This window comes from Puccinia triticina, chromosome 15A (genome assembly GCF_026914185.1).
Source record: "Puccinia triticina chromosome 15A, complete sequence".
Taxonomy (NCBI): Eukaryota; Fungi; Basidiomycota; class Pucciniomycetes; order Pucciniales; family Pucciniaceae; genus Puccinia; species Puccinia triticina.
Genome location: NC_070572.1, coordinates 4,031,884 through 4,103,773, shown reverse-complemented (window position 1 = coordinate 4,103,773; position 71,890 = coordinate 4,031,884). Strand labels below are relative to the sequence as shown.

Genomic DNA, 71,890 nt, shown 5'->3' with positions numbered 1-71,890 from the left:
TTGGATGATTTCTCAAATTTTCTGGTTTCGTTGACTGAGGTCAACTCCATATTTTTGATATCCTTTCCACATGGTGCATCTTGACAGATGTCAGATGAGGCCCAAGGCTAAATCCACCCCCGGAGCCAATTTCCTCCAGTAGGGGGTGAAGGAGTTGGGTTAGAGAAATACCAAGTTCATTTTCAAAACCAGAGCAGCTTCTTTCCCCCACCCACCACAGGCCATGACCATCGGCCGTTGCCCTCTGCCAGTATGGGCCAGGCAGGGAGAGGCCAACCGAGCGCTGGGTCGTGACACAAAGACATCCTGGGCAGAAGTCAATTTCAAGGTTTTGTTTAAAGTTGGGTCTGGCTTTTACAGTTTGGTGTGAAGTTTAAAATAAAGTTACTACATAACGAAACCAGAAAATTTGAGGAAAGATCCAAGCATTATTCAAAACACAATATGTGGGCTAAAACCAAATTGGAAAGCGGTGAGCTTAGAGAACGTCAAAACGGACCCGGGTATAATTTACACCGCCGGTACCCGCGTGTTTTATTCCAAAAACAGGCACCCGGCACCGCCTGGCGGGTACCAGCGGTCTTTTAGGCGGGTACCAGCGGTACCCGCCAGCTTTTTTTCATCACAAAGGTCACCAAGAGGTGTCCTTGATGACCGGAATAGACGTGTCATCAAGAGGTCCTCCCCTCGATGACCGCAACAGGTCGGTCATTGAGAGATCCTTCGGTCATTGAGAGGAGGACCTCTCAATGACAAGAAAAGCAATGACCGACCTGTTCCGGTCATCAAACAGGTTGGTCATGGTCATTGAGGGTGCTCCCCCAACAACCAGCACGCACTTTTCATCGAGGGGAGTGACAAATCCCCTTGATGATTGCACCAGGGACCGTCTTCGATGACCGGTTCTGGCCAATGACCCTGACTTGACACAAGTCCCCCCTGGTGAGAGGCTCGCTGTGGCTGGCCGCGAAGCGGCCCCTCCCGCAGGGAGGGACTTGTGCACAAAGTCAAAATTTTGGCTGAGAAAGAAATCATGAATGGCTGGAGGAAAAATACTTAGCATCACCCAGCCTCCCCCTCAGCTCCTCCGGACCTGCCCCAGAGCCAAATTACACTTCTCAATCTCAGCTTTCAAATGGCGCTGGTCTCATCTCCTCAATCCTTATCATTTTTTCTGTACTAATGTTTTAAAAATAAAAAAACACAAAGAAATTTAAACCAAGGAATGACAACCATCATGCCTTGTGGATATTGGATTCACAAGCCTGCAGATATCTGCAGATCCTACACCTGTAGCCACACAATTGTTGCAGATAGGATATTTGATTGTGCATATTATCAGAAAATCCAAAATTGGATCTTCAGTGCAATGGAATATCCTCCAGAATTCCTTTGACCTCCAAAACGGATTCCTTCAATCAGTTTTGGAGTTTATGCCTCAAAAACTTGGGGGAGGGTGCCCATCAGTACTGCCAAGAAAACTGTCTATTCAGTTTTTCTTGTACATATTTTGGTGAATTTTAAATTGTGTTTTTGTGTTTTTAGGATTGAAAATCCTTCCTTTGTCTGCCAGCCTGCAGACATTATTCATAAGCCTCTCCTACAGAGAGCCCTCCGGGCGGGGTCTCCTGGACCCTCCGTTCGAGAGGCTTAGTTAAGCTAGCCAATGACCGGTCTTTTGTCAGTCATCAAGGGCAGCTCAGAGCGGGCCAAGGTCCGGGGGTCCGGGGGTTACCCAATTAACCCGGCGGGGGAAAGCGGTACTTGGGGGCGGTGCCCGGGTACCGCACCGCTTTTTCCGAAAAAATGGGCACCCGGCACCGCCTGGCGGGTGCGTGGCGGGTGCGGGCAGTACCTATAAGAATGCAGACAACTAAGATAGATTGCAATGTCAGAAAAGTAATCCTTGAGACTATTTACAATGATGTATTTGCTGAGAGTGAAATGTTTATTCACCTAAGAGCAGGCAAGCTATGCCGTGCCTCTGAGTGTAAAGAGAAAGAGAGAATAAACTTGAGAAGATAAATTCAATGGGAGAGATGTAGATGGAAAGGGATTGGCAAATGAGCAAGAGCAAAGTGTTGACTGATTAACATGCAAGATGTGTTAGCTAAATGATCTTGAGTCAAGCGATCAACCTGAGGGGAGGAGATTTTACCTCTTGGGCTCTGCACGCTTGTAAAGGCTACACAGAATCTAAGTAAGTCTCCCATCATACAAGGATTGTTGATTGTCTAAGGAGCTTACTCGTTTGTCGATTGACTAATCCAAGCTGATAGAGTGGGCTGGTGATTGGAGATTCTGTGTGCTAAAGATCTGATTGGACGATGTTGCTGTTAGCTAAGCTATCTGTACTCTTGGATCTGCTGTTTAAGTACTCACGGGTTTGAAGGTTTCAGAACCGCGTTTGCTCTGGTGTTGTTGGCTATGGCCTGTGCCCTTGGGGTGCTGTTTCTCGTCTCGCCTGCTGCAGCTGACAAGGTGACAACCCGAGGTTAGCGACTGCACCTGTGGCTTGTTTGGGCTTGTTGCCTGGGAGGATGAAACTTGTGTGCTTACGTTGTTTTGCATCACATTCTGTTTCTCCCTTGCGCCGTTTGGCGGGCTGTGCATCATCGAATGCATTCTGACAGGCTGGGTTGCCTCAAGTCGCTAGGCTCGAGGCAGAGGAAGGCGGAGATGATACTCCTATTGCAGCTAGTGATCTTCTGATGGTGCAGCAACCGGTGGGCTTGGTCAAGAAGTCGGCATGGTTGTTGATTGTTCTGATGTAATGTAGGACTATGAGCTTAGATGTGACTAATTCTTGTACAAAGTGAAGCCTGATATCCATGTGCTTCTTTCAAAACCCGTTCTGGGAGGTTTCACTCTTGGCTAGATTGATGGCCCCTTGATTGTCAACGCCAATGAATAGTTGCCTTGGGATGTAGTTGAGGTTTGTTTCAGTGATGAGATTCACTATCCATGCTATTTCTCTTCCAAGATCGGAAAGCACTTTGTATTCCGCTTCTGTCGAGGAAAGTGAGACTGTGGCTTGATGACAGGCTTTCCAGGAGATAACTTGTGATTTCTTCAGGACAACATACCCTGTTGCGGAACTTCTAGTTTCTGGGCAGTTGCCCCAGTCAGAATCAACATGGGCTCTGATTTTGAGGCTGGGTGATTTTCTGAAGACTAGGCCCACATGTTTTGTGCCGAGCAGGTACCGAAACACTTGTTGAGCAGTGTGAAAATGGTAAATGGCTGGTTTTTTGAGGTGTTGAGACAGCACGCTGACGGCGTATGAGATGTCGGGGCATGTCAAGACGCTGAGATAATTCAGAGAACCAATGAGGGCTCTGTAATTGATGTTCATGTTAGCGAATTCTTTGGCTTCTTTTGTGGTGGCGGCCTTGAGGTGGACTTTGGGATTCATGGGACAAGATGCGGGTCTCGCGCAATCAAGACCAAATTTGACAAGTTTTTGCTCAATGTACTGTGTCTGATGCACATGAAGGGAATCTTCCGCTCGGTCAATGTTCTTCCCCAGGAGAAATGAGGCTTGCCCAAGATACTTGATGTCAAATTTCTCTTCCATCTGTGCCTTGAAGACGGTAGGCTTGCTGCTGATGATGACAATTTTGTCCACATGGCAGTATAGCCAAGTCGCGTGCTCTGTTGATCAATGGAAAACGCAGGGATCCGATACTGAGGCAACAAAGCCAATCTTGGTGAGATACCCGCTTAGCCTCTTGTACCATACAAGTGACGCTTTTTTGAGGCCGTAGATGGCTTTTTTGAGTTCAAACACGGTTCCAGTCGGACAATCATAACCTTGGGGCGGCAGAAGCGTGACAGTGTCCTCCAACGGGCAGGTGAGGAATGCACTGCAAACGTCAAATCGATGTATCTCCAAGCCACAATTTACCGCAAACAATAGGAGAAGGCGGAGAGAGGCGGCTTTTCCGGTATGCGCATATTTTAGTTCAAAGTTTACGCCAAACGTTTGCCAAAAGCCCTGAGCGCAGATTCTTGCTTTGTATTCTATTAATTGATTGTCCGGCCCAAGTTTCTTTTGGTAGGCCCAAGTGGACGCTATCGGTGAGTCACTTGGTCTTCTTTGGCGTTCAATCCACACCTGATATTTCTTCATGTTGTTGATTTCTTTCAGTTCTGCTTTGATCCACTGTAGTTTCTCTTGACTCTTGATGGCTTGGTTGTGAGATTTCAGATCTGTCAAAATTGCTATGTAGCAGACTGGTTTCCTCTGGCCCTTGCCTTCCACAATGTTTGATTGATTGACTGTGCTGTTGATGTCCAGAGCAGGTGTGAAGTTGTTCACATACACCCACCTCTTGCCAGACTCAGGGCTGACTGGGTGGTTGTCCATCGGCTCTCTGTCAAAGTTGTCTTCTTGTTCTGGCTCCTTGTTTTCATTGGCTTCATCCTCATTGAGGTTTTCAAAAGGCAGGATGGGATCACTGGTGAACACAGGAATTCCCTCTTCAGTTTTTGACAAAAAGTCCATGCTTTTGTTGATGGTGGGGCATTTGGGAAAGTGGTTCTCATCAATCTGACTTGCCTCGAGATGACTATGCTCTGATCTTCACACTACCAAGATGGATGAATTTGCGATGTTGTATATTGATCAATATAGCGTATATTGATCAAATTTTTTTTATTCCTCTTGATACCTTTGTCTGTATTCCATGTCTCCTTAATACTCTTCTATAATCTCTCTCCTTCTCCCTGTGCTAGCTTCAAGCCACAGGTATATTTTCTTTTATCTGCCTGATAACATTCATAAATTTCTACGTACACCATTCAATCCTTCATGAAAAAAAGAAATTTCAAGTTTTAGGTAGGATTAATCCAGGGATGTTGAGGGGTCTCAATTTTTTTTCTTTTTTTTTTACTTCAACGATTGATGTTATCAGAATTCTCCAAATCTACTTTTTTTCAAAAAAGGAAAAACATTGACCCCTGACCGCTCTCATGATATCATCCTGCACACATTGTTAATTTGGTTGGTTGAACTTCCTGAAGATATTGCACATCATACTTGAAGTGCTAAATGCATAGAAGGCCTTTTTGAAATTAGTTTACCATGGTTTAGCATATTTTTCTCAGGTTCTTTTTTTTAGGGGGTTGAGAAATTGACTCCCAAAAATTAAAAAATCGACTCCCAAATCAAGTTTACGTCGCGCGGACCGCCGAGCGACGTCTTTCCCGGGTCCTCATGACCCAATTTTGGCCCGGGGGCATTTTGGTAGTCAATTTTGTAATTCCGCAATCCCAAACGGGAGTCGGAATTTTAATTTTGCAAAAAATGCCGGAAAATAAAGAAAAATTTATACCTCTGCACTGGGGCACCCAAAGCCCCCCAAAACTTTACAGCACTCTAAATACACTTTTTAGAGCATATTTTAAGCTTCACGGCATTAGCACACCTCAAGGAGACCCTGTGTAGCCGGGGGCGGATTTGGCGGATTTACTACTAACACAATGCGCCATGTCCTGAGATACGGTGATCCAAATGCCCCCAAAATTTTACAGCAATCTAAATACACTCTCTAGAGCATATGTTAAGCTTCAAGGCATTAGCACACCTCAGGGAGACCCTGTGTAGCCGGGGGCGGATTTGGCGGATTTCCTACTAACGCAATGCGCCATGTCCTGAGATGCGGTGATCCAAATGCCCCCAAACTTTTTCTACCACATAAATAAACTCTCTAGAGCATATGTTAAGCTTCAAGGCATTAGCACACCTCAGGGAGACCTTGTGTAGCCAGGGGCGGATTTGGCGGATTTCCTACTAATGCAATGCGCCATGTCCTGAGATACGGTGATCCAAATGCCCCCAAAGTTTTTCTGCCACATAAATACACTCTATAGAGCATATGTTAAACTTCAAAGCATTTGAAAACCTCAGGGAGACCCTGTGTAGCCGGGGGGGTGGATTTGGCAGATTTCCTACTACTTATCCTCACTTGAACCCTCTATATCTTCTGATCAAGAAGAGATAAAAAAAAAACGGAGGGCGCTCAAAGGATTCCCCGCCCTCCTATCTACAATTACCAATACAGACCGCAAAACTATTATCTCATGACATGGCGCATTGCGTTAGTAGGAAATCCGCCAAATCCGCCCCCGGCTACACAAGGTCTCCCTGAGGTGTGCTAATTCCGTGAAGCTTAACATATGCTCTAGAGAGTGTATTTAGAGTGCTGTAAAATTTTGGGGGCATTTGGATCACCCTATCTCAGGACATGGCGCATTGTGTTAGTAGGAAATCCGCCAAATCCGCCCCCGGCTACACAGGGTCTCCTTGAGGTGTGCTAATGCCGTGAAGCTTAAAATATGCTCTAAAAAGTGTATTTAGAGTGCTGTAAAGTTTTGGGGGGCTTTGGGTGCCCCAGTGCAGGGGTATAAATTTTTCTTTATTTTCCGGCATTTTTTGCAAAATTAAAATTCCGACTCCCGTTTGGGATCGCGGAATTACAAAATCGACTCCCAAAATGCCCCCGGGTCAAAATTGGGTCATGGGGACCCGGTACAGACGTCGCGCGGCGGTCCGCGCGACGTAAACCCAATTTGGGAGTCGATTTCTCAACCCCCTTTTTTTATGGGGTGGGTGATTTTTACATTGAATGACTTTACATTGACCCCCCCATGTAACGCGTGGTGCACATAAAAGTACATGTAACAGCCCCAGCGTGCAATTTTACGTGCGCGGGGCCAGAAATCACCCCATGTAAAGTAACACCATGTAATCTGCAGCTTGTAAAACCGCCCCTGCACAACTGCATCGGGCGATTTCACATCCGCTCCGCGCACAAAGTGTTTACATAGGGATGCAAATCTGCAGATTCACCCAGGTACATACAAATTTACAAGGTTGTGAGACAGTGCATATGGCTCAATCTCACCCATTCGGACATTCCACTCCTCCTACATACATGTATCTACACGCACAACCACCCCTGCCAACCCATGCGCTCACATCAACACCTCCTTCCCAATCACATTTGTGCATGGCCGCGGATCAACAAAAACAAATCCCAACATACCAGTAAGTATTTCTCCCCTTCTCTTCCCCTTCCATCCCTCCCCATTTTGACATATTCACTTTCCTGACAGCCTGTCCACTCTTTTTCACCCCCTCACACAATCTTTTTGAAACCACACAAGAACAATCAAACAGTCTTTTCATCGTATTCATCAGCATCATGGCCAAGAAATCTACGCCAGCGCCAGCAACAATCAACGGCGTCTCTGCGACTGAGTCTATCAAAGCCGTTGCGACTGAGTCTATCGAAGCTGTCGCACTCCACGCAATACCAATCAAAGCAGCCAAAAAAGCCAAGAAGAAGAAATTTGAGATACCCCACGGCATGGATTGCGACCACCAGACTTACATTGACCACGACTGCATCCTTGATGAGCAGGGATACCCGATTGACCCCAACCAAAACACAAAGTTTGTTCTCAAACCGGTGTGGAACTACTCAAAGGGGAGAATAGAGCTTGGAAGGGAAATGTATAGCAACACTAGTACTAATGTAAGCTATGCAAGGGTGCTGATGAGGCTGCCTTCCTGACTAATGCTGAGGGGATGAGAGTAACACTAAGAAAAAGAAGAAAAAGGTGTGGCTGATTTCTACTTGATCTTAGGAGCTAGTACTATGAGCTGACTACTGACTACTGAGGATGAGAGGGTTGGGGCAATGGTTGAAGGGGGAAAGCAATGGCAATGATTCACTGGCAATGGGTTGATGAGATTTGGGCACTATAATTTCTGTATCTAAAATTATCTATAAATTCTGCATATAGTTCTCTGCATAGGGTACAAGTGAGGGGGGAAGGACAGTTCTTATATGAAGAAAGGATGAGCACAGACAATGAGGAGTTCTGGCTATGAGAATGAAGGTTGTACAAATGAGGAAGAGTGATGTGAACATAGTAACAGTATGTAATGATGAGCAATGCTGAAAGGGGAATGCTGGTTATGGGAATAAAAGAATGTACTAATGGGGAAGAGTGATGAGAACATAGTAACTACTTGTAATGATGAGCACTACTGAAAGAGTTAAGCACAGATCCAATGATGTAATGTGTACAATAGGCATAGTACATAATGAGAAATGTATGTAAAGGGTTTAGTATGTGAGAATAAATATGTAAAAGGAATTTACTGTAATGATTCAAGTAGGTTACTAATGAAATGAGTATTGTAACTAATGAAGAATGTAGGCTGTCTGTAAGTCTTATATCCTTATATAACTACTGAACCATTGAAGATAAGGGGGTACTATGTATGAGTGACTATAGGTAAAATTTGGCGTAGAATCTGAATATGCAATAATAATGAAGTATTTGTGAAGGGTTATGGGGGGAAATGGGAAATGTAATGATGAATGTATGTAAAGAAAAGCAATAAAATACTACTTATGGTTTGGAATGGAGCACCACACCAGGCAATGAGATCACCAAATTTGGCTCCGTTGGGTTCTCCAAGACCATTAATGTTGATAACCACGCAGAAGGCGCTTGGAAAGTCCGCCGCTACAGGTGCCTGGGGGTCCTCCTTTGCAACAACAATGGATGCGAGTACACCGGGCCTCCTCCAACTGGCGCAGGAAAGATCAAAGAGCTTCTTGAACAGTAAGTATTTTTTCCTGTCTTCCCTTCACTCCTTCGTCATTGCAACACACTAGTGATTTTATTTATTGTATCAGACAGCTGCCGTGTGAAGGAAGCCGTGGCGAGTGCCCCGGAACTGTATACTGGAAGAAATGCAACGGAACTTGTACCCGCTTCAACACCCAAAAAGAAACTGGATGGGGTCTCCTGCAACATAGTGGATACCACAATCACCCCTGGCCAACCGCAAAAAAGGCTGACCCACTTTCCCGATCTAAATTCACCGAAGAGGTGAAGAAGAATCCAAAGGCGCGTGCCATAGAAATGGATGTGTGTTTATTCCTTTATCCATGTAAACTTAGAATTTACGTTAACAGTGGTTGTATTTGGATTTGGGCAGGTTGGTGTTCCTAACCCGGATGAAGAAACTCACCCCTTTACAAGCGCAGTCAACATTCACGAGTCTTTTGGAAACTCCGATTGACTGCGCTACCTGCGCCGGGAAGTCCTGCGCGAGTTGAACCTCGGCCCTGAGAAGAAGGGTGCTGGAATGGGTGATATGTTCATCCTGGCCATGTTTGAGTGGGACCGGTGTGGTAGACGGAAAAGTGAAAAATCAAAAGTTTTTTCCTCATACATATATTTACTCACCCTAGGCCTCAAGATACCGCCAAATAGACCTCATAAATGGATTCTATGGCCAATTTTACCCCTAGTCACCACTGGAAGCGTCACTGGAACCCCGCAGGATTGGAAGTTACACCCTCTTGGACCCTCATGGACACGGCCAGCCTCAGTCATTAACCTGTCACACCCCTCAAGTCACCTTTCCCAGGTATAAACATACTCAGACCCAGCCAAAAACATACTCTTTTCCATCCCTCTTATCTCCACTGCTTATGCAGGGTACCAACCCCATTTCCTCTGTATTTGACATGTCCCCGCCTCATTTATGCACCCCTTGCAGCTGCATGCAGTCTTCTGACCCCATTTCTGCACTCCTTGCATTAGTCTGACACCACTCATGCACCCCTTGCATGAGCTACCCCTGTATTTGACATTTCCCTGCTTTGTTTATGCACTCCTTGCATAGTATGACCTCATCTTTCATTTCTCACCCCACTTTCTGCCTGTATTTAGTATCTTCTGACACCACTTGTACGCAGCCCACCAGCTAAAATCCCTCATCCAGGGTCCCCCTTGTAGCTAAAATCCCTCACATTTGTCTATATAAGGAGCTCTCTCCCCCCCAGTTGTTTTTCCCTCAGTTCAGTACCCACCAGTTATACAGATATCACCCATTAGCCATTATCATCACCCTTACACTTTTATAACATACCATATGATCCCTCTTATCTGCAATAACCACTGAGCTCACTCTCATATTCTCATACTCTCATATCACTGGTTGCATATCACGCACCTGTCACGAGTTACCCGGTTCCTGGTTCAACTCCCGACTAAGACATATACCCTTCTCAGTCCAGACACTCTTCTCAACTTCTTATATCACCCTCTCAAGGACCTGTGTTCAACCCCCACCGGAAACATCAAGTCAACTTTCACCCTTTCCATCATCATAAACCCTCTCAACTCTCACATACCTGTCATCAAACAACTTCATCTGGAACTAGACCAGACCTATCACTTGATTAAAACTTGCCAAGCTTAGCTCGGTGGGTCTTGTTATCTGATAGTATAGAAGGGCAGAGTTTGCACCTCCATCATCCCCTTCTCCATTCAGCAAAAGGTTTTCACAACCACTTTTGAGTCTTACACCGGTTGAGTTCCATTTTCTTATCATCTCCCACCAAGCAATATTGAACCTTGTTTTTGATTTTGCTCCCATACAGAAAAGGATTGGAAATAATCTTGTGTTTGTTCAGGGGTGGGAACAAGCATTTCACCTTCCAGACAAAGTGGATGGCAGAAAGGCTTCTTGATCGATCCAAAGAAGGCAATAAAGTATACAGCGGTGGATTGCTTTCTGATGTGACTTACCGCTTTTTTGAGAATAGCTATCTTCTTACAACCTCAATGTATTGCAGCAAAATAATCCGTTGGATCCCGGTTCAATTGAGTTGGATTCAAGGCCTCACCGAGCAATACTACCAAACACACTTTTTGGTTCTCTTCAAACAGTTTGTCTCTTCATCAATTTTGAAGGAAGAGCGGGAGCAGCTATTACGAAGTGTTGTGGATTTTTCAAGTGCTCAACGGAACGGCTTTATTGCGGCGTTCATGGAAGTTTTCAACATCAGCGACAAAGTCGCCATTGGTCATCTGAAGGGATGCAATCATCACTTCCAGGCCTCAGTTACACGGATAAAAAAAATTGAGCTGTCATTATGGCGGATGAGGTTGTAAGTGCTGTTTGTGGCTTGCTTTTCAAATACCCAAATCTCATTAATCAGCCCATTGTTTGACTTGCATTCATTAGAAACCATTCGAGAAATTGTGTCACAATCTCCTTCTAACCAACTCCGAGGCGGGCCAGACTCATGAAGAAAGGATCAATGAGATTTGGCGCTGCTTTCCAAAGGTGAAGAAATGGCTGGATTGGTGGACGATGTCTGATGTTGAAGCCACTCTATTCCCAAGCCGCTGGGTGATGCTTGAGGACTCTCCTGATGGTGATGATGGCTTGCCAAACACCACCAATGCTCAGGAGAGCATGCACCGTGTATACTACATGTTCAGGTAAGATCCCTTTATCAAGATTTGTTAGTAGACTACCATAATTAACAAATTCTTTCTACAGTGCCGGGAAGAAGCACCTATTCCACGGTATGATGGAACTCTATGGCTTTGTGATGGCGTTGGAGAGGGACTACCTTGCAGTCATGCGTGGGATGCCAATTGAGTACGGAACCCGGCCACAAAAGCAGATTGATGTCTCACAATCAATTGGGTGGATAAAGCCCACAAAGCAACAGCAATCCTTTTTCAATGATGGCCAAGCCCCCAATACCACTGACAAGCTCCTTTCAGAACAACCGGTCAATCGTTCAAAGGGGGGGCGTCCTCCAAATGCCCCTAATATTGACCGAGGCCTTCACACCACTTTTCAATCCTACGTTGCAACAAAGACGGCTCACAAACAATACAACCTTCTGAAGAACCGGTGTTGGTTAGTGGCGACGCTCGAATCCCTTTTTGCCGTGTACAGCCTCCTTTGGCTCCGACAGCCGGGCGGGAAACAAGATGATCTTTTCTTCAATCTTGTCTCTCATTTTGCCTCCCGGACGACGTTTGATCTCACCCCAAAGAGTTCAATTCGACAAACACTAACCAACAGGTCAAAGGCTCTATTCAACATAGTCAACCAACTCAACCTGGTGTGCTTTCCCCCCGGCAAATTTGCCTCCGCGGACCTCTTCATGGAGATGTGCATCGATACCAGCAGGAACTCCTCAAAGGTCCTTCCTTCTTTGTTTGAAGTCCACGAATCTCGCGAATTTACATGTCCTACGCACCCAGAAGTAGATCAAACTCAGCATCCCCGGGCAGATAGGACAATCAATGCATTGAAGATCACCCCTCAGATGTTCAAGCATAATCATCTCCTACCATCAAACTTAACAGAACTGTTCACTTGGTGGTCCATGACTGGCCTGTCTGGAATCACAGGGCTGTAGTGCCATGTGTGCATCAGCAACAACAATAAGAAGCCAAAAAAGAAAGCTCAAACCACCCCAACAGCCCCTCAATACATGCATGAGAAGTCTGTATTATCCTGGGAGAACGGCAAGCCTCCACTTCATTTGTACATTCAAGCCAATGTTGGTACACTCACCAAAACCAAAGATCAGCTTGATTGGCCGTTCAATCTTACAGTGGCTGGCGAGGTTTATACGCTCATATCTCGCGGTTTTTTGGGGGGATCTCATTATTGCAACATTGCTCGAGGCCATTCCCAGGCGGGGCCAGACCTTCCATTCTCACAGATGCGGGCAGTGCTGTATTCAACCTACTACACAGACCGACCAACCGGTGCTCTCATTCATCCAGTGGAGGCGGTCTCTTTTCCCAGAAGCTCAAATCTTGACATAGATAAACGTGAGTGGCTTTTGGGTTTTCAAGGACAGCTTTTGTTTGCAAATCTCTAATGCAATTTTATATTTCTCCCTCCAATGCAATTGGAACCCAGAACTCACTTTGCAACTTGATCAAGGAGCGGCGTCCCCACCCAAGGACCAACCCACCTTGAAGATAAGGATCAAGCGTCCAAAAAAAAGCTCAATTAGATGATGTCGCCCCCGCTGGGGCCCCCCTGCCGCTTTTAACATTAACAGCGCCAGCCAAACTTGTGCCAAGGAAGAGGGGTCACCCAAGGAAGGAACAGACGTCAGCTGATGTCCCACCCGAAGCAACCCCGGGATCAGCGCCACCTCCATTGTGGAACTACTCTGAGGGAAGAATAGAGCTTGAGAGGGATTTGGTGCTTGAAGGGCTGCCTCTCAGGAGAACAAGAAAAAGAATATAATAGTATGGACTCTTTAGGAAAGGTGTGGCTATGGAGATTCTTGAGGTATGTCTAAGGGTTTACTTTCTACTAATCTAATAGCAAGGTAAAGGTAATGTAAAGTCTGTCCAACCTGATATATTTGGCATAGACTTATCAAGCTTGTCCACTCTGATTTAATGGCATAAGCTAGGCTAGTGAATGGTGACCAGTGATCTGGATTGCTGGGACAGGATCTGATGGGGAACAAAAGGTAGGGCCAAAGAGGGCAGACTATATACAAAATATAATGGGGCTGAGTTGTGGTTGGAAGAAAAGATGAAACAGTGAAAATTCTCAATCAAGGGGCTGAGGCTGAAAATGCTATGGGGATGGAAAGTTCTGGAATGAGGCTGGAATGTGGAGAGACAATGAAACATCAGAAGAAAGGTATTAAATATCATATGAGAGTCTGAAAAGGGAAGGGCTGAAACCAAAGGGTAAAAGGGGTAACCAAGATGGGATCTCCATGTTTATTACATGTGTGGCTAATGCCAAGCCGGGGCTGTTATGCTGGATTGGGAAGGGAGGAAAAGGTGATGAATATCCAGGGTCTTTCCTAATAGTCTGGCTCTGTCTGATGGGTGACTTTCTCCCACTTGTGCCTAGCTGGGTGCTTGAGGATTATTGAGTTGGTGTAGATGGGTATCCAGAAGGTGGGGAAAAAGGGTGAAGAGAGAATGAGGTGCCTGTTGATAGGTATGAGTTGTCCTGGCCTTGATCCTTAAGGGAGGTGGGTGCTTGAGTATTCCAGAGAGGGTTATATTGAGGGGAAAAGACTTTGATTTTGGTGCCATATTCAGGATTGGCTTACCACACCGTTGACCTCGGACTTGGATCCTCCACCAACAAGTGCTCCAGCAAAATTGGGCCTTGGTGCCGGTGCAAAGCGGTTCCGTCCAATAAAGAAGGTTCTGGGGACCTCAGCGCAAGGTGGATTGACGGTGGAGGCGCCAGCAAAAGCGCAAGGTGGATTGAAGAAACTCAAGGAGAAGAAAGTTTTCACAAAGGTCCTCAAGAAGAAGCGTAGCGCAATGTCCACATTGGGTTTCCAGCCCCGTTCTTTGGACGACGCTGACTGGGATCGTATTTCGGCACATTATTGGAAGGGGGTAGTTGGGAGAGAGAAGGCGGAAGGAGGCAATGCTTCTGTGGCGCCAGTCGTCAAGCCAATGGAGGCGGCAGGCCGAACTCGAAGTTCCGGTAGGAAGTTGTAGCCTGGCTTGTGTTTTTCTTGCTTACTTTCCTCAATAGCAATTTCTTTGGTTTCTTTATTTTTTTGTTGCATCGTGGCCATGTTTTGTCACTCGTTTTTTTCTTTTGCTTTTGTGTCACATGTAAATTTGCAGATGGGGTATGCCAAATGCCGTTTTTGCATGGTTGATATTTTACACGGTAGTAAGACTCATTGTAAATCTGGGCCTGTTTGTACGCGGCTGGAATTTTACACATGATCTTGTTTACATGATACACAGTGCATCAAAGATGAAATGTAAATCTCTGCTACAATAAGTCCCAGGGTACATTTACATTGTACCGTTTACATTGACATTCTTTACATGCGGTGCGGTAGGGTGCGGTTTTGGTTGTCAGGTGTAAAACTCAAGTGATGTTGTCCCAAGTAAAATTGTACATTCTCTCAAATTTACAAAGTAGAGTCAATGTAAAAATCAACATTCCCTTTTTTATCTACTTTTGTTATCAATCACAGATTAATGAGGAATATTTCAACATGAAATTTCATTGGAAAATTTTTCTGCATATAAAAACCAGAAATATTGTGTTTTGGGTCACATCCATTATGCAGCAGCTACAATGTAATCAGTTGCCACATATCACTACTTTGGTAGTTTCTTGGTCTTTCTACCACTATATCTCATCCCAGCATGGGAATTCTTCCAAGATATTGTAACCAAAATGTTGAAAGGCCCCCAAAGTTTTATCATGTACCTTTACTGACCACAAAACGTCCAAATGTAGCAGCAACAGTCTTATCAGTTCCCAAATATCACTACTTTGGTAGTTTCTTGGTGTTTCTGCCACTATATCTCATCCCAGTGTGGGAATACCTCTGCCAGATGGTGACCAAAATGTTTAAAAGCGCGCAAAGTTTCATTTTGTACCTTGACTGACCACAAAACCTCCAAATGTAGCAGCTACAGTCTGATCAGTTCCCAAATATCACTACTTTGGTAGTTTCTTGGTGTTTCTGCCACTATATCTCATCCCAGCGTGGGAATCCCTCTGCCAGATGGTGACCAAAATGTTTACAAGCCCCCAAAGTGTCAATATGTACCTTTACTGACCACAAAACCCCCAAATGTAGCAGCTACAGTCTGATCAGTTTCCAAATCCAAGTTTATTAGAGCCTTGGAATCACAAAACAAAAATTCAAGGGTTTGCCCTACAAATCACAAATAATCACAAAAAAAAAAATCAAGGGTTTCCCCTCTACAACTTCCAGAAAAAAAAATGAAGGGTTTTCCCTCTACAAATACCTAAATCAACAAAAAAAACAAAAACACAACAATAATCTGCACCCAGCCACCTAACATCAGCAAGCTGATGCACCGTGGCCCACCATCCATCCCTGTCTGGCAGGGTTAAAAAATGGTGAGAGGATGACCCCCAGCGCGTCGCATTGAAGGCATCATGCAAAGGGGGGCCACCGAGTAGAGCCCCTCAAACTGCGCAAGTGCAACAGCGGAGGGGGTTGAGGGTGAACCACACGCTGGAATTACAGCGGCAGAGGACGCCCTGGGGTACACAAGCAAGCAAGTTGAACCTCCTTTTATAGACAATCTGGCACTACCTGGCACTCAACCAACTCCACTGGCGCACTTGAACGCAAAATCCATCTAGCCTTGACAACTATGCCACCGCCACGCAAATCCAGTACCTCTGACCTGCATGGCTAGGTGTTGTCAACAAGACCTGAGTTTTTGCTGAGACCCTTGTCTCCCACCTCATCTGTACCAACAAAGTCACCGCCTCGCCATTGTATTTGCCAGGCTTGCGCGCGCTCACACCACAACCCTTGCACCTCTTGCCATTGTTCTGCCCCGGAGTCCCAGCCGTTCCCTCGCCAACTGTTGTCAAGCCACCAAACACGTAAACCAGCTGCTACAGCCATCTCCAGCCTTCACACTGAATCTGACACACCGTTGACCTGATCCCACTTGCTATCCTGTTCCCCAGGGCCCACTACCACACCCAAACCCCTCGAACGCACGTCTTGCAAAAAACTTGACAGCGCACAAGTCGACTGCAAAGTCAGCCCCGTTTTCTTGAAGTGGTCAACAGCACCTGTCTGTTGTAAGTGTTCTATTCAAAAAATCAGCTGATCTCTGTCATCTTTATAAAGCTCCGCAGATTGGATATTGGAACTGATCATCCGGCCCCATCGAGCCTCAAATTGGACTGGAGGAGCACAAGCAAGAAGGGAAAACTGAAAAATAGAAAAGACAAGCATGGGCCAAACATACTAGACCGGGAAAATCCGTGGAAGGATAAACACCAATCCCGTAGGCGGATGCGGAGTGGCCGATGGTGGCTATTGCGTACACGCCGGGGTACAGAAAAAAAATGAACCTGTTCCGGGTGGTGCTGGCGCATAAAAAATTCTCGGAGCGGGCGCTGAAGCTGACCAGCCTCATCATACAGTACCACATCACCCACTAAACCGTCTGGTCAGTCTCTTTCTTTGTGCTCATCATATCGTGTGTGTGGGCGCAGGGACTGATTAGTGAGTGCGCGCTATGAAACACCAGAGTGACAGCGGTGAGCAAACAAGGTGAGAAGAATCCAAGAGAAGCAATCAAGCTGGAAGAGAGAAATACCTAAACGAGGTATTATGAGTGTGTGTATTGCTTATTGAGTAATAAATAGATAAAGAGATAAGAAAGAAAAGAGACTGAACCTATGAAACACCAGAGTGACAGCGGTGAGCAAACAAGGAGAGAAGACTCCGAGAGAAGCAATCAAGCTGGAAGAGAGGAATACCAAAACAAGGTATTATGAGTGAAACGATTGTGATGAGTGTGTGAGGAAAAGAAGGGAGAGAGGAATGGAACTACAAGCTTGTGTATTGATACATGTGAGCTAAACCTAATGTATGATAGACAAATAAGAAACCGGTTCCGACAATCCCAAAACCTAACCATGCCACATACGTCATCATGTGACATGTACTCTTTATTGTCACACGCGTGTGCATTATTGCTTCCAGACCCTCAGACCACACCAACCCCAAGGGCCAGCACATCAAACAGGAGCTGGCAATGCCGAACAAGCACATGGGCAACCACCACCGCCACAACCCTCATCCAAGAGGAAAAAGGACAGAAAATCTGCATAAAAAATGTATGTAGGAGCCTGAAACGTACCCACAAGCCGCTTGCGACCGTTGAGAGCTTCGTGCTCCCACTGACAAAGTCTGCCCGGCAGCTGGATGCCGAAGAAGGCTGGTCAGAGGACCTGAACATATACGTGAGTCTTCCCGCGTCCGCGGCGGTCAAGTTCCTGGCGGACGTATATGCCTGCGCAGAAGGGAAGATGTAGATGTATTGTTTATGGCGTGTGCCTCCTGCCTGTTCAAAAAGGTTTGTCTCTTCTTTCCATCTTCTGGTATCTTCTCATCAGCGATTCCCTCCTTGTGTAGTTGCCCGTCGGTCTCACTGTGGTCACTGACTGCGCGGGTACAGACGTATCTCTAGGATCGTGGTTGCATCATTGATACCCTGCTCAATGTTGTCCAGAGGCCAAAGAACGCGGATATTCTTCTGCTGGCCAAAGTCCTTATCGTCCTACACCGAGGTAGCCTATCAAGCCAAGTCTGCCTTACTTGCTCCGCTTATGGAGGGTGGCTTGAAGCCTGGTGGAGCCAAGTTGATCTGATCTTAATCCTGGGGCTCTTATCCAGCAGCGGCGTCCCCTAACTGATTTAATTCTTCATTGATTGGATGCCTCAGCAATCTGTGAACATACCAAGCGCTTCTTGTATCTAGAGGATTATGATATTGCTCACATTTTAAAGGGCAAATTCCACATCCATTGTCTGAGGCAAAGCAATGAGGCCCCCTTCATCAGAGCTATTGAAATGCTCGCGATGGAGCTTGCCGCGTTCAAAGGAGATATACAAAGAACCTGAATCTGTTGTATACACCACAAGAGATTGAGTTGACTTCGTCACTGGAAAGATCAACCTTGGATGTTTAAAGGAATACCTTCCTTTCCAGTAGAGCAGTGGGATGGGAGCACAAGCCAATGGGTTATAAATGTGTGTTTCTATACCTGCTCAGCAGGGAGGCAGCCTATAGTGCCTGGTAGCACATCAAATATGCTGTGCTTTTACACTTTGGTAACACATATTTAGCAGAAAAAGCCTTTTTGAAATGTACTGCTGCACTATTTTTGAGCAAAAGGATGGTGTTTCTGGTGGATCTTGCACTTTTGGCCATGGGTAAAAGATGTGTGTACTACATTTAGCATTAGGGAAGCAGTTTCACTGTTGGAATACAGGATTTTGGGACAGAAAATTCTAAGCAGGTAACCACTGTGCTGCACTAAACCAGGTGATTTTTGTAGCACAGATTATTCTTTCAGCTTTGATGATGAGGTGGTGAGTTTGGTCAGACTTTATCTGAAACTCAGCTTATAATCATTGGTTGGCCAATACATTGTAGTAGAATATTTGCACACAAATATGTAACACATTGGCTGTTATTTTTAAGAAAACCTTCTATTTTTATCCAAAAAACCCATTGAATTTCCAATACTTCACAAGACTTTTTTGGCTGTATGGACAACAAAAAGCCTGTATTGGCTTTTATTGAGGGTATTTTTTGACCTGTGGAGGTTATAGTGAACTATTTTTACAAGCGCAATAAACTTAAGTTAAGGCCCCCTTTGAACACCACATTATACATGATAAATGTGTGTATTTATCATGCGCAACCCAATCTTGGTGGAGACAGGGGCCAAAAATCGGGTTGCGCGTGATACATTTGCCCATTATGATTTATCACTTACATGTGCGTCCAAACAGGGCCTAGTTTGTGTTATCATAGCTTATTTTTAAATAATTCACAATATTTTAAAATTACACACAGCTGTAACAACCCCCTGTTGTCATCCTGTGCACGTTATGGCAAATTATGAAAAAAAAATCCAGTACTATCATCTTGTGTAGCTTTAAATTGCCTGTACAAGTACCATTGACTTTACTGGGAAATTTGATTGCAGTTTGAAAGGCTTATAGCAAGCAGTAAGTCACAAAATCACAATAGAATACATCCAAAATTTATGTGAATGTGAGTTGGAGGACTTATTTCAGATTGGGGGCCTGGATGTCACAGCGGCGAAGCCGCCTTAGCCTCTAGTATCACTAATTTGGCAGTTTCTTGGTGTTTCAGCCACAATATCTCATGCAGCTTGGGAATTCTTCTGCCATCTGGTTACTAAAATGTTAAAAAGCGCCCAAAGTTTCATCATGTACCTTTAGTGACCACAAAACCCCCAAATGTAGCAGCTACAGTCTGATCAGTTCCTAAATATCACTACTTTGGTAGTTTCTTGGTGTTTCTGCCACTATATCTCATCCCAGTGTGGGGATTCTTCTGCCATAGAATTACCAAATTTTTAAAAGCCCCCAGAGTTTCATTATGTACCTTTACTGACCACAAAACCCCTAAATGCAGCAGCTACAGTCTGATCAGTTCCCAAATATCACCCCTTTGGTAGTTTCTTGGTGTTTCTGCCACTATATCTCATCCCAGTATGGGAATCCTTCTGCCAGATGGTGACCAAAATGTTGACGAGCCCCCAAAGTGTCATGATGTACCTTTAATGACCACAAAACCCCCAAATGTAGCAGCTACAGTCTGATCAGTTCCCAAATATCACTACTTTGGTTGTTTCTTGGTGTTCCTGCCACTATATCTCATTGCAACTTGGGAATTCTTCTGCCATATGGTTACTAAAATCTTGACAAGCCGGCGAAGTTTCATTATGTAACTTGAATGACCACAAAAGACCCAAATGTAGGAGCTACAGTCTGATCAGTTTCCAAATGGTACTAATTTGGTAGTTTATTGGTGTTCCTACCACCATATCTCATCCCAACTTGGGAATTCTTCTGCCATATGGTTGCTAAAATGTTTACAAGCCCCCAAAGTTTTCTTAAGTACCTTTACTGACCGCAAAACCTCCAAATGTAGCAGCTACAGTCTGATCAGTTCCCAAATATCACTACTTTGGTAGTTTCTTGGTGTTTCTGCAACTATATATCATCCTAGCATGGGAATCCTTCTGCCAGATGGTGACCGAAATGTTTACAAGCCCCCAAAGTTTCATTATGTACCTTTACTGACCACGAAATCCCCAAATGTGGCAGCTACAGTCTGATCAGTTCCCAAATATCACTACTTTGGTAGTTTCTTGGTGTTTCTGCCAATATATCTCATCCCAGCCTGGGAATCCTTCTCCCATATGGTGAGTAAAATTTTAACAAGCCCCCAGAGCTAAAGGTACATAATGAATCTTCGCTGGCTTGTTAACATTTTAATAACCATATGGCTGAAGAATTCCCACGCTGGGATGAGACATAGTTGCAGAAACACCAAAAAACTACCAAAGTAGTGATATTTGGAAACTGATCAGACTGTAGCTGCTGCATTTGGGGGTTTTGTGGTCAGTAAAGGTACATAGTAAATCTTTGGGGGCTTGTAAACATTTTGGTAACCATATGGCAGAAGAATTCCCACACCACAATGTGATATAGTGGCACAAACACCAAAAAACTACCAAAGTAGTGATATTTGGGAACTGATCAGACTGTAGCTGCTACATTTGGGGGTTTTGTGGTCAGTCAAGGTAGCTAATGAAACTTTGGAGGCTTGTAAACATTTTGGTCACCGTCTGGCAGAAGGATTCCGACGCTGAGATGAGATATAGTGGCAGAAACACCAAGAAACTACCAGAGTAGTGATATTTGGGAACTGATCAGACTGTAGCTGCTACATTTGGGGGTTTTGTGGTCAGTAAAGGTACATAATGAAACTTTGGGGGCTTTTAGAGATTTTGGTCACCGTCTGGCAGAAGGATTCCCACGCTGGGATGAGATATAGTGGCAGAAACACCAAGAAACTACCAAAGTATTGATATTTGCAAACTGATCAGACTGTAGCTGCTTCATTTCAGGGTTTTGGGGTCAGTAAAGGTACATAATGAAACTTCGCTGGCTTGTAGAGATTTTGGTCACCGTCTGGCAGAAGGATTCCCACGCTGGGATGAGATATAGTGGCAGAAACACCAAGAAACTACCAAAGTATTGATATTTGCAAACTGATCAGACTGTAGCTGCTACATTTGGGGGTTTTGTGGTCAGTAAAGAAACATAATGAGACTTTGGGCGCTTGTTAACATTTTAGTAACCATATGTCAGGAGAATTCCCAAGCTGTGATGAGATATAGTGGCAGAAACATCAAGAAATTACCAACTTAGTGATATTTGGAAACTGATCAGACTGTAGCTGCTACCAACGGTGGGTCGCTACTTTACTCTACGATAACCGGGGCTGTAGAGTAAAGTAGCGAGCTGCGCCTAACATTTTTACAGTTATTGTTAACGCTAGCGCGCGGATCGCCGCGTCACGGTTATTGTAACTGGCCTTTTTTTGTACAGCCGTTACTAGTAAAGTAACGTGTTATCGAGAAAATTAACATTTTGTTAAGCAATTAAGGGTCAAATTGGCCCTTATCAAGCAGAGAAACCCTTTATTGAGCAGTGAAAGGCCAAATCAGCCCTGAAATGGCCTTTTCTTGCTCAATATGTTGATAAATACCTGCTGCGCTGCCCATAGATATCGTAGCGGCCTTGAAAAAAAAACACCCGCCTGGTGCGATATTGATATCGCACCACATTTCCCCATTGCTACCGGTCCGGTTAGCGTAAAGGGACCAAAAATCACTACGATAACGTTACGATATCGATAACCGTAAAGTAGCGACCCACTGTTGCTGCTACATTTGGGGGTTTTGTGGTCAGTAAAGGTACATAATGAAACTTTGGGGGCTTGTAAAAATTTTGGTCACCATCTGGCAGAAGGATTCCCACGCTGGGATGAGATATAGTGGCAGAAACACCAACAAACTACCAAAGTAGTGATATTTGGGAGCTGATCAGACTGTAGCTGCTATATTTGGAGGTTTTGTGGTCAGTCAAGGTACATAATGAAACTCTGGGGGCTTGTAGACATTTTGGTCACTGTCTGGCAGCAGGATTCCCAAGCTGGGATGAGATATAGTGGCAGAAACACCAAGAAACTACCAAAGTAGTGATATTTGGGAACTGATCAGACTGTAGCTGCTACATTTGGAGGTTTTTTGGTCAGTCAAGGTACATAATGAACCTTTGGGGGCTTGTCAGAATTTTGGTCACCGTCTGGCAGAAGAATTCCCAAGCTGCAATGAGATATAGTGGTAGAAACACCAAGAAACTATGAAAGTATTGATATTTGCAAACTGATCAGACTGTAGCTGCTACATTTGGGGGTTTTGTGGTCAGTAAAGGTACATAATGAGACTTTGGGCGCTTGTTAATTGTGGTCAGTCAAGGTGCATAATGAAACCTTGGGGGCTTGCAAAGATCTTGGTCACCGTCTGGCAGAAGGATTCCCACGCTGGAATGAGATATAGTGGCAGAAACACCAAGAAACTACCAAAGTTGTGATATTTGGGAACTGATCAGACTGTAGCTGCTACATTTGGGGGTTTTGTGGTCAGTCAAGGTACCTAATGAAACTTTGGAGGCTCGTAAACATTTTGGTCACCGTCTGGCAGAAGGATTCCCACGCTGGGATGAGATATAGTGGCAGAAACACCAAGAAACTACCAAAGTATTGATATTTGCAAACTGATCAGACTGTAGCTGCTACATTTGGGGGTTTTGTGGTAAGTTAAGGTACATAATGAAACTTTGCCGGCTTGATAAAATTTTAGTAACCATGTGGCAGAAGAATTCCCATGCTGGGATGGGATATAGTGGCAGAAACACCAACAAACTACCAAAGTAGTGATATTTGGGAACTGATCAGACTGTAGCTGCTACATTTGGGGGTTTTGTGGTCAGTAAAGGAACATAATGAGACTTTGGGCGCTTGTTAACATTTTCATAACCATATGGCAGAAGAATTCCCAAGCTGTGATGAGATATAGTGGCAGAAACACCAAGGAACTAGGAAACTGATCAGACTGTAGCTGCTACATTTGGGGGTTTTGTGGTCAGTAAAGGTACATAATGAAACTTGGGCTTTTGAAAATTTTGGTCAACATCTGGCAGAAGGATTCCCACGCTGGGATGAGATATAGTGGCAGAAACACCAACAAACTACCAAAGTAGTGATATTTGGGAACTGATCAGACTGTAGCTGCTACATTTGGAGGTTTTGTGGTCAGTCAAGGTACATAATGAAACTCTGGGGGATTGTAAACATTTTGGTCACCGTCTGGCAGAATGATTCCCACGTTGGGATGAGATATAGTGGCAGAAACACCAAGAAACTACCAAAGTAGTGATATTTGGGAACTGATCAGACTGTCGCTGCTACATTTGGGGGTTTTGTGGTCAGCAAAGGCACTTCATGAATCTTTGGGGGCTTGTCAACATTTTTCTCCCCATCTGGCATGAGGATTCCCACGGTGGGATGAGATATAGTGGCAGAAACACAAAGAAACTACCAAAGTAGTGATATTTGGGAACTGATCAGACTGTAGCTGCTGCACTTGGGGGTTTTGTGGTCAGTAAAGGTACATAATGAAACTTTGGGGGCTTGTCAACATTTTTGTAACAATATCTTGGAAGAATTCCCACACCGGGATGAGATATAGTGGTAGAAAGACCAAGAAACTACCAAAGTAGTGATATTTGGCAACTGATTAGATTGTAGCTGCTGCATGATGGATGTGACCTGAAACACAATATTTCTGGGTTTTATATGCAGAACAATTTCCCGGTGAAATTTTATGTTGAAATATTCCTCATTAATCTGTGATTGATAACAAAAGTAGATAAAAAAAAGAACCTGAGAAAACTATGCTAAACCATGGTAAACTAATTTCAAAAAGGCCTTCTATGCATGTAGCACTTCAAGTATGATGTGCAATCTCTTTAGGAAGTTCAACCAACCAAATTAAAAATGTGTGCAGGATGACATCATGAGAGCGGTTAGGGGTCAATGTTTTTCCTTTTTTGAAAAAAAGTAGATTTGCAGAATTCTGATAACATCAATTGTTGAAGCAAAAAAAAATTGAGACCCCTCAGCCTCCCTGGATTAATCCTACCTCAAACTTGCAATGTCTTTTTTTCATGAAGGATTGAATGGTGTACGTAGAAATTTCTGAATGTTATCAGGCAAATAAAAGAAAATATACCTGTGGCTTGAAGCTAACACAGGGGGAAGGAGAGAGATTATAGAAGTGTATTAAGGAGACATGGAACACAGACAAAGGTATCAAGAGGAATAAAAAAAATTGATCAATATAAGCTATATTGACCAATATACAACATCACAAATTCATCCATCTTGGTAGTGTCATGGTGGAGGACTTGATATGCTGAAAAGTTGTTGGTGTAACCTATGAGTGTGCCCTCGCAAGCTATGGGATCAAACTTCTGTTTGTGCTTGACGTTTTCTTTGAGAATCCACACTTGAAAGCCAAATGGTTTGAAAAATGACACATTTGGTTTGAGCTTGAGGAATAGGGTTATTGGAGGCAAACGGCTTTTCAAGAGGGATGGTAAACAATTGGTTATGGATGCTGCGGTTAGCGCGGCTTCACCTCACCATTTGGCAGCCATGTTGGACTGAAGGAGGATACACCTGGTCATCTCAATGATGGTGTGATTTGCCCTCTCGGTCATCCCGTTGTGTTGCAGCGTGTAGGGAGGAGACACGTTGTGTTGTACGCCCTCTTGCCGGAGAATTTCACCAAGAGCATTGTTGCAGAATTCGCCCCCGCCATCTGTGATGATCTTCTTGATGGTCTTGCTGGTTTGCTTCTCGAACTTGTTCTTGTACTCCACGATGGCCGCAGTTGCTCTGGACTTCTCCTTTAGGAGGGTGAGATGGATGAATCCGGTGTGTTGGTCTACAATTGTGAGGAAGTATCTAAATCCGCTATTGGTGGCTGGTCTCGAGTGGGGCCAACAATGTCGCCGTGAATGACTTTGAGAGGTGCTTCAGTTTGAGAAAATGTTCCTTTGAAGGGCATCTTTGTCATCTTGCCCTGCATGCATGCCGAGCAAGAATTTTTCTCCTTGGGCAGGTCTAGGTCGCCAAGCATTGTTCGGATTCTTGCGGAGCTTGCATGGCCAAGTCTGCGGTGCCATGTCATGAAAGTGTTCTCAGGAGCTATGACTGCGGTGTTTAGAGCCACGGATTTCAGAAAAACAACTCCTTCAATTTTGAACAGATTTTGTTTTGTGCTTATCTTCAAGCAGTGGCTACCGTTCAATTTTACCACCATTTGCCCCTCTTGGTTGTAAATTTTGGCCTTCTCTTTGATTAGTTGCACGAATGAAATGAGATTTGTGGAGAGTTTTGGGACAAATAGGGCGTTCCGAAGTGTGATGGTTGTGTTGTTGCTGAACATCAGTTTGACTGTTCCTTGCCTTGTGCCGACCATTTCCGGGTTTTCGGCGCCTGTGCCAGTGACTATCAGAACGTTGGTTGGGGTGGAGTCTGTGAAGTATGCCAGCGAGTTGAACATGTGCTGGCTTGCACCCAAGTCGAGGATTATCAAATTCTTCTCGACTTGCTCCGCTGAGACGTGATACGCGTAACTCTGCTTGCTTCCGTTGTGGTTCACGGTGCTGGTTGTTGTCACGAGATTAGTTGCTCTTCTCTTTGGCTGTGTTGAAACTTTGAGACATTATCTTTTAGTTGATAAATTATACCATTGCTTAAACCCCATTGAAGCATCTTCTTGTCAGTAATTTGCTTTGATTTGAAAAACTTCGGATGGGTGATGTCCTTTTCATCGAGGATTGCCAAAACTTTGTCGCGTTTGCTGGGACAGATTTTGATGAACTCGATGTAATCACAAAGCATTTGAGGATCGGGGGTGACGGCTTCAGAATTGGAAGAATCAACAGATTGGCTTTGCTTGCAAGGTTCGGAGGTGTGGACAAGCTTCCTTCTCTTCAAAGACGACACCTTGTATTTCAAGTCGCGCGGAGGGGAGTAGAGCGAGATCCCAGCAACAACGTTGACCTTTCAAGTAAAAAAATCAAATTAATCTTTAAAAAAAACAATATTCAAAGTCATTTGACTTACCAGGTCTGTGGCCCATTGTTGGACAATTGCTGTAGTCAAGGGGATGAATCAATTGGCATCAGTTGTATGAATAAAAACTGGGAACTTTTTGTGGTATTTTGAGTTTGGTGGGTGAGTCGAGTAGATGAGGTTCATCTGGATGTTGATCAGGCTGAATCAATCAGCAGTTATGACGTTAGCTGGATGATCCGGAGCTGGGCGGGTCAAAGAAGCCTGTTGAGCAGCCTCAACAGTCATGATGTGGTTCTTGACCTCAATGACGGCTTTGGATTTCTTGAGATCGATTTCCGGGTTGATCATTTCAATGAGTAACAAGACTTTGGTACGGTCCTTCCCAAGCTCAATTATAGCATCCATTCAACAATCAAAAGATGGTGCATTGTTGATTGTATAGTTCTTTGATTTTGCGAACTCCGGAGCAACTTTGGCATGCATTGAGAGCTTCCAAACGATTCAGGGGGATCCTTTCTTGAGTGCATTTCTAATCAGGTCACCCGCGTTGTTGAATTGCTTGTCGCATGCGGAAGCTATCTTTTCTTGAAACTCTGTAAGTGGGGTCTGTCTGGCAGTGATTAAGACATTGAAATTCCCGTGGGCCATGGACGAGTTGACAGGCGTCCATTGAGCTCGGCACTGGTTGCCATTCTTTGGACAAAGCAGCTTGAAGCCGGTGTTGCAAACAATGATCTGCGGCTGCATGCAGAAAAAAAGAAAGATCAGAATTTGGGGATCAGCACCAATGAGAATAGGAAAACTTACCGGCAAGTCCGTTGTCGGCTCTCCTGAGAGGTGAATACGCTGGTATTCACTACTGGTAAAGTAACCAGGAGGTGGGTTCTCCCTGGCAAAAAGATCCAGACCAAAGCGAGATATTTGGAAAGAAAATAATATGATGTCGGTGGGTAGTTGACTGGTAATATGAACTGGGGGGAAACGGATGATGCTGACCTGTTGATCATCCAGACAATCAAGACACAGGAATCGTACATGGTGGCTGTGGCCACTGTGAGGAGGGATCATGGGTTTTGAGGTGAGGTGAAAAACTACAAACCTAGATTTCCAAATTGATGATTTTTGTGAACCTTGCTGGAAATCAGTCCAAGCGTTCTTGAAAAGACAATATCATGTCCGCACATCATGCATCATGTCTGCGCACCCCTCAGCATGTCCGCACATCACATATCATGTCCGCGCACACCCTATACATGAGGCACGCATCATGTATCATGTCTGCGTGTCATGTCTCATGTCTGTGCGTCATGTAACTTAGTAGCAGGAAATCTGCCAAATTTGACCCACAGTAGCATGCTCCTTTTTTGGTTGTGCTAATGCTGTGCAGCTCACCATCTGCTCTTTAGAGGGGTTTCTTCCTGCTGTAAAGTTTTTGTGGGCTTTGAGCCAGTGAGGAGGTATGATTTTTTTTTTTTTTTTTGAATTTTTGGACAAATTACATGTCTGACTCCCATTTCATGCGGCGGAATTACATTCCAACTCTCAAAAAATGTGATTTGGGAGTCAGAATGTAATTCTTGGGAGTCAATTAGTCAAGCCCCCCAAAAAAATCAGCAGACAAAAAAATTCAGCTCACAAAAAAGATGACAAAAAGTTAGCACACAAAAAACCAGATGGCAAAAAATTAGCACACAAAAAACAATGACAAAAAATTAGCACACAAAAACTGGATGACAAAAAATTGGCCCACAAAATCTGATGTGCACAAATTTCTCTGTAAGCACATATTATTTGTGCGCGCCACAAAAGTTAGTTTTTGTAGGCTGGGTGCGCATTGTGTGCTATGCCATGTCAACTTTGCCATATTCAATTAACAATTAATCCTCTACATGTTTCATCTACTTGTGTGTTGTAGCCGGCATAGGCTATGTACATATGTACATATATACATAAAACAAAACAAAACCCAAAGCAGGGGAGGCCCCTGTGGCTGACACGCAAGTGCAATGAAAAAAGGAGGAAGTATGTATGTAACACCAGGGATGCCCTGTCGTGTCACCAGGGTGTGCCTCCTGTCCCAGGTATTCCCCCTGCTCAGCCAGCCTGATTGCACTTGCTTGCTTGTCCAGATGACCTCAAAACTCCAATGATCTTGACCTTCTTTCATTGTTGCCAAAATCTATCTTTCTTAGCCCACAAGCAATCAAATAGATTCTTCCAGTGTTTCCTTCAACTCCTGACTAACTTCCAAGCCATTAGAACCAAAGAAGCTCTTCAAAAAAAATAGTGTAGCGGCCCACCGTTGGTACTGCCACACATATCCTCTGAGAAATTAACCAAGCAGAAATACTCGCAAAGAAATAACAGACTTGGTAAGAGAGATCTGTAGATTTTTCATTTTGCCAGACCACGGGCCCTCATTCAATTACCCCGCCTTACCTATGGTGTAGCTAGTTTGAGGACCGTGCTCACCACTGTGCCGGTGAGTAGAGAACTCATGAGATGGATGAAAGCAAGGCAACACCCAAACAAGCATTAGTAACAACTGTCCCAACATGTCTGACAACAAATCCACCTCATATGTCTCCAAAGAGCACCCGCCAGCCAGGTTGAGTCCCCTCAATGACTGGCACAGACCAATCATTGAGAGATTGTACATATCCCTTTGATGACCAGTCTGTACTGGTCATCCAGGGTGTTGTACATATCCCCTAAATGACTGGTCTGTACCGGTCATCCAGACTGCAGAGGGCTGTATGGTCTTGATGGCCGGTCTGTGCCGGCAATCAAGGGCTCAGAGGGTTGACAGGGGTTGACTGTAAGTCAAAAAAAAAAGTGTATGAATTCATTGAGCACAGATCTTCTCTGTCACTCAACTTCAGTAAACTCCAAGGTTTGATTTACTTGGATAATTTATTTGTACTTGAAGAAATAGTGCAACAGAACTCAGATTGTATGGGATGATAGGCAAGAAGAAAGGCTTCATGCCATACAAATTTTTAGGCCTTTAAGTTCTGAGGGCAAGAAATTGTGATGGTTTGCAGAAACCCAGCCAAACTCAGATTCAGAATCTTGGCACACCAAAAAGGGGCAATAGCGCGCAAGTCCCTCCTGCCGAGGACTATCGGAGGCTTGCTTCGCAAGACCAGATGCCCGCAGCAGCAAGGGACTTGGGTTAAGTTTGTGGTTAGACCTGATTGCATTAAGAGATGTTTTCAGTTTTACAACCCCGCGGCACTGATTTGGACTGCGGATGTGGTTTGCTTTGCTTACCATTCTCCGCAACTGTTTCAGATCCCGGCATTTTTCTCATTTTATGAGATTGGTGCCGTTCACCTAGGCAGGAATTCTCACAGATAGTACTTAGTCTAGATTCTATACTTTGTAATTGAATCATCCATTCTTGCAAGCTTTACTCTCAACAGGTATGATTTCAACATTTTCCAAACAATAAGAGACTGTTAAATTCTGGGAAGGCACAGAACAATTGTTCAAGTTTTATATTTATTTGTAAAAGAGCGAGATGAGGTCTGATTTTAGGTTTTGAGGACAAATAATGCAATTGATGGAACTTGAAATACATCTTTAAATCGGGCGTGGAAGTGGCTAACACAAGCTGACCTGAGAATATCATCAAGTGAAAGCATAAAATGGGACAAACACGGGCGAATTGGTCTGCTGAAGGATAAGTAAGGATAGAATCCGAGTATTGCTTAATGCGGTTGTGGATAAGAAGAAAAGGATAATGAGGTTTTAAATGATTCTAAGATGGATGTTGAGGCTTTAGGTAATGCAAAAGGCTGGTCAAGTCGATTTATGAGATTGGGGTATATCGATGGGCAAAACAGATGTGATAGAGATCGAGCGTTCGTCTTGATCCTCGTCATTTTCTTCGACTAGATCCCTGCTCTTGAGCTTCTTGTGGTCAAAACTCTTGACCAACTTGTAACTCTCGGCGGGATTGGCTGGCGATCTCATGAAAGTTGACAGAGTTTGAGTCGAGCTGAACGGAGACATGGTAAAAATAAATTGATCTTCGGTTATGTCGATTTTCGGCGAAGCAACCAAATTAAATGGTGAATCCTGTTCTGTTGAGATCGATCGTACCTCTCGAGAGTTGTTAACGCTATAGGGTTGTTCGCGAGATCCACCACAGTTCTCTTTGCCCACAGAGTCACAGGAATGATAAACTGATTTTCCATATCGCTTGTTGGTTCGGCTATAACCCGATGGAATGTTGTTCAATGTGTTCGAGTTCGAAAAAACTTGTGACAACTCGGTCTGATCGGTTATAATCCGCTTTACAAATTTACCTGTTTTGGGCCTTGAAGCTACAAAAGAAGAGAGATCAATTGGAATCAGTCAAACTTGATAAGGCAAGATAATAGAAAAATAGCAAAACATTTTGTAGATCTCCAACTCCAAAATCATAAAGCCCACAAGGAAACTCCACGCCAGGAAGAAGGCAGAAAAAGAAGTCTTACCGTCGTAGTCTAATCCGACGAGAAATCTGTTGCTAACCAAGTGAAAGGATTGAGGCTCGGAGCTCAATGAGAGGCGTTGTTTGAAGTGATGATAATCGTATTCAAAGTTTTGAGGGAAAGTGCGCTTCCCGGTGGGTCCTGGATGTGAATCCATTTCATTGGTACTGCAGCAAGGCTTCGAGAGTTTTGATCTGAGCAGCAGGTCTTCGTTTTTTCTCTTTTTCCTTTGCATCACTCCGATTGTTCTGAGGGTGGTTATGACCGGCGAAATCGTCGTCTTTGTCTTGAGGGAGTGCACATAGTTAGATGAGCAGCAAGATCTAATTAAGGTCGGGTAGAAGAGTCGGTGGCATTGACAGTCTTTTGTCATTTTTTTCTTCAACAATAGTATGTGGAGTGTGACGAGAAGGCTCTATCGAACGGAACTTGTGGTTAGATAGAAGCAGTTCAATTGAAACTAGGCAGTCTCAAGAGGTTACATGTGATAAATAATTATCTAGTGGTTAAGTGCAAACCAGGATTGACAGGGAAAGAAAGAAGTGGATTGGCTATTTATTTATTTAGCTTGGGATACACACAGATTGCACTGTCGGATGCTTGAAAATAGGCGATGTCGATTTTGGGATGGTTCATGAGAGGAGCAGGGCGCGTGAAGTTGCAGCAGGCAAGACCGGATGGGTAAATTATCTCCTTCTAGATTCATGAAAGCAAAGGGCCCTCGACCCTCCCTTTTTAGATAAATAAATCCATAGATCAATAAAGATGGAGTCATTGTGTGTGGACACGCTCTGAGAATCGATCCCCAAAGGTAGGTATGCACCATGGCAGGTGTATTTGTTTGAATATTGAAAGACTGTATGGATAGTCATCATAGGAGGAACTCGACTGACCTTGAAATATAGGGGCGTCTAGGTGCTAGGCCGCTGGAGACATAATCAGATCAGAAGGGAAATGTATTTTCCTCGCAGGCTGTTCCTCCCCCTTCCCCTTGAGCTAACATTTTAAACTCCTGACCACGCAAGTCTTTCAAATGATGCCCGATTGATTTCAGGGATTGTATTGGTATGAATGAGGGCAGGTTCGGAACAAGCGAATGTGAATGTGAAGCGGGTCCTGTCAGCTTCGATCGGGGAATATCCTATCATTCTTCCCTAATTGTTGACTGTCAAAGAGTGAAGCGGCAATCATACAAACAAACATTTATGACGGTTTGTGCTCCGAAAGGTTCCGTACCAAGTTGAACAGACAGAGTTACTGAAATAAAGTGTGTGATGATTGATTTGCCAGGGAAGCCTGCCACATCGGGGGGTTCTTCGGATGGCCTGAACTATCTAACTTTTCCCTCGGGGGAGCGCAGCGAACTTAACACAAGTCCCTCAGAGCATCCGCATCCGTTGCTAAGTTAGTCTGGACTAACTACACGGCGGGGGTGCTTCCTGGCCCGCGCGTTTGTGGAGACGACGGGATCACCGGCTCAGTGAAATCCACGTGGATTTCACTGCTCCCCCCGTCGTCTCCACCCTCCCGTGGAAAATGCGTGGAGACGACGGGTCCACCCGCCTGGGATTTCCACGTCATTACGATGGGGAAAATGACGAGGATTCCACAGCTGCCCCTGGGATCCCGGTGAAAACTGTCCCCGCGAGTTCCTCGTCGTTCTCAAACTTAACTAAGTCCCTCCCGAGGGAGGCCGAAGGCCCCCTCTGGGAGGGACTTATGCCTTATCGGTGAAATTTGCCTGAGAGAAATGACAATAATCCTTACCTTTTTATGCTAAGGCCCCTGCACAGTGCTGCCTTGGTGTAATCACCCTCTACATTTACACTTAGACTCTTGAGATGCCTGGCTATCTCCTGCCACCTTTGTGTACATTTTTCTTCTTCCCAAACCCAAGATACAAGGCATGTAGTAAAAAAACTTCATGCTGGCAAAAACAGTTGAGGTATAATTGTTTTTCAAATGAGCTCCCTCGGAATCTTGAGTGAACAGGCCCAAATGCATTTTCTCACGCAGTTGGTTGGCAAGGCTGGACATCAGTCCTGGATACCTGTCATTTTTTTCCCTGAGGAAAGCGTATGGATTTACACTAAAATGATGTTTTACGGACCTCAGACTTGGCTTTTGCAACCCACCAACTTCAATGTGTTATTATGAGCAAGGAATGATGAAATTTGATGATCTTAGATCATCAAAAATTAGCCAAGATGCAAGGCTTTCTTAATATCCAAAAATATTGGTGAAATCTTCGGAGGTAAGGGAGCTATTGCAACATTTGTTGAAAATGGCGTTTTTGGCCATTCCTCTCAGGCCTAAATCACCGATACCGCATAAGTCCCTCCGGTGGAGGCGCGAAGCGCCTCCACCCTCGGACTTAGCTAAGTTTGCGTCGTTCTCAACAACAAGGAACCCACGGATGCCCTTGCATTGCCGGTGTTAGGGTTATTTCAGTGATATCGGCTGGGTCGTGTGCGTCTTGAAGACAATCAACGGCTCCCAAGGGAAGCAACAACTTTATCCCCGGCCTCGCCACCCCGCCCTCTGACCCTTCAGTCCCACTTCCTCACGGCCCCCGGAGGTGGGCACAGCTGGGTGGCTTGCTTCAATGCATTTCATCCTAGCCGGGCAATGCTCAAGGTGAGCATTCACATCCCTCCCCCTTAAAAAAACCAAAAACTCACATCCTGGCTTTCTAGTTGGCCGCTAACAGGAAGGGAATCACCGGCCGGCTGTTCAGCGCTGGCTACAAATACCTCTCCAAGGCGCCCGGCTCCGCAACCAGCTCCTCATCCACCCCCGAGCACCGCTACAACCCCACCACCTGCTCATCCCTCTTGCCCTCAAATACCCCTTGCTCATCATCATCCTCTCTTACTAGGTATCCCCACCAAAGCCAAGAAGCCCAAACCCGCCGTCTGGCCGACTTCTCATTCATGCTAGGCGGCTACAAGTTTGCCAGCCAGATGTACAACTATCTGCGCAAGGACACATTCAACGACCAAGCCTGGTCGTACTACTCGTCGCACTAACAACCCCCCCCCCCCCCCCAAGTCAGCTGACAATCTTCCTCTGGTCAAAGGGACAGTACAACGACCTCACCTCGGGCCTGATTTACGAGCAAGTAGCCCGGATCGTCCCGCCCCGCCAGGTGGCGCTATATATACACCATCCTGGCCGCCCATCGCTACGCGTCTGCCAAGCAGAACTGGCTCTTGAAGGTCTGCCTCCAACAGGCACCCCAGTTTGTCGGCTGGGCGCGGATCAAAGAGTACATCGACCACAAGATGGCTCACATGGCTGAGCTCAACGCCAATTGGCCCGCGGCGCTTGTCCGCTACTGGAACGTGCTGCGGCGAAGGATCCTCTCGGGCGCTGGAGATGCGGACAATGATGAGCTCTATCTCACCAAATTCAGAGTGCTGTATCCAGTAAGACTCGTCTTCCTCCTACTGCAAGACCATCTCATCTCACGATCCTTGATCTGTAGAGGGCTATCAAGGCCAATCCGTCCCTGGAACTCCCAAGGATCAAGGATATCTCCCTGTTCGACGTCGAGCGCTGCAAGATCCGTGTGCCCCACCAGAACCATCTTCGGGTGTATCCAGACATTGATCCAGCCATGTGGGAAGAGCTCGGCGCACAAATGTGAAGTTCAGATTTGATTTGTTGATTGAGTGTTTGCAAGGGATGAAGAAGAAAGGGACCCGCCGCCCCATCTCATTTCTCTCACTTTTCTTTTATTTCTTTCTTCTCTTTGTGATTTGTTTTTTTATCTATCAATCCCTTTTTTTTATGTTTTTACAATGATATGCAATGCAGCGTGTGGTACCACATTCTGCAATATTACCCGCGTTTTTGATCCACTCCGCGGACCACCTTTGGTGGTCCCACGGAAAGCTGAGGCACCTGGTGTACCCGCGCGTGGGTATCACAGTATTCCTTGGGGAGCCCACGGTTGAAGGAGCCGTGATCCACCCGTGGGCCCAAGCTTCACGTCGTGATCACAGGGATTCCACGGGGATTCCACGCGGAGCCAAAAGCTGCCGTGGAATCCACGGGTGATCCTCCCGGTGGTGACCCCGTGATTCCCTGGACCTCCAGCCGCTGGTCCGACCTTGCGGGCGGCCACCACGTGGAGTCCTTGTGGAATCCGCGTGATTTCCACGTGGATGGACTCCCCGGGTGTAGCTTGGATTACGGTCAGAGTAGGCTAATCCGAGTGGCCGACCGCATTGGTGTACATAGATTGGGAAGTCCGAGGCTGTTGGAGATTATGTGATTAGGTGCCTGTATGGTGTGTGTTTGGCACCTAAACACATAGAGTTCATGCCATTGAGCATGATGCATATGCATTTTAGAGGTTAGTCCAAGGACTAGTGGGGGCTAGATTTATACCCCACTAGCTCCAAACCAAGCTCCGGGTCAAGTTGATCCCCGGTTGATCCAACCCGATGCAGTTGCGGGGTCGAACTAAGAGCATTTCCACCGCGGGCCCTAAATCCAAGCTTAACCAAGCCTCTCTGGAGGAGAGTCCCGCAGGGTCTCTGTCTTACAGAGAGGCTTGCCCCCAAGCCACCGATTTTGGCGTGAGAGCTGACGAGCCTGGGGCCCTACCAACCCCCATTTTTCCTTTGATCCATATATCTCACATCCATTTTTGGCTCAATAGGGACATGAGTGGTGCGGCCTTGTAGGCTAGCTTCTTGCGCAGGCAGCCATCCACTAATCAGCTTTTTGTCCCCCCAGCTGGCCGCTGGATACCCTTGCAAATTCACTGCTGAGCTTGCTCCAACAAATCAAGTTTTTTTTCCAACTCCTGTACATCAAGCATACCAATATGAATATTATGCATTGATCATGAATTGAGAAGTGAACTTGTTCAAACATATGCATTTTCATGTAATTACAAGCAGAAAATACTGCTTCCATGCACTTACCATAGATGCAGAAGTGTACAATCATTCCCAAAATCTTGGAAGCTTGATTTTACAAGATTTGTAACTTCAAGACCGTTTAAGATAAAAATATGTGGCCTATGTAGGTTTGAAGGCCAGATTCAGGGCTTCAATCTGGCACCAGGGAGGCCTGATTGGCCCGCAGGACGCAATTTTAGTGTGGTGTCAAGGTTTGACACCAGCCAAATGGGTTGAGGTGGTCCTCAGCGCTCACGCCGAATTTCCCCGCTTACTCCCAAGTCCCTCCTAGGGGCGCCAGCCTGCCAACTCAAAAGGGAGGACTGACTAAGTTCGCCCTAAATCAGGGCCCTAGTTGGAAATTTCAGGAGTTTACCGCCTCAACCCAACCCACCGCGGGCGCTATTTGCGTCAAAAATTTACGGCTGTCCCTAAATATTGACCTTGAGTCCCTACATGTAGGGACTCACTAGGGACTCATTCATCCCCACCTCAACTCCCTTTCACACATCAAACTCCTTGTGAAACTACAGCTCACACCCCCGAATGTACAATCCCTTCACATGATGGCCAAGGCAGGCTGGCCATCAAGAGGTACTCCCCTCGATGGCCCGTTTTTTCCGGTCATCAATAGGAGTACATTCTCCCCTCAATGGCCGTTTCCTTCTGGTCATTGAGAGGAGTACATACTCCCTTTGATGGTTGGTTCCTTCCGGTCATTGAGAGGAGTACATACCCCCCTTGATGTCCAGTTCCTTTCAGTCATCAAGAGGATAATCCCCATGATGACCGGAACAAACTGGTCTGTTCTGATCATTGAGGGGAGTTGGCCAGTTTGTTCCAATTATTGAGGGGAGTATATACTCCCCACGATGACCGGTGTAGGACTCCAGGGATGGATGGGTAATCGAAGTTCCTTTTGAGGGGGAAATAAATTGTATGAATAGGTTGAAAGGCTATTACAATCTACGGGTGGTTTGAAAGACCTGCCCCTCTAATAGTACTATGCAAATAACCAAGAGTCTTGTAATCAATATTTAAGAAAATGTGGCAGATTCCAAGATAGCTCTTACTTTTATATAGTAATCTCTATCAGACCTAAATATCTAATTCAATGTGTTTTTAGACCGGTTATAACTAAGGATAACGTGGTTTGTTATGGTGAAGTTCCTCTACTGTTGTTGCTGTTATAATTTGTACTACTACTTCTACTACTACTACTACTACTAATATGCTAATAAGGAGAATGGGTTGTTGGTTGGTTGGTTGGTTGGTTGTTGGTTTGTTGGTTGGTTGTTGGTTTGTTGTTGGTTGGTTGGTTGGTTGTTGATTGTGGGTTCTACTACTGCACTAACACTCTACTGACTGACTGACTCTACGCTACTCAAGACTACTACTGCTAAACTACTACTGCTAAACTATCTTATGTGACCAGACCTCTGTAGGTTGATGATCCCCCCAAAAAGAGAAATTATGGGGGGGAGAAGAGCTCCTTTTATAATGAAGAGTGAGGGATTTTAGCTCCAGGGGAATGTGTTTGAGAGAATTTAGCTGCAGGGGATCTCAGTTGCACAGCATATGTACACCTGTACTGCACAGCCACCCAAACAATGAGGGAATTATGCTGCAGTGACACTATTTGTACACCTTATCTGCCTGCATATATTGCGCTGCCTGATGTCATGCGTTGCTATGTACCCAAGCCACCTTCCATATCCTTCAGAATATGTTGCTATGTAACCAAGCCACCTTCCATGCACGCTGCACCCAACTAGAATACTCCTCCTTTCCACGATTTGGGGGTCAAAGCCTCTCTCTGGTCCTCCTTCCTTCCTCCTCCCTCGTCCTCGTATCCACGTCGTGTATTCTTCCGTCCAATCCGCCGCGGTGACCAAAGGGTGTATGTATGTAAATGTTGTAACTGTTGTGTAAGATTATCTCCTCCTCTTGTAATGGGTTCCACCTGTATGTAACTGTACTATCCCAATACCTTTGCATATGTCCTTTTGGCATTGCAACAGGCACAGAACACCACATCCCCCCCCAACTTAATGCTGTCCGCAGCGTTCCTGTTGAAATGCCAAAAGACTCGTGCCGTAACTAGATGATGTTCCGCAACAAAAAAAACAATCCTGTTGTCCAAAGTCGAAAATATTACTGGTTTTCTTTGTCTTCCTCCTGTCTCTTTTCGTCTTCTTCTTCTTCTTGATCCTCTTCTTCTTCTTCTTGATCCTCGTCTTCTTCTTCTTGATCCTCTTCTTCTTCTTCCCTATCCTCCTCTTGTATTCGTCCTCTGGGATAATGTTAAGATGATGTTATAATTTCTATGTGATAAATATGTAATTCTGTAAGACTGTTGAGCGAGGCTACCAGTCTTTGCTATATGATGATTTGTATATACAGTGATGATAATGTGATGATAAGATATTGTGTGATGAAAGAGATATTGTGTGATGAAAGAGATAATGAAATTACAACTGGGCCGAATGGGCCTATTTATACTAATGCCCACCACTGGTGGGTGTGAATTAACCCGGTGGGTCCTCCCCTCCTATCAAAGCATTTGAGCACGCTTGCTTTCTCAGTGCGTTTCACTTGCTTCACTCTGTACTTACCAAGAGTCACTCGCCTTCTCTTGACGATTGTGCGCTCAGCAATCAGTGCTTTTCTTTTCCTTGCATTCATTCTGAATGCTACTTTGACATTCTCGGCTAACACTTGCGCATTCGCATCTATGAGCGCAGCGAGCTCCTGACTTGACCATTTAGCCTGCTTGGCTGCTTTTCGTCTGCTGTGTTGCTCTCGACGGTACCTTAGTGCCATCCGCACATGCTGAGCATGTTCGGTGGCCTGTAGTTCGGGTAGACGGGGATCGTCTATCTCTAGTTCGGTAGATCAAATGCGTGACGGTTCCTGTGACATGTCGTGTGTGACACTTGCTGATGATTGGGTCGAAAGCACACACAAACTGGCTGAGGCCCGTTGTTCAACACACCCCCTTGCTTTCGGCGCGATCATCGACAACGGTAACAACCCCATCATCGATGAGAACTTGGTGTGTTTTTCGCGATCCAATGCTTTGGTAAAGATGTCGGCGACCATTTCGTCTGTTGGTACGTATTCTATTTGAATTTCCTTATTTATTACCAGATCTTTGGTGAAATTGTAGTGTACTCCAATATGTTTGGTCCTTGCGTGGTATACTGGGTTTTTGGCTAACTGAATTGCACCTTGGTTGTCCGACCAGATTTTTGTCTTTTCAGATACAGCACGATGTATGTCAAATGTCAGTTTCCGGAGCCATTGTGCCTCTTGCGATGCTGAAAGGTACGCTCTATATTCTGCTTCCGTTGATGAGGAACTTGGTCCTCCTAGCTTTTTGCTCCGCCACGACACGAGTCCTCGTCCGCATTGGAAGTTGTATCCGCTTGTTGATAAACTATGGTCGTCTTCTGCCCAACTCGAATCAACATACCCTTCTATTTCATGACCGCTTCCGGCTTGATACAGTATTCCCCAGTCCTGCGATCCTTTCAAATATCGAACAACTCGTTTAAAAGCTGTCCAGTGAGTGTCATTTGGGTTTTCAAGAAACTGTGATAGCTTTCCGACCGCGTATGTTATGTCTGGCCTTGTACATTGGGATAGATAATTTAATGATCCTATGGCTGACCGGTAATCCAATCCTCTTTCTCTGAACTGTTCAGATTCTTCGGGTGTTGACTTAACGAGCTTGATATTTGATTGCATTGGGGTACCGGTTGTCTTGCCGTCCTCTAAGCCGTACTCCTCTACTAACCCTTTGATATAATGTTCTTGATTTACAAACATCCTCCCGTCATCAAGATATTCTATCTTCATCCCTAGAATATGTTGTGCTAATCCTAAGTCTTTGATTTTAAAGGTTTTTCCTAGTTCGCTGATGAGATTATCTGTGTTTTCTCCCACCAGTATCAAGTCGTCTACCCAAGCAAAAGCTAAGTCTCCTGCGTTCGAAATTAATAAGCAAGGATCAGCATCACTTATCCTGTATCCTTTACTGATGAACCAGTCCGTCATGGTGGTGTACCACCCTCTTGCTGCTTGTTTTAAACCGTACAGGGTTTTCTTAAGCTTTATGACAAAACCTTCGGGCTGATCGATCAGCGAACGGGCTAGCTCCCTTGTGTAAGCTTCTTGCTTAGTTTCTTTTAACCAATCTACAAACCCTTCGGGTATACTGATGTATACGGCTTCTTCGTCTTCTAGTTTTGAGTTTAAATAGGCTGTCACAAAGTCCGCCTGTCTGGGTTTGATTCCTAGTTGCGTTGCGTGGTTTAAGATGTATCGCATAGTGCTTAAGCGTCCGGTAGGTGAGAAAGTCTCTTCGTAATCGATTCCTTCTTTTTGTTTGAAACCTCTTGCCACGCATCTGGCCTTGTATCTTTTTAGGGCTCCCTCGGTGTCGAATTTCTTGTTTAGGACCCATCTCGTATTAATTAATGTTTTATTTTTGTCTCTTTTTTCTTTAGGTACGATCTCGAAGACACCGTTTTCTACGATTGAGTCTAATTCAGCAAAGATAGCTTTTCTCCAAGCTGGCCATTCAGTTGATTTGTTGGCTGTTTGGAAACTGTCAGGTACTATGGCGTTTTCTTTTACAAAGGTCTGGAGTGCCATCGCTTCACCATGGGATTCATCTTTTTCGAATTCTTGTTTAGCTGCTATGTAGGTTGTCCAGTTCCCGTATCTATCTACTGGTTTTCTTTCTCTGTTGCTTGATCTGACCTTCTGTTGTGTTTGATTTACCGAAGGCTGACTATTAATGACTTCTTTCTCACTCTCACCCCCTTCATTCATAGTCGGCGGTGGTAAGTCAGCTGTTTCTTCGATTTTTGGTTCTGCCGTTTCCGGCTGGGGTTCTTCTGCTTCAAATTCGTCAACAAATATATCCCCCATGTCATTGTTCCCGACATGGAAAGTTACATCTCTGGATCTAATTACTTTGCCTGTCTCTGGGTCCCAGATTCGATAGGACCTCATATCCTCGTCAAAGCCTATCAGGATCCCTTTTCGACATCTCGGATCCAATTTTCCAATGTTCTGGTAATGATGTATGCTGTAGAGTACCTCTGATCCTACAGGTTTGATGTTGGTTAGTCTTGGTTCTATTCCCCACATTTTTAAGAAGGGATTAGTCTTCTGATTTCGGTTATACAAAAAAACAGCTGTTGACACCAATTCTGCCCATAGGTGTTTTGGTACTTCAGCATCAATCCTGATCGTCCGGGCTTTTTCCATAATGGTGCGGTTCATTCGCTCCGCCGTCCCATTGTTTTGCGGTGTATTTCTAGTGGTTATTAGATGAGAAATCCCCTTATCCCCGAGCCATTGGGCCATGCTTTGATTGACGAACTCGCCTCCCCCGTCAGTGATTATTCTTTTAACTTTTCTTTCTAGTTTATTTTCTACTTGGTTGACAACTTTCTTTAGTTCATCCTTGGCTTGACTTTTTACCTTGAGTATTCTTATCCATGCATATCGGCTAGCAGTGTCTACGACGGTTAGGAAATAACGGGATCCTCCGAGAGACGCCGGCGAGATTGGTCCTACAAGATCAGCCGAGAGTTCCTCCCCTACTGTATCCGTTCGTTCGCGCTTCTTTGAAAATGGTTGTCTGGTCTGTTTCCCCAGTCGACACGCCTCACATTCTTTGTGTCCGCCTGGATGTCCCATGCTTCTGTGTTCTTCTAGACTGATTTGGCACGTGTTTCTTTTGCGTTCTAGATTAGGAAATGGTAGTCGGTTGCTTATTTTTCCATCAAACAGCCTTTTTCCGTCGACTGTGACTTCGAAATTGTTTCCGCTGATTTTTCTAATCTGCGCACCTCCATTCCACAGAGAAGTCTGTGAAATTAAACAATACGGCAACAAGGGGACATAGTATGCATTGCGTAAATTGATAGTGTTATTGTTAGCTGTAAGTACAACATCCCCTTTCCCTAGTATCTCAACGCTTCTTCCGACTTCACCTATATCGACCTTTCCCTTATGTTCGGTATAGTTTACAAAATCTTCCTTATTGTTAAACATGTGGTCTGATGCTCCAGAGTCCAGTATGATCGAGTCCGCGGAAGCCATCACGTTATTTGCTACAATGATACCGGTCAGAGCTTGATGAGCGTTAATTTCTTCTTCGCTATAGAAACCGTCGTTTCCGAGGTTCCCAAATAATTCTAGTTCAGTTCCAATGGGATCATAGAAGCTGATCTCATCTTCGTCGGTTTCTTCTTCCTTTATAGCTATGAAAGAAACGTTCATTCCTTCGGTCTCTCCTATATTCGCCTTGGGAGGTGCAAATTTATAGTTGGTCCATGGCTTTCGGCATTCCTTTGCCGAGTGTCCAGGTATGTCACAGTTGTAACATTTCCCCATTCTGCGTGTTCCTTGCTGTTGCTGACCGACCATTGCGATCTTGTCGGTCTTCTTTAATTTAAATTGTAAATAATCTTTCTCTATTTTGCTGATGACATCCTCGGTTTTCAATGTTCCGCTATCTTGGATGATGATTCGGACCAGCGATTCGAACTCTTTGGGTAGCTTCTTCAAGATTAGTAAGGCTAAGACTTGCTCCTTTACATCGAGTCCTGATGTGCGAATCTTGCTGATGCCGTTGCGAACCTCTTTAACAAATTCCTTTGTTTCCTTGAACTCTAAGTCAATAAACTCGCCTAGCGCGAGCATCTGGTGGTGAGCTTCGCTTCCTGCATATTTCTTTTTAAAAAGCTCCCATAATTCAAGGCCTTCGCCTTCTTTGTCGGTCCCGAGTTCGCTATTGACTATGGCGATGTGTTCCTCATCAAGGTGTTTCATGATGAGTATGTATAGTTTCATTTTCTTCTCGGCAACGCCTTCGACCGGTTCTCGTTTGACTAACGGTAAGCATCCCAAGCCGTACATTTCGGCGCGCATCATGGTTGCCCATGTGGCGTAGTTTTTGTTGTTGAGCCTGTAACGTTTGGTTTCAGTGGCGGATTCCATTTCGCGGTGTCAAAGTTTTGTAGTCGGTAGGGGTAAGGTGACCGTACTGATAATGTGTTAAGATGATGTTATAATTTCTATGTGATAAATATGTAATTCTGTAAGACTGTTGAGCGAGGCTACCAGTCTTTGCTATATGATGATTTGTATATACAGTGATGATAATGTGATGATAAGATATTGTGTGATGAAAGAGATATTGTGTGATGAAAGAGATAATGAAATTACAACTGGGCCGAATGGGCCTATTTATACTAATGCCCACCACTGGTGGGTGTGAATTAACCCGGTGGGTCCTCCCCTCCTATCAAAGCATTTGAGCACGCTTGCTTTCTCAGTGCGTTTCACTTGCTTCACTCTGTACTTACCAAGAGTCACTCGCCTTCTCTTGACGATTGTGCGCTCAGCAATCAGTGCTTTTCTTTTCCTTGCATTCATTCTGAATGCTACTTTGACATTCTCGGCTAACACTTGCGCATTCGCATCTATGAGCGCAGCGAGCTCCTGACTTGACCATTTAGCCTGCTTGGCTGCTTTTCGTCTGCTGTGTTGCTCTCGACGGTACCTTAGTGCCATCCGCACATGCTGAGCATGTTCGGTGGCCTGTAGTTCGGGTAGACGGGGATCGTCTATCTCTAGTTCGGTAGATCGAATGCGTGACGGTTCCTGTGACATGTCGTGTGTGACACTTGCTGATGATTGGGTCGAAAGCACACACAAACTGGCTGAGGCCCGTTGTTCAACAGATAAAACTTCTTGATATGGCTTGCGGCGTATTGTCGAGTAAGTATTGTTCCATCCAGTTCTGATAAGACATACGGTCCTTCTTTTATTTGTCAAACAACTTTATAGGGCCCACTCCATTTATTTGCAAATAGTTTTCCCCACTGGGTTTCCAATGCTTTATGATAAACTAGGACTAATTCGCCCAACTTTAACGGTTCCCTGAGTCGATGTGCCAAGCGTTTGTCCCAATACCGCACCGAGACCTCTCGTGATTTCTTCATCTTCTCAAAAGCTTCCTTCAGTTTATCTTCCCGTGCTTCAAGTTGCTCTGCTCGCGCTTCCAATAACTCGGCTGTTGTCTTGATCCTGTCCCAATCCACTGTTAGAAAACTTCCTAGCTCCTGATCAATTGGTAAAACTGCTAGCTGCCCAAATTGTAGTTCGTAAGGTGAATATCCAGTCGTACGTTTGGTTGATATTCGGTCGGCAAAGGTTACAAGAGGCAAATATTCCTTCCACTTCCGACCGTCCTCGCCGCACATCTTTGTTAGAGCATCCTTTATTTCCTTATGTCCCCGTTCCACCATTCCTTGCGCCTCCGGGTAGTACGGCGTAACTATCCTAAGCTTTGTTCCTACCTTCTTCATTGCTGTTTGTAGTTCCTTCTTGAATTCTGCGCCTCCGTCCACCGTTACTTCTTTTGGAACACCGTATCGATAAATCCATTCTGTCGTGAACCAGTCTGCAATTTTACTAGACTTCAAGCTTGCCAATCCTACCGTCTCCGCCCATCCTGAGAAATCGTCCCTAGCTATAACCAAGTATTTCCATTTCCCTGCTTTGATATGTACCGCATCCATGCTTACCTGTTCAAATAGTGTTGACTTGTACGTGGCTTTCCCTGCCTCTTTTTGAAGGACTCGACTTCGCTTCTGACAGCTCTTGCAAGATTGCACCCACTTCCTAATGCTCTTTTTCATCCCTTCCCACCAATACCTCAGCCTTACTCTTCTGTAAGTTTCACCCATTCCTCGATGTCCTAGCTCTTCGTGTAGTGCCTTCATTATTTTTTCCTGTATCCTTGAGTCCGTGATGATTAATTGACCATATGGGTTGTTCCGTTTTTTCAGTTGCCCCTTCTCCACGTAGTAGTTAGGTGAACGCCGCTTGAGCTTCTGAAATTCTGTGTCTGAGCATCCTTCTGGTCTTGCCAATGTTCCCAAGTACTCTTTCATCTTTTTCCAGAATCCCGTTAAATGATCTTCTGTGTTGATTATCTGTGGTTCTAGTGTACTAACCACCTTTGCGCCGAATCCCGGATGAGGTTTTACCCAATTCTCGTCTTCTATGAATTCCCGGATTTCCTCATCAGTGTCCGTTTCTCGTCGTGATAATCCATCCGGCATGGTGAAAGTTTTACCTGGCTTATGTACTAGATCAAAAGAAAAAATTTGGATAAAGGCCACCCATCGTGTCATTGGTGCGTCCGGAAGACTAGGAGAATTTATCATTTGAATTAATGCCTTAGCATCGACCTGTAATTCAAAATGTTGTCCCCAGAGTGTTGTTTGGAGATTCTTCAGTATTTTCGCCACTCCACAGAGTTCCAATTTTGATTGCGCATACTTGGATTCATTTTTAGTGAAGCCTACTGATTCGTATGATACCGGCCTTGCTGTCCCTTCCTTGTCTTCTTGCATCAGAACGGCCCCCGCCGCAATATAACTTGAGTCCACGGCTAATACAATTTTTCCCGCGTTTCCACTATAGTCGAGCTTCTTTAATACAATTTCTTCCCCCACAATTGTCTTCAACGTCTGGAATGCCTTCTCACAAGATTCGTCCCACCTAAATTCCACGTCTATCCGTGTCAGTCTTCGCAGAGGAGCCGCGATAGTTGAAAAATCCTTGATGAACATTCTGACATAGACACAGAGCCCTAGGAAGCTCCGCACATCCTTTTTGTTCTTGAGCGGTGGCCAACTTTGTACCTTATTGACCTTCTTGACCGAAATAGTTCGTCCTTGATTAGAGACCACATGTCCCACTATGTCCAGAGCTGGTACGCAGCACGCAAACCTCTCGCCCGATATTGTCAGCCCTGCTTCTTCTATTCGGAATAAAATTCGCTCCAGTGTAATTGCATATTCCCAGATGAATCTTCTGATACCTGAGTTTTCCTTCAATGGTTCCCCTCCGTAATCCGTCCTTGGTCCTTTGATTCCGCCATCGTCAATGAATATTCCTACGTGCTCCGGAAGCTCTGGTTGCAGTATCCATGTCATCTGGGCCTGATAAACTGCCACCGAATTGGTTGCTCCTTGGGGTAATCGAGTGAGCTGAAGTCGTCCTAGTGGTGTCTCAAAAGTAGTTAGAGGTCTTGAGCCTGGATCCAGTTCTTGTTCATCATACCCCCCCATAATGTCTCCCAAACCATAACATGCTCTTCCCGCAAAAGAGTCTACAAATTCCTTGATCTTTGGTGGTAACCCCGCATCCTTAATTGTGACTTTGTTAAGCTGTTGCAAGTCATGTACTATCCGTAGTTTTCCATTCGATTTTGTTACACAGAATACCGGACTAGAATAGCTTGATGTTGACTGCTCGTATAAACCTGTCCGAATCCGTTGTCTTACTAACTCCGTGAAATCTCCAATAATTGCTTTTGGTATAGGAATGGGTCGTTGTTGCCATGGTTCGTGGGGAATGACTGGAATCCTATATGGCTGACCGTATTCGTGCTTGAGTATCCCTCGTTCGTCCTCATTAAAGGCTATTGCTTTTTCTCTTATTACTATGACATGTTTTAATAAGTCCAGCTCCTATTTGTGTAGCCAGTTTGGTGGTCCAAAGTTAACGGTTTCCAGTCGTTTCGCTGTGATTCTTTCTGTCTCCTTGAACTCGGGCGGAAATGGGGTCAGAGGCGTATTGTAAGGGTTTCTAGATAGTTCTGGTCTCTCCAGAGGAGGATTTAAGTCTTGCGGCATTGGTTGATTTACTGGCCTGATTTTCTTGGCTACTCCTTTATATTTAGCTGCACTAATGGTCTTCTCCATATTTTGTAAGTTATTTGAGGTAGAAAGTGGTGATAAGATTTTGTTTAGTTTTCCTGGTTCACTTGAGCGCATGATCTTTTATCTCTTATGCTTGTACTTATTCATGAATTTATTGATGTGACCCACCCTAACCCTCAGCAAGCAAAGTTAATTGCTGCCTACACATCACACATTTTTTTCTTTTTCTTTTTATCTCTTTTTTTTTTTTTTTTTTTTTTTTTTTCTTCTGGTTTACATATTCTTTTCTTTTCTTTTATTACTTGCTTAACTATATTCCACTACTGATGCAGTTGCTTTCCTAGTCGGTAGAGCAAGGTGAAGGAAAAATCCGTGTAGTCTTGGTTCCTACCGCTGGGTATGGTCCGGCATTGTCGGCAAAAGTTGGAAAACCCTCAGCCAGGGGTGTTGAACCTTATTTGGCCCACCTCCGTGTCAATCGGAATTCAAATTCGTATTTTTATATTGAGCTGTACCGCTGTCGATGTTCCCTGTATCCTCTTTCTCACCACCTCCTCGGCATCATCAATAATTCGTACAACCCTTCATATCGTCGTCCTTGAATTCCACTCAAGCTGCTTTCAATGATACTGTGGTCCCATTGACTATCCCTATGTCGATTTCTGTGCAACTTATCCAGGTGAGTTCTCAAAAGATCAGTATTTGAACGCCTCGTCCTGCCCGGCATTGAGTTGACTGTATTGGCACCTTGCCCTTTCAGATAAGGTTTCTATCCAGGAATTTGCTGCTTCGTTACCGCTGGCGAGATGACTTGACTCCCTGGTGAGTATAAGATTGTTTCCCCCCTTACCCTCATCTTCACAACGTTGCCGTCCTCCGTTCTGAGTCGTACAACCTTCGAAATTTGTAGTAGTGTTTATTGACCTTCTACTCCTTGCTACCCCCCTTTTCTTCTGCTTTATTTATTTATTTATTTATTTTTTTACACCATGAATAACGACCCTAACGTACCGCACGCCCAACCCCACCATGACAGTGACATAGAAGAGTTATCCCCTCCGTCCTATCATGAAGCTATCCGGGATCCTCATCGTCGAGCCCGTACCCGTCCCCGTCCGTCTCATACCTACCTTCTCCAATCCAATCGGGTCATGGCCTTAGCCATGGCTCCCACTCCTCCTCGTCCTCGCGTCCGCTTTTCCCCTGCTCGTACTGTTCCCTCGTCCTCGGCTTCCGTTCCCTCTGATCTGGTCCCTCCATCTGATCCCAACGGCACCGCCAGCCCGACGGTCTCGGCTCCGTCTCTTCGCATGTCTGCTAGTCCTCCAGCTACCCCCCGAATGCGCCCCGCTACTCCCCCGCCCCACTCCACTTGGGCTGAGCTCACCGTTGGTCGTACCCCACCCTCCTCCTCATCAATCCGGTAGTCGATCCTATGGCTACGAGCTCTCCGTAGAGACCGCTGCTACTGCTCCTGCGTCCCCTGTGTATCGACCCGCCGCCGTTGATCCTGCTTTACTAGTTGAGTTAACCCATTTTTGTTTTCCTTCTTTGTTGACCTCTGACTCCTTCCTTCTTCAGCCTTCTAGTTTCAATCCTGCGCCAGACAATACTGGCCCGTCTTCGTCCGCTGCTCGTCTTGACTGTTCTGGTTCTCCTTCCGATCCGGCGGCTCCACCACATGCGTCCTTCGGCGCGAGTCCCGAAGCCGCTGCTGTTAATCCACCACCTGCCAACGATCGTCCCATGGATCCTGAACCTGAACAAGAGCCTTATCCTTTTCCTGAGCCCGGCTCCTTGCGAGATGCCAGCTTCAGCGCGCGTTTCCTTGCAGCTAACTTTTACAACTTTCTCACCGGCTTCGATCGGGCGATGTTGTCGATTCCTCCCGGTCATCCTCACATGGATCAGCTCGTTATCCTCCAGTTGAACTCGAGTCTCCTCCGGGAATGGTTTCAGTTCCATTCAGAAAATTTGTAAGTTCTCTTTCCTTCCTATCTTTACTACTTTTCATTCCCTGGTTATTAATGCCCTCCTTCAATTCATGTATTAGTCCTGACCAGCCCTTTTTTCGCCAGGGTTGACCTGTTTGAAGATCCTTCCTCGATGATACACCTGGTCAATCGATACCTTTGCTTATCGGCCGCGCAGCTCCAAATAGTACTTGCTGATCGATGATATGACCCCAGCTCCTCTGCTTCCTCCCTCGCGAGTTTGTTTCCTTCCTCCTTTTCCCTTATTGATGATGAACCTTTCCTAAAAAAAAAACCTAAACCCCAAAAAAAAAAATCCTTCTGTTCCTTAAGAATGAAAACGACCCAAAAAAAAAAAAAAAAAAAAAAAAACTTCCGTGCTCTTGACTTGATCGACCGATTGTACTAGTACTTGCCCCTGCCCGATCTACCTTGATTGTCTCCTCCGTCCTCGCTGCCTGCTTCTTTGTCCTTGTGCCCTAGTCCTGATCGCGATAAAAAAAAACCTCCGTTGTTGTAGCCGCTATCCCTGTCCCCCGCTAGCTCCTATATTGCCGTGTTCGTGCCTTGTCTTGTGATCCAACAAAAACCTGACGCCTTCCAACCTCGCTTAGCTATCTGAGTGTCCTGTCCGGTAATTCCCCCCCTTTTCCTCCTATCATCTGTTGCCCGCTGCAAGTTACTTGCACACCCAGGCCAGCTATCAGAACTTTATCTCCCTTTTTATCCTTTATTGTTTTTATTTACTTTTTCTTCAAACCTTTTGTTTCTGTTTTCTTGACCTTCATTTATAACTACCTATCCTTTGAAATACCACTTGGAAATTTCTTTCCCAAAAAAAAAAACCTGGTGAAATAACAGTGAGAGTAAAAAGCCTGAAAAAGAAAAGCAGAAATCCATTAGTACAAACAAGGGTTTTTTTTTTTTTTTTTCTATTTTTTCTATTTTTTTTTTATTTTTTTTTTTATTGTTTTTATACCTACATAGCACACACATATAGTGTGCCTACTTTCTCAAAGAAATGCTGAATACTCCCAGTCCTTCCAGAACATCCGATATTCCCAGCCCAATCGATTTTGCTTGTCTTTCAGAGCCCATTGGAAAGCACTCCAGTCAAGCTTCCCAAAGGTGAGTACCATTTTTGACACCACGCTAGCTAAGAATTCCTCCTCTTCCATATCTCTTTCTCTAACTTCCTCCCACCTTTTCTCCTCTTTGACCAAGTCTTTTCCTTTTTCAGTGCCTAAATATAAGCCCAACCGCTGATCCTTCCGAATCCACCAATCTTCCGGCCAGATCGTATCATTATTTATGTATCCTAGTGTACCGCCCCAGTCCAAGAGCTTCATGAATCCTATCCAACCGGCCGTGTACCCTGGAAGTTCTGCCCATAATCCTTCAGCCAGCGAGCCATAATTCTCGGGGTATTTAATCAGAAATTCCGCAACTGGCCATCCTTGATTGACATAATCCGCGTTCACCGCCACACTCATACACCAGCCATACCCAATTTCCGCCTGTCCTGAATCGTCCAACTTGGTCCATTCGTCATTCCAACCATCTATTGGTATCTGTCTTGCAGGTGTGTTCCAGCCATCTTTGTCCGACCAAGGTATGATTTTATCCTGGAAAGAAATGTCCGTATAAATTTCACAGTTATCTGTTTTCCGAATCTCCTTGTCAGAGGTAACTAATGCTGAAACTGATCCAAATTCTAAATTTTGATTTCTTCCATTTTTAGCTAGATTCTCGTTTGCCAAATAGCCCCCCGCATCCGTTCCGTTGTTACTGTCCAGAGTCGTGCCGTCATCATCCGTCCACTTGCCACTGTCAGTTACGTCCTGGTTTAAAACCTCCTCCTTACCTGCTGAAGCGCCCAAGGTATCCCCGTAGTTTCCCGTATGTATGCTAAAACATCGATCCGCAATTCTCCGTGGTGGCGCCATTTTCCATCCTGGAACCTTTGGAGAGCAAATTGGTATACATAATCGTTCGCCGTCCCCAAGCTCGTAGCTCAGAATTTCTCCTCGTGATTTTGATAACTCCAAACGAACCTTATGATCGGCCAAAAATGGCCTACCCAAGACGGTGTAGACTTTTCCGCGAGCTATGAAGAAATTTGCTGCTTTCTCGTCCTCTTCGTCAATGCAAAATTGAATACCTTCCGCTAATCCTACGATTGGAGTTGAATGTCCGCCTATTCCCGTGATGTTCATGCTGATTTCCCTGGTAGTTAACTGCAATTTGATTGACAAGGTTTCCGGCATAATGTTCATCTCCGCTCCCGTGTCGACTAACGCTTTAACCTTTTGTCCTCCAATCCAGATATCGACAAATCCTAATGGGCACGCATACGTTAATGAAGGCCTGACGGTATCCTTGAAGTTGAAATTTTGATGCTTGTTTATCACGAAATCTTCATGGTCGCACCTTCCCGAGTTCTGACTCCGGGCCGCCGGTTTACTCTCTTCGTCCGCCAGGTTCTGTAATTCCTGTAAAAACTTAGGCGCAATGAGGAGAAGCTCTTCCAAGGTGAGTGTAAAGCTTTGTTTCAGAATCTTCCTTTTCAATCCCCCCCCAACTTTGGTTTTGTCAACCGTTTTAACTTCCATTTCCTTAGCTAACTCGTCTTCCTTGCTTTTCTCAGGTTCCTTGGATTTACTGCTTGTTGGCTGCGGTATTTCTCCAGTTTCGCTCTCGTCGTCCGATTCACCTTCTACCCAAGCTCCAGGATAACTTGATCGTCTTTTTCGTCCCTCCGCCGGCTTTTTATTGGCTTCCTGATTTGCTGGTGGTGCTTTGCTACTTTTCTCTGCCGGTTTCCCTGCTTCTGGGTTAGGTTGTGATTGCGGCGGTGATTTATCCTTTTCTTTGTCGCCAATACGCTGGGATCTTCTCAACCCAAAACCAATCAAGTTTTCCTCATCGTCTTCGCCGTAGTGAACCGTTGGTGGACTCCAAGCTTCCCATCGATTTGTTGATATCACGGTTGCCGTTGGTTCTTGTTGAGGTTCCATTTCGCCATCTCCAACCGCCATATTCACCTGCTTTTCTGCTTCCTTGACATTCAATTCAGCCCTCTCCGCATACCGCCTAACCAGTTCTCGAATCGAATCGCCAGTATCTGATGGGATCATTTCTCTATTAGGATAATAATAATTTGGGCCAGACTTGAAAACCCTCCTATTAGTAATATCCTCGTTAAGATGCTTACAGAACATTACTGTATGTTCCAGTTCCTTACAATAATAACATTGAATCTGAGGTCGTGGAAATGGTGGTCCTCCTGGTCCTGGCGGTCTATATCCTGAGCTTGGCGGTCTTGGTGGTGATAAGTGAGGTGGAAATGGTCTAGAATTTGGATTGATGTTCAGATTGGTATTCAAATCGGTACGTAATTTCTTTATTTCCTCTTCCAGTAATTTGACCTTGTCTGTGGAAGCATCATCCCTGGGTTTGACTTGAACTTCCTTCTTGATTTCTGGATCCTTGCTTATACTCTTTCCTTTTACAGCTCCTACATCCAGATCCAGTACCGATAACGAAGCCTCCACGTATTCCTTCAACTGTTCCAGCTTAGGTACCAACGCCTTTCCGTCCTTCGTTTTCCGTAACTCCTTTTTGTGCGCCAGATCCCGTGCCACGTCCCGTCGTATTTCCATTGAAATTGCTTTCCAAAGTGGTTCCCCGCTCTCCGCGTTCAAATTCTCGTATCCCATCTTCTTCAAGTACGCCAGTATCTCCTCAAGTTCGCCAACAAATTTCCGGTATTCCTCTTTTGTCTGAATTCCGCCCTTACTCACGTGCCGGTCGACCAATGTTGGTATTGAATCCTTGTTAAATCGTCTCCGTGGAGTAGCCCGTCCCCATTTACAAATAAGCTCCGTTTTCAGTAACTCCCAGTCCCGATTCTCATGGCCTTCCATGTTCTCGATGCATTCACTAATCTTCTGATCCCTGATAAGAAATGGTAGCTGTAACGCCACATCTTGCCCGCCAGCCTTTTGTACTGATGCTATCTTCTCCACTCGTTGGATGAACAACTCTACTTCAGTACCATCAAAGTGTAAGTTCATTTTCTTTGTATCTAAGACAACACCTTTTTCTTCATCCTGTAACTTGATTTCGGCTCGTGATCTGAACTGACTTGAATTTGGTGTTGATCCAGGTGTTTCCCCCAAGCTATCCGTGATTCCTTGAATGGTCGTGTCCCAGCCAACTGTTCTTCCTGTGAATGGTGTTGATGTTGCAAATCGAGGCGATGGTCCTTGTTGAACTGGAGTTTCAGGTATTGGTACGTCTTGTGGTGATTTCTTCTGTCCTAATAGTGTGGCCATCATCTCCCTCATTTCCTTCATTGCATCCTTCATTTCTGACATCTCCGCTCGCTGTTGTTGAATTATTGCTGACTGATCTTCGATTGGTGGATCCAATATGGATGACTACTGAACTTGAGTTGTCTTGTGTTCCTTTATTCCAGATGTTTGGGAAGTGCTTCTGAAAGACCTTGCTGATCAGTTCTCTTTCCCGCAGCTGTCGTTCCTCAAAAGTCCTCTCCTTGTCACTCAAAATCCTATCCTCGCACGTCCGCAATCCTATCCTCGCCGTCCGCAATCCTATCCTCGCCGTCCGCAACCCTATCCTCGCCATCCGCAATCCTATCTTTGCCGTCCGTAATCCTATCCTCGCCGCGCGTAATCCTATCCTCGCCGTTTGCACTTTGATTCACACCTGGTATGTTTTCCACGATTGGTTGAAGTTATAGTTGTTCTAAAAAAAATTGATTGAATTGATGATATTGATGAAGGTTTTGGCCACTGTTGGGACACCAGATGTAGGACTCCAGGGATGGATGGGTAATCGAAGTTCCTTTTGAGGGGGAAATAAATTGTATGAATAGGTTGAAAGGCTATTACAATCTACGGGTGGTTTGAAAGACCTGCCCCTCTAATAGTACTATGCAAATAACCAAGAGTCTTGTAATCAATATTTAAGAAAATGTGGCAGATTCCAAGATAGCTCTTACTTTTATATAGTAATCTCTATCAGACCTAAATATCTAATTCAATGTGTTTTTAGACCGGTTATAACTAAGGATAACGTGGTTTGTTATGGTGAAGTTCCTCTACTGTTGTTGCTGTTATAATTTGTACTACTACTTCTACTACTACTACTACTACTAATATGCTAATAAGGAGAATGGGTTGTTGGTTGGTTGGTTGGTTGGTTGTTGGTTTGTTGGTTGGTTGTTGGTTTGTTGTTGGTTGGTTGGTTGGTTGTTGATTGTGGGTTCTACTACTGCACTAACACTCTACTGACTGACTGACTCTACGCTACTCAAGACTACTACTGCTAAACTACTACTGCTAAACTATCTTATGTGACCAGACCTCTGTAGGTTGATGATCCCCCCAAAAAGAGAAATTATGGGGGGGAGAAGAGCTCCTTTTATAATGAAGAGTGAGGGATTTTAGCTCCAGGGGAATGTGTTTGAGAGAATTTAGCTGCAGGGGATCTCAGTTGCACAGCATATGTACACCTGTACTGCACAGCCACCCAAACAATGAGGGAATTATGCTGCAGTGACACTATTTGTACACCTTATCTGCCTGCATATATTGCGCTGCCTGATGTCATGCGTTGCTATGTACCCAAGCCACCTTCCATATCCTTCAGAATATGTTGCTATGTAACCAAGCCACCTTCCATGCACGCTGCACCCAACTAGAATACTCCTCCTTTCCACGATTTGGGGGTCAAAGCCTCTCTCTGGTCCTCCTTCCTTCCTCCTCCCTCGTCCTCGTATCCACGTCGTGTATTCTTCCGTCCAATCCGCCGCGGTGACCAAAGGGTGTTTGTATGTAAATGTTGTAACTGTTGTGTAAGATTATCTCCTCCTCTTGTAATGGGTTCCACCTGTATGTAACTGTACTATCCCAATACCTTTGCATATGTCCTTTTGGCATTGCAACAGGCACAGAACACCACACCGGAACAACCCGGATTGTTCCGACCTCATCGAGGGAGGTACATATTTACTCCCCTTGATGGCCGGTTTGTTCCAGGTATTGAGAGGGGTATATACTCCCCACAATGACCGGAACAACCCGCTTTCTTCCAATCATCAACAAGAGAACCCCCTTTGATAACCGGGTGGATTTGACGGGGGAGTGGACCGGGGGCGGCGTATGCCTTTCATGACTTTTTACAGACTCTTGCGGTGTATGCCGCAGCAGTTTGGGGCGCTAAAACTGGCTGCGCACTGCGAGAGATCAAATTTTAGCGCCCCAAAAATACTGCCCGCGGTGGAAATGCTCTAAGCGCCCTAATCCGGACTAACTTAGCGCCCGGTGCGGATGGTCTCACGCCTACGCTCGGGGGGGGCTAACTCAACACAAGTCCCTCACATTGGAGGGCCCTGGTACAGCCTGGGCTGGCGCGAAGCGCCCTCGCGCAAAGCGCGACCTCGGAAGGAGGGACTTGGGACTAATGTCCACATTTTGGCCTGAGGGTTTGAGGCCTTTTGGTGGGGGATTTGTGCCATTCCAATTTTGACCTTGTTCCCAAACAGCCCCACACACACCCTTTGGACCATGAGAATCCTCTGGTTCTTCCCCATCTTTTGATGCTACACTCATCCCTGAGAACCCAACCCTTCTCTTTCCATGCTCCTTCAAACCTTTGGTTTTGAAGGTCATTCTGAGCTGTATCATGTGAATGTATTGAAAAACAGTACAGTATTCAATTCAATCCCCAGGAACCAAGCTCTGTTTTAGATGTCTTACCCAATCCAGCTTGTGCAACAGATTTTCACTTTGAGGACAGGGACTGGAAGCCAAGAAGCTTGGCTGTTCCACCCCTTCATAGCTTCACCCGGGTTGGAACAGTTTTTGTTTTGTGAGGGGAAAAAGAAGACATATGGCTAGAAAGCCACAAACAACCCAAACCCTCAAGCCAAAATTACAACATTAGTTATAAGCCTCTCCTACAGAGAGTCCCTTTGGGACGCGGGTGTCCCCCCCTCCGTTCAAGAGGCTTAGTTAGGCTAGGGGGGGGGGGGGGGGGCGAAGGGCCCGCTTCCCAAAGGGAGGGACTTGCATCCAAAGCCGGCTACAAGGGGGAGAGCTACCAGCCAAATGGCTGGGAGGTGATCTCACCCCCTCAATTCACAACTAGCACTTCAAAAAACATCTTGCCACCAGCACCATTAGAAGCGGAAGATTCCAAGCACATTTATTCCAGCTTGAAATTCCCAAGTAGCTTCATCCCTTCCAATGAATCATTGTGTAAATAAAATGCCACTGTACACAATCCAACTTCTTCTCAAGCCCGGATATCCCAACGGATGTCTCTGGTGTTATATACATAACCAAGTATCACACAGCAGAAAAAACAAATACATATTATCTATGTATTTAACATCAGCACCTGGCTGCAGCAAGTCAAAATCCTGTGAGAGGTTTCATGGTCCGATGATCCAAACAGTTCTCCACCTGTCAAGCTTGACTTCACAAAATGAAAGAAAACGGCCAGCTGCAAATTGCAAGCAAATTTCACACCAATTTTTTTCCAAAAAAACAAGGAAAAGATGTGTCAGCAGTCTGCTAGTCAAGACAGCGCAGAAAGCAAAAGATTACGGGCCGCTGTGAGTGAGAGCGGCCTGCAACCAAGCAACCCCTACAACTAGGGAGCGCACTCAGGTTTCCCCCCCGAGTGGGCAGGCCAGCCCAAGTGAAGCATGACTTTAGGCTCACCAACCTCAAGTGAGTGAGTGAGCGATACCTGGGCATCTTCTAATAAGATTCCCAGGTGGATAGATCGTAGAGTGTTGATGCACATCAAACCACAAGTTAACCCAGCATAGCTGGGGTATAAGTATCAGGGACTGTTCCTACCAGGAATAGTCCCCAGATCAGTTACCAGACCCGCTTCTATTGTTGCATTCAACCACGCACGCCGTGCACAACGATTGGGGTTTTTACTTGATCCACCTCTTTCTCATTCTCATCCTTTCCGCACTCGACCCAACTCCCGGTTCCACTAGGTAAGTTGGGCCTTTTTCCTTTCTCTCTTCCCTGTCCTAGACAGGACCATATCTTCGAGTCCCTTGGACTTTGGTTGTATACGCTCAACCAGCCCCTCCAGACGGAGGCGCGGCTTTCCTCCTTGTGCTGCAGCCAAGTCGAGCTCCGACAGAAGTCGTGACAGCTGAGACCAGCTGAGAACCTTAGAATATCTCTAAGGTTAAGATTCAGAGCGCGGCCACAATAGAGAACCGCCCTGACAAGATGCCTGAGAAGCAAGGCTACAACTTTGCCAATTCAGAATTGTTCTTAAGGGCTTGGTTTTTGCTCAAATGACTCTTGAGCTTAAAAATGGTGAAAAGCCATTTTCTCAAAGTGCTCAGGCCACGCGGATGACTTTGGAGCTAAGCCTCTAGGCTCTCCTACGGAGAGTCCTTTGGGACCCCTGTTTGAGAGGCTTTGTTAAGCTTGGGAGCACAGCAACCTCCAAAGGAGGGACTTACATGCTAAGTCAACTCCGTGGCCTGAGAGCATTTCAGCTTTTGGTGGGCACTTTTTCATAATCAACCTCACACGCTGAGATTTTGGTTTTATTTTTTCATGTTGACTTTTTTTTTTGGGGAAAAATAATAAATGTTTGTAGTGTCAATGGCATATCTGTGCTAGGGATGGCACTTCGTACCCAGGTACCCGCCGCGGGTGCGGGTACTACCCTAAAAGCAGGTCAAAGCAGGTACCCGGGTACCAGAAGTAAGGTTCCAATCCGGTGCCCAGGAGCTGGATATCACCCATCCTGCACCCTGACCCTGGTCTTATCCGGAATCTGGGCGGATTTTCCCGGATCTGAAAGCAAGGGGCATTTCCCAGAAAAATTACCAATTTGATAGGGTATGCCGGGGATTCCCCGGTAGAGTGCCCAATTCATGCGGGCTTGACGGGTATTCCCCAAGAAAAAACCCTATTTTCGGGTGCTTTCTGGGGTTTACCCGCATAAATCTTGCTTTTGGAGTGCTGTTCACTATCCGACCAGATTCCGGATCTCTCAAGCTCAATCCCAAACCCTGATCCGGCCTGCGGGGTTTCTGGATTTCTCCGGATCTGCGGGGTCCGGATTGGAACCTTAACCAGAAGGCAGGTACCCGGGTGCATGTAGCGGGTACCCGTGGGTGTCCACACTAGGGCTGGACCCCGGGTGATACCCAAGAGCCTCCAGCCCTGCTGTGGTAATACCCGTTGGGAATACCCAAGGAGTAAAACCAGAGGTTTTGCTCCCGTGGAAATACCCGCGGATAACGGGTCGGGTAGACGGGTAGATGCGGGTATTTTCCGCGGCGGGTACCCGCGGATATACCCCAGAACTATAGGGTATACCCGCGGGTACCCGGTCTCTTACGCCTATTTATCGGACTTCGGGATGTTTATGCCTGAGACAACTTCCCCAGGGCTTTGGCATCAGGTGTGAGCACCCGGATGCCTATTTGTGCCGTGCCTTGGGCGTTGTGGTGGGAAAACCGGTAGCCAAAGGAATTTTCAGTTCAATAATCTCACCGGCGCTCCCCTCAAGATCAAGGTTCTCAGACTGTTTTGTCTTCTCTTTTGTTTCTATTCCTCTATTCCTTTCCCCTTTCCTTTTCTTGGTCCTAACACAGTTTGTGCTGTGGGTTTTATTCCTTTCCTTTTTGTCTCTGATCTATGTCTCTTCTTCCTCCCCCTGGTGTGTCAGTTCTTTCTCATCTCTTAGGCTGTGGTTGTCTCTCCTGTCTGCTCTATTTCTCATCCTCCTGTGATCTGTTGTTCTGTGTTGGTTCTTGGTTCTCTTTCTTGTCTTCTTTTGTTCTCTTGTCTTTTTGTGTTGTGTTGTGTTGTGTGCGCGCGCGTGCGCGCGCAAGGAGATGATGAAATTTACGTGACATGTTGTCTCCCCAAGTCCAAGTTTGCAGAACTTGGAGGAGGGGAGCGGCATGGCATTCTGATCCGCCATCACGAGTCTAGAAGATTTTCAGAGTCCAGAATCCGAGTTGACATCAAAAAGAGTCCTATTGCCCCTCAAGAAACCTATCAACAAACCCAACCGCCGCCGAGGATCCAAACCCCGGCAAAACAACTCTCAAAACCACCTCCACAACACTATCACCCCAAAATTTCCGACTCATCTTTACAGACCGACGCGTGAGGGCAGCCACCAGGCACCTTTTCCCCCTCCCAGCGCTGCCGCCGGCCTAGCACCGGATGGAGCTCCATATAAGCGGCCAGATGGCGCAAAAAGTTGAGCACACCAGCCTTGCACCTTGCAGCGGCGCAAGGCCGGTGTAGGGTTCCGATCCGGTGCTACCCAACCGGATACCGGGTTGAGTTGGGTCACGGGATGGCTCCCAAGATACCGGGTATCCGGTCAGGTATCTGTAAAGCAGAGGAGCAGAGGACAGGCATTTCATTTATTGAATCCTCTGCTCAAAATAGCTTTTCCCTGCCTGAAACTATTGAAGTCGCCGATCAGGCTGGCATTTTGAGCGCCTGCAGCCCATTCAAGGTAGAGGATCAATCCGTCTGCTTGGGCAAACAATCCAAATTTCTCGTACCCTTTGGAGAATGGATCTAATCCGCCTTTGGTCTTGTCAATTTTTGTCTGCCATGTTTAAACTTTAGAATGCTGATTCATATACAGCAGTGGTAGTCTGTAGTACCAGGGGAAGGAGAGACAGTCAAGACGAGTCACTTACCAAGCCTCGATAGTCTGAGCGAATGGCTCTAGCCTGGGTATTCTCCTCAGCACGGCAACTGTCAGTCAAGTGAGATGGATGCTCTTACCAGGGGTTGTTGACCACCAGCTGAGGTTTCCCCAAATCACTTATCATCACGGCCGGCAAGAATATGCTAAAGAATTGTGGTTTCAGCACCATCCTCACGCGTCAACCGTTTGTTTTTGGAGTCTGAATCAATGGCAATTGGTTCAGGGTCTTCTACAGCGCATTTAGGGACCATTTCCCGGTGGTGGTGGTGATCAGAAAGCACAGATTCCCACCATCACCCATCAGAGCCTTAGTAGCTCAATTTTTGGCCATACCCGGCGGGTACCCGGCGTCGGAGCCGGATACGCCGGGTACGGATCTCGGGAAGGCGGTACCCGGACCCGGGGCACCGGATCGGAACCCTAGGCCGGTGTGCTCAACCCCTGAGACCAAATACCCGTTGGTCCCCGTGAGATCAGCAGAGTGTCCCGACTTTTATACCCGAGAATACCCGACGGGTATTTTTTGAAGAGAGTACTGCCGGCCTCGACCCGTCGGGTCGGATATCCGGGTATACCCGTCCACCCCGTCCTCGGGGTCCAGCCCTAGTCCACACAAAGTTTGATCCCCGGACCTGGCTCCGCTAGATCATGATACCCGCCGCCTGGTCTGTGCCGGACATCGAGGGGAATACACCCTCCCCTTGATGGCCGGCACACACCGGTCATCAAGAGGTTCGAGGGTCTCTCGATGACTGGCACAACACGCCGGTCATCAAGAGGGTCTCTTGATGAGCGGCACAATACACCGGTCATGGAGAGGACATCTCCTCTCAATGACCGGTACAATCTCCTCTCGATGACCGGCACAACACACCGGTCATCAAGAGGACATCTCATCTCGGTGACCGGCACAACCAACCGGCCATCGAGAGGAGATGCGGTCATCAAGAGGACATCTCCTCTGAATGACCGGCAGAGACCGAAAATTGAGGGGAATACCACCTCTCCTCAATGACCGGCGTTGAACGGAGTGGCTTGAAACTCCCCTTAACGAAAGGCAGACCGGTTGTTGAGGGGAGTTGTTAATCCCCTCAAACACTGGCAGGCCGGTCGTTGAGGAGAGTGTTTACTCCCCTCAATGTCCGGTACACACCGGTCATCGAGGGGAAGTGGTATTCCGTGATGACCTGTCTGCGCCGGCCATCAAGAGGTGGCCGGTCATTGAGGGGAGTCGGTATCCCCCCCAATGACCAGTCTGCAGCCATCGAGGGGAGGTGGTATTCCCCCCGGTGACCAGCCTGCGCCGGCCATCGAGAGTTCTCCTCTCCTCTCTGACCGGTGGGTCATCAAGAGGCGATTCCCTCTCAATGACCGGCACCGGTCATTGAAGGAATTGAGGGAGGGGACGAATCATCCCATGCTAGGCGCGAATGGCGGGTACCGGCGCTTTTTTTTCTGCGAAAGCAGACACCCGCACCCGCACCCGGCACCCGCCAACGGGTACGGGTACTGGGACACGACCACGGGTACCCGCAAACGGGTACCAGAGGCCATCCCTACCATCCATGTGGTTGGCCAATTGGATTAGCCTATTCCAATTGTAATCCAAGCTATTTAGTCCAAACTACAGCAATTTTGAAAAAGGATGGCAAAGGGATCTTCCATCCAGGGATTTTCCTCAACCAGCCAAACCTTGCTGTTAGTGTTGACGCAGGCTGATGCTACTGTCAAGCTTTGACTGTGCAGTGTGCAGCAGCAACCCATGATTGATACAGAATTCTCTTCTGCCCCTCCCATTTTTGAAAGAACTCAAAGGACTAAGAGGCTTGTAATTAGATAACATGTATATAATCTAATTACAAGTATCACAAAATGTAGAAAAGTAAAATTACCTAAGAGCGGAACAAGAAGCCGCTGTCTACTTTTGTAAGACTAAAAGTGAATTCCTTTATGGAATTCAGACTGAAGATGATCTTGATGATCTTCCTGTTTGCTGGTAGCAAACTGCATCACGCGTTAGCTCTTTCTGCGCTAGGATCAGGGTAATTCCAATCTCTTACTTGGATCAAGAGTTTATCTCTTATTGTCTGGCTTATTTAGCTTTGGCAAAACGGCGTAGGAGTTGCGCAACGGCGTCTAATAAAGAACACCATAGGTTCAGCTCCTTTAGCCTTTTGTTTCTTATGGACAAAGTGTTTACACTTGCTAAACTCACCTTTTTCCGTTTCTTCTCTTTGAGAAGATTCGTTGGTTTGTTCGGTCTTTTCCTGTGCGTCTTTGACTACAGGAGGGAATGAAGCTTTTAGCTGAACATCTCTACCATATAGTGATTGAACTTGCTACTCACCTTCAGTGTTAGCTGAGATTCTCTCTGCTAGAGGTATCTGACCGGGAATTTCCACATGTCGATTTTTGCGGCTTGCGGATGCAGAAACTGTATTCATCATTTAGATGCAATCAGTGTTTTCATTCCCCGCGGCACAGCTTTGGACTGCGGAATCTGGTTCGCTTTGCTTACCTTTTTCCGCAGCTTGTTGAGCTCCCAACACCCTCCTCAATTTATGAGGATGGTGTCGTTCACCTTGGCTAGTAATCTCACAATTTTTGCCTTGGTCCTCCTATAAACATCATTCCACCTGGATGATGAGGGCCACCCAGCCTGAAATCATTGTTTTGATATAATTTTGGGGTTTCTTTTTCCACCAAACCCGGATCCCTAGGAACTAGAGATGTCTATTTGGTTTTGGGTGGGCAGTTCAGATATTGGACTGCTGGGATTTTTGGAATTAGGTTTGTGAAAATCCAACTTAGATGTCATCAATTCAGACCCTAACTTTAGTAGCAAGGTTTGGCTGGGTGAGGAAAATCTATCCATGGAAGATCTGTGACCCCTTTGCCATCCTTTTTCAAAATTGCTGTAACTTAGCCACAGATGTTGATGCAAAGTGGCATGTCTGGCCCTGCAGGATCAAGCAAAATGGCAGGGAAGATGTCACACTTACCTATTTCCCCAAAAAAACTCCCTGTACACTTGTGATTCTTGCCATGCCTTTTGCCCCATTGGAATGACAAGCTCCTCAGCTGATGTTCCCTCACTTCAAACTCCTTGATATCCATCCCCTCTGGCAAGAAACATCCTGTGTGTGGTTAGATTATGGATATCTGTAACAAATCCACCCCTTTTGAGCCTGTGCAAGCTCAGGGAATTCCAAATTTTGAGCTCAAAAATGCCTGGAAGACCTCTTCAGAACCAGGTGGATTGGGCTAGTGGAGGGCTTCCCTTCAATCTGAAAACCCAGATTTTCTCAGATTTTGCAGGAAAATCTAGGCAGATCTAGGATTTGGGACAATGGAGCCCAGATTTCCCTGTGGAATCTGGAAAAATGAGGGGCAGTAAGCTAAAAAAACAAGGAATGATAGCGAGATATCAGGCTACAAGTCATCTGCTCAGTTTCTTTTAAACCAAAAACTTCACTTTTTAAATCAATTAGGGTGTTCAAAATTGATTTTTGAATATCATTTTACATAAAATCATAAGATTTATCAAAGTTTTGAGAGGCGCTTGAAATGAAGAGAACCCTCAACTTTCACCCCATCAAAAGTTTGGACATGAAGATCTTATGATTTTATGTAGAAAGTGGTTTGAAAATCAATTTTGAACACCACAAATTTTGTTCTAAAAAAACCTGTTTTTTTTGTAATAAAAACTCAAGTCGGTAGGGGTCAATGTGACATTGGAGAAGCAGCCTCTCCTGCGGAGACGCCTCGCGCCTCGGAGAGGCTTAATAGTACTCGCAAGCTCACGTTTACGGTTGGGACTAGCTATGAGAAAGGTACAATTACAATACATACATAGCCCGAACTTTAACGAAGTCCCTCCTTGCCTGAGGTGCTTTTCGGAGGGGGGCGCGTCACGCCCAGTACGGCGCAACTTCGCAAGCCATCAAATTGGGTGTTTGTATTAAATCAAATCAGGGGTACCATCGAGCAAATCTTCCTTAGCTCAAGCTGACCCGTTTCTCTCGAATCCCATGCGAGCCCATTGAAATCGGACGATTGAACTGCAGTTGTACCTTCGCCATAATTCTATCGAGGTGGAATTTCCGTTACCTCTCAACAGCTTTTCATTGAGATGAGCAACTGGGCAGGCTTGCCTCGTGCTTGCTGTTTTAAGCCTCCCTAACGCTTTAACTCCATCAATTAACCCATCATCTTAATCCGCCTTCCATTTCAAGTTGAGTCCAGGCCCTCCCAAGCGAGCTGCCTTTGAAGGGGCGATATACCTTTAAGTTGTAAACATACCGCCCATCTATTGATGTACTCTGTCAATATCCGTCAATGCCTCGACCTCGACCATGACAAAGGAGTTCTAACCGCAAGTTAGTTTCAAAAACACACCAGACCTTTCTTTCGCCTCGGCCATCTTCTGCCTCTCTTGCACTTGCCGGTGTTTCCCAGTGTGAGCCTTTATGCATTTATGTACATAAACTACGGAGTCAACAAAGTTTATGACTTGACCGCTTTCTTCTCCCTATTCACAAGTTTGTTTTGCTTTTGGGAGCTGACACTCCCCTATCTATAATCTGGCTTTGGATTGCCATTTTTTGGCGTTGTATTCTGGGACCTGGTCGATCATCAGTTGGACTTGCCGCATTTAACCTTTCGTGTTCCCCGCACAAGAGTTGCATCCACACAAACCTTGGGCCCCGGGCGTTGTAAACTCAGCCTTTCAACTTGGCCAACTCTATTCGATCGGTGGTCTGTTGAATATATATTTAACATAAATAAATAAATAGATAGACCCTATGGCTGGTATGTCGGACCGCACCCAGACCTTCTGTCTCTCTAATCCCTCTCCATCTCGTGCGACACGCAAGCACTCAGCTCCGATTAGCCCTTATCAGCCGCCGACAACCAGTTCAACCCATGACCATTCGCATGGTCGGGGTTCCCTCCTTCCCATGCCGCCTAACTGCCACGAAGGATCATGCTGGACCTTGGCATCGCTGAGGTGTCTCAGCCCCACCCCTGCTGAAAGTCGACCTCGAACAATTTCGGTTGAAGTCAACAAAGTCAGTCTAAGAATGGATGGTCGTTGGGCGGAAGACAAACCATACATTCTCGAGAAAACTTGGGAGGAGTGGGTAGATTTTAGAGAGTCGTGAGCCCAATCATCGTTTGGATTCAGGTGGCGCAACTTCATTTGGATTAATTTTTTGCTTTCTGCGCCACAGAGTCATTTTTCGATATCCAGAAACTGAATCCATTTTGCCCAAGCTCTCCAAAGGCCAAGGTTTTCTGGAGTCATTCTTTAACAACTCCAAGCGCAGCCACAATACCCAAACGTCAAATACGAAGGAATTGAATACTTTCCTAAATTGCCTGGTTGAAAGGTGTCCCAAAAAAGTTCTTCATTCCAACACCGTACACGCCTTTCTTCAAACAGAACAAATGAGAGTCGGATGTCATCAGGTGGAATACAACGATGATGATCTTCCCTTGTGCAGAATACCGCTGTCTACAGACATACCGAGCCGAGGAGAAGGCACCACTATTTCTTCTCATCTGGAAGCCTTCCGGTTCCCTGAGTCCAAGCAAGCTCCGTCCCTTGTTGCACCCAGTTTGAAAACGAAGACTTCCCAACCAAATCTTGCTTCCCGGCACATAAACCTTGGTTCTGAGGTAGAAATGCCTGTCCCGAATGAACAGTTTCCCTCTCACGATCGACGTAGACCTACACTTGAAACTCTGACTTCCATTGCCGAGCGTCCGCCACCACCAGGCTCAATACCGGATCTACAAAGCGGGCAGGTTGGTACCTTAAGCCGTACCCTAGCTGCGCCAAACGCTCGACTGGTGAACAAATCTCGGAATCCGCGGAGACCTGCCACAGGCGTAACTCGATCTCCTTTTCTGGCGCCTCCTCAACGACCCGCCACTTCCGATTCCAGGCTCCCTGCTGAAGCCATGCTGAAACCTACGATAGGCAAAGGCGTCCGCAGTCCATTGCCAATCGCCCCCATACCTGCGGGAAGACCTTCTGAACTTCCGCTGGGCATCGCCCGAGACGCTGAGGCCTCTCTACCGGCGAGGCCGCGCTTGAGGGAATTCAAATCGATGCAAGATATCAGGGCTACAGCCGGTAATGTCAAGGCCGCAGGACGGTCCGGAAGAAACCATCTAGCAGACCCTGGCCGCAACAACAGCGTTCCTGCTGCTGGGGCGTGTCCTCAAACTGCCTGGCGGGTTCGATCGCCATCCAGCCCTTGGCTTAGACATCAGCGAACCCCTTCAGATTCCAGCTCCAGCTTTGGCTCGTCGCAACTCTCTCCTATCTCCACCGTCTTAAGTTCACCAAACGTGACACCATCTACTTCCAACAACTCAACCACTAAACCGACTTCCAATCAGCCAATCAAGCCCAAGCTAGCCTATCGTCGCAGTGTTGATAGTCTCGGTCCCAATTCGATGAAAGTTGATGGCTCGAGTCCACTTAAAGCGGTTTCGGAGCGCAAACCAATTAATATTATTTTCCGCCCCAACGTGCCACTCGCCGCCCTTTACACTATCCCTCCCCGCCTTGCTAATCATACTACAAATCCTCCAAAGATTGGCAAACCCGTATCGACTTTCCCACAATCTCAAAAGCGTCCGCATACCTCCACAGGTAATGCCAGTGGCCTTAAGCCAAGCTCTCTTACGTTGAAGGTAGTTCATTTGGAATCGAAGACAAACATCATCTTGGCCGTTCAGAAAGGGCTGTTTTCTCTGGCTCAAATCAGGTCCAAGATTCAGAACAAGCTGAAGATGGCGGCTGATATTGAACTGCAGTCTAATTGGAAGATAAGATTGACGATGATTGATCAAAAAGAATTTGTGAGGCGTGGTGAAATCGGCCAGGGAAAAGGTGTGGATCGATCCGAAGACGATGGCTTGAAGGTATTGGAATTAATCAACGGGAAACCGACCGATTCAGCAGTCAAAAAGATTACCCTTAGAATTCAATAATTTCGGCTGCCTACATCACGTCTTATGAAAGTGTAGTTTAGTGTTAGAAGTCAGAAAAAGAAGTTGTGGCCCAAGCCAATATGACATTCAGTGCCTGATTCTCATATTCTTATGGGCTGTTTCCAAGTGGGTTTGTTAAGATATTTTGGGCTGTTTGCGCGTGGGCTTGTTGATATAGTTTGTATTTGTAAACATTGTTGTTTGACTCCATAGTTTAGTTGGAAATTTCCCAGCAGCAAAGAAAAGTAACCCCTTGCTGGTATATATTTTTGTGCGCCTCTGAAACTGATTCTCTCTGACCAGCTGTCCGTGATCGTATTGTGACCGCTTGTATTAATTCAGTACTAAACTGAGGGAAAAGCAGTCGCTGTTGCACCCTGCAGCGGTTTAAAACATGAGTTAAGTGCATGAAAATTTTGAGCGACCCTTTATATTCCAGTGGAGCACAGAAGCCTTAGATAAGGGCATGTAATTCAATTGAACAATTTTTTTTCGATTGTGGGCTAGGTTCAAATGGAAAGATCGCCAGGATTCACATCCTCTTCCTAAAACCAAGATCTCACATGTTCGAGATATCTATCATGACCGTAAGTCTCCGAAGACTGATTATTGCTGCAGATCTGATCACAAGACCATTCTCATTGAGTAAGCATCTTCCCCGTCGGCATCTGATCATTCCAGGTTTAGCGTGACAAGTTCGACAGGTCGGTGGAATGGGCGAAGCCAAGCCAGGGAAGTCCATTATCATGAGGATCAGTGCCAATAAGAAGAGATGTGGGTAAGCCGGGGACTTCTCAGTCAGTATTGAGTTCCGAATGGAGAGATGGAAACATGATGACTTACAGTACTTTTTCTCGATTTCTTTGACGGCAAAGCCCAACGTATCTTGATAAAGGCTAAGCGCTGCCCGGTTCGTTTTGCGAACGTGAAGAGAAACATATTTGGCTCCGAACACGTTTCGCATGGCCTTTTCTAAGCGAGGAAAAAACGTTCATCAGGGCTATGCTTTGAGGAAGATGGTGTCTTTCTTATCCCCAGGATGACAAACAATATACTCACGAGATTGTTGCATCAATTTATTTGCCAAACCCAGACGACGATAGGTCCTCAGAACTGAGATCGACGTGACATGACCATGAGGCTCATCGGTAGGATCCTCTTCCCTATGTTCCAAGATATTGTTCAGGTGAATATGAACGGCAGGGAGCAAAAGGAATCGAAAATTATAGTCAAATTCCAAATCAACAGCTTGACGGAATTGGTCAATAAAATTACATCTTCGCAAGAATATAGCCTACAACTCTTCCCTTCTGGTCGACCCCGACAAAAGAAAGTTGAGGCCAAGTGAGCAGATGATACATGTCTTTGATATGGCAATTTCCCAGTGGGAAAGAACGTTAGTGTTGTATCGTTAAATGTTGAATATCTCTCTTTCAGTGAGATAGAACCCACAATATTTCATCTGATAGTTTTCTATTCAAGAAGGAAAAGAGCGATTGTGTAGTAAGCGAAGGGTGGCACATTTCTGTTCTTTATCCGTTTGCAATTGGGCAGCTGTTTCCAAATGTAGCGCGGATATTAGTGCTCTAACCTGGCAAATTCATCAGATTGCAATGTTGCATTCTTGACGGTCGATCATTGAAGAGAGATGCATGAGAGAGCGATGAATGAGAAATGAAAGATCAGCCAAGATAATTCGCCGAACAGCTGCAACGACCAATCGACTAACCCAGGTAAATCAGCGACCTACGCACCGATGACCAATTGACGAAATTGAGGGTAAGTCATACTGGTTGGTTTGTTGAACTGAAGGATGAGGTACAATCAGCCGTTGACTTACTGTTGCTTGTCTGATGTCCATCGTTGACAAAATGGTTTCGAAGGGATGCCGGTGAGTTGCGGCGGGCCGGGCACAGTCACAAACAAGTGTTCCCAATTTCTCCTCCGCGCTCCAAATTTGGCTGTTCCACACCGCTACGGCGCCAATTACAAACGATATTTGCGTTTTTTTTGAAACTTGTTCCAAACTTTTTTGGCTTCGTTAGGAGCCGATATAAATTTAGGTGATATAATCATTGGTTAATTCAATGAAAACTACAAAATTCAACATAAAGCCTCCAAATATTTTTTCTAGGCAACCTACAATACTGGTCTCTTCAATTATGAAGTCAGATTCAACTGATTCACCCATATTCAGTACTGTAGTACCATTATATCGCTTTTGACCAAAACAAAGCAATATAATGGTATTATGGTGCTGAAGATGGATAAATCAGTTAAATCTGACTTCATAGTTGATGAGATCAGTACTGTAGGTTTCCTACAAAAAAAAATTGGATTCTTTATGTTGAGTTTTGTATTTTTTATTGAATTTACAAATGATTATGTCACCTATATTTATATTGGCTCCAAACGGTTCATTTTTGGTTACAGAATACCAGCCCAAAATGGTTTCAAAAAACCCTCAAATAAAGTCACAATTATAAACCGCTGGTGCATTTGGGTTCACTGTATCTCCAGAACTGGGACGACCGCACAGAACTTGAGCGCAGGTACAGCCGGCGCATCCCTCGCGATGTTGTTAATGTTAATGTGGCGGCGGGAGTGGCAGCCCCCGGGGATAACTTCCCCTCCATGAGGACCCAACAGGACACAATCAGAGACTCATTATGTACCCAATAGCAAATTCTGTAATTGCTATAGTCTTACTTCAAGATATTTTCTTTGGGTATTGTTTAGTCTTACTGCAAAATATTTTCATTGGGAGGATCTGTGAAAGACAAAGGCCCCCGAGCATGATTTAAGCCTAATGCAAAACTATTCAGGTACTAGGACAACTAGGGGTATGGATTCTGGGCTGCCTGGCGTTGTAATGCAACAGCTCTCTGACATAATGTGCGGGCAGCACCGTGCAACAAACCCATGTTGCGGAGTGAACTCTCATGAGATCATAGGTAAAAGGGCCAATTGATAACCCTATGTTCCCTTAATATGACCCGGGTGTGCCAATTGGTCTGGTCAATCCTGCAGTTGGCAAGGAACCCCTCAAGGATGATTCCCCTTGTGGGCGGGGCCTGCGACACGGATTGTTCCTGTCCACCTTGATGCCGTTGACGCAGTGCTCGGGGTTGGGGCGGGGACGCCCTCCTGGGCCGTTAGGAGGATGGCCTTCAGCCCGTGCACATTGAGGGCGAGCCAAGTAGTTATGTCTGGCTGGCTGAGGTGGAGCCCGCAGGGGAGGGATAGCGGGTTGTGGTAGGATGGGCGGGGCGGCTGGAGGGTTTGGAGATGCGGGAACCCCGGGTTCCTGGTCAGCGTTTTGTTGGTGTGGATTGGATATGGGGGATGGACGGGGATTGTTGCTGGTTGGAAGGGGATATTGGAGGACCCTGGAAACCCCTTATAAATGGGGGTAAGGAAAATGCATGAATTTTTTGGCAAAAACCCAAAATGGTAGGCACAAAAATGGTATGAATGGGCTTTTTTGGCCTCAATGGTAAGCACTTCAAGTGTATGAAACTTTTCCTGGGTAAGGGAGGGTAGTAACCAAGATGTATTGTCTTTTCAAGAACGCTTGGACTGATTTCCAGCAAGGTTCACAAAAATTGTCAATTTGGAAATCTAGGTTTGTAGTTTTTCACCTCACCTCAAAACGCATGATCCCTCCTCACAGCGGCCACAGCCACCAATGTATGATTCCTGTGTCTCAATTGTCTGGATGGTCAACAGGTCAGCATCATCCGTTTCCCCCCAGTTCATATTACCAGTCAACTACCCACCAAAATCATATTATTTTCTTTCTGAATGTCTCACTTTGGTCTGGATATTTTCGCCAGGGAGAACCCACCTCCCGGTTACTTTACCAGTAGTGAACACCAGCGTATTCACCTCTCAGGAGAGCCAACAAAGGACTTGCCGGTAAGTTTTCCTATTCTCATTGGTGTTGATCCCCAAATTCTGATCTTTCTTTTTTTCTGCATGCAGCCTTGTAATACAGTTTGATATTGATAAAACAATCAGATCAGAGGGGTCGGAGATCACACTAGAGGAGGATCAATGGTTTGGTGCGCAGTAGCCACAATGCTTGTAGGCATTGTAGGCCATCTCCACAGTCAAACCCTTGCCAGCAATGTGACGGATAGTGTCTTCAGGATCCCTAGAATGGTTGAGTTCCTGAGAGGCTTGCAACTTATCTTTGATATTCACAAACCCAAGCTCAATGGGGTTGAGCTTGGGACAGTACGGTGGAAGGTAGTAGATGCAAACTCCGGCCTTGCTACAAAGCTCTTGAACCCAATTGCCCCAATGGATCGCCACATTGTCACAGATGAGAACAGAGTTTGTACCTGGATATCTGTTCATTCGGGGAAGCTTTTAAGAACATTTATATCAGTTGTAGGCTCTAAAACCCTAGATGTTTGTAACTCACCAAGTCAAACTCAAGGAAATGCTTGAACTTGCAAGCGGTGTAAGTTTCAGAGGTCATTGTAATCGCCAAGAGTCCGCCAATGGATATTGCAGTTAGGAAACTGAAGCGCTCCGGGTTCTGATTGATAATCTGGCGGTTGGCGGGGGTCCCTATTGCTGACCTCGCAAATGATTGCGGTAGATCACTGTCACAAAATGAGCTCTCATCTGAAGAAAAAGACCGTCAGTTTTTGAATCAGAAAAAAGAGAAAAGAAAAACCTACAGGTAAAGACAAGAAAATCAGCTGGGAAGAACTCCATCTTCTCAATATAGGAGTATTTGGCGGTGAGTGACTTTTGGATGTTTTTTGTATTGGGTTTCTTCAATGTTATCAATAAATGTTCAACAAGATTGTGGTGAACGGCCTCGGTGCTGAGAAGGATTCCAGAGGAGTCATAAAGACGCTCCTGGATCTTGTGGAGAAAGAGACTCGGCTCTGACCGGACTAGTTGGATCATGAAGTTGCATTTGACTGGAGTTAGGCTTGCCGGTCAGCCCCGCTGTTCATACAAACTTGGATCTTTGACAACACATTGGGACTCTTGGAAAAGTTGGATCCACCAAAGGAGCAACTGCGGAGACACCGTAACCTCCAGCAACCGGCGGATGTTGGCCAACAAATGCCCTTGTTGCGCCAGGCGGACCACGGCGGCCTTGATTTTGGGGGCGTAGGGCTGATAAACCATGGTAGGATTGACGGAGGTGTCAGGTTTGACCAATATTGGGTGGGAGGGGTCGTGGTTATTGGGTGGGATGGATTGTGGTTATTGGGCGGGATGGATCGTGGTTGCCGCCTCCTGACATCACAGCTGGATTCAGGAGGTAGGAGGTCGTCCAACCACAGCCAGCATGCTGTGTTTGGAAGAAACCTCCCCAAAAAAACGGGTGCTGTGCCCCGAACCCCATAACCTTGTCATCCTGAACTCGTCAAAGAGTCCAAGCTTTATTGAAAAGACAATATGAAATTCCTGAGAGTGCACCAGAAAAGCCCCCTTCCCCCCCTCAGCAGCACACCTTGTCTTAGGGCCTATACCATTGGCATAGGGCATCAAAATTCAAATTCACCAATTTTATCTCCCTCAATACTTCTTCAAACTCAAGCTGAAAATCACCAGAGGGC

At 45.7% G+C, this 71,890-nt stretch overlaps 4 protein-coding genes across 4 annotated transcripts; 2 read left to right on the top strand and 2 right to left on the bottom strand.

Annotated features, from left to right (window-relative positions):
- Positions 1-30,216: 30,216 nt before the first annotated feature.
- PtA15_15A410 (uncharacterized protein) lies at positions 30,217-31,266 on the bottom strand (the record flags this gene model as incomplete). The annotated part of the gene is made up of 2 exons (XM_053163614.1): positions 30,217-30,743; positions 30,897-31,266. 2 exons carry the CDS (start codon positions 31,264-31,266, stop codon positions 30,217-30,219), a joined length of 897 nt encoding a protein of 298 aa, XP_053027571.1.
- Positions 31,267-33,498: 2,232 nt separating this feature from the next.
- PtA15_15A409 (uncharacterized protein) lies at positions 33,499-34,542 on the top strand (the record flags this gene model as incomplete). The annotated part of the gene is made up of 4 exons (XM_053163612.1): positions 33,499-33,530; positions 33,604-33,903; positions 34,042-34,321; positions 34,381-34,542. 4 exons carry the CDS (start codon positions 33,499-33,501, stop codon positions 34,540-34,542), a joined length of 774 nt encoding a protein of 257 aa, XP_053027570.1.
- Positions 34,543-64,099: 29,557 nt separating this feature from the next.
- PtA15_15A408 (uncharacterized protein) lies at positions 64,100-66,302 on the top strand (the record flags this gene model as incomplete). Its single annotated transcript, XM_053163611.1, has 2 exons — positions 64,100-64,455; positions 64,529-66,302. 2 exons carry the CDS (start codon positions 64,100-64,102, stop codon positions 66,300-66,302), a joined length of 2,130 nt encoding a protein of 709 aa, XP_053027569.1.
- A 683-nt stretch (positions 66,303-66,985) lies between these two features.
- PtA15_15A407 (uncharacterized protein) lies at positions 66,986-68,163 on the bottom strand (the record flags this gene model as incomplete). Its single annotated transcript, XM_053163610.1, has 8 exons — positions 66,986-67,092; positions 67,146-67,274; positions 67,362-67,465; positions 67,578-67,665; positions 67,755-67,775; positions 67,894-67,925; positions 68,032-68,048; positions 68,143-68,163. The coding sequence occupies 8 exons, from the start codon at positions 68,161-68,163 to the stop codon at positions 66,986-66,988; spliced, it is 519 nt and encodes a 172-aa protein (XP_053027568.1).
- Positions 68,164-71,890: the final 3,727 nt, after the last annotated feature.